Source organism: Lissotriton vulgaris, chromosome 9 (genome assembly GCF_964263255.1).
Source record: "Lissotriton vulgaris chromosome 9, aLisVul1.2, whole genome shotgun sequence".
NCBI lineage: Eukaryota > Metazoa > Chordata > Amphibia > Caudata > Salamandridae > Lissotriton > Lissotriton vulgaris.
In genome coordinates, this window is record NC_141697.1 from 110,560,438 (window position 1) to 110,632,526 (window position 72,089).

Sequence of the window (72,089 nt, forward strand, 5' to 3'; positions counted from 1 at the left end):
TTGGGAACTTCCAAGGGGACGCATCTAAAGAAGTACAAAATGTTCGGGAGAATCATCATTTTTAATAAATTAGATCGTCCTACTAGGGAAAGATGCAAGCATTCCGCCCGATCTAACTGTTTCTTTACGCCCAACAGGAGAGACTCCCAATTTGCTTTAACCAAAGTTGTTGTAGAAGCCCTCAGCTTAACCCCCAAATATGTGACCTCTTGACGTACCCTTGCATCAGTATACTTGGGTATGTTAGCGATTAACAGCTGAGTTTTGACTGCGTTCAACTTGTAACCAGAAGCCGCCCCAAACTCTGCAGCTAAATGTTCAATCGCCTGCATCGCTGTAGCTGGATTCGACGTAACGACGGCCACGTCGTCTGCATACGCAAGAACCTTAAATTGATAGGTTTGTATACTCAGTGGTAAAATCCCAGTATTAGATTCCAGCGTCCTTAAGAATGGTTCAATATATAGAGAGAATAAAAGAGGAGAACAGGGGCACCCTTGCCTGGTGACCCTCTGTATCTAAACGACCGTCGACTCGAGTCCCATGGTGCTAATCCGGGCTACAGGTTGACTGTACAATGTCTGCAATGATTTAATAAATTCAGGCCCAAAGCCCCGGCGCCTCATGACATCCTACAAGAAGCACCATGAGACCCGGTCAAAGGCCTTCTCGGCATCTAATAAAATTAAACAGAGTGGCTCTCTAGTTACATTTACAAAATCAAAAAAAGTTACCACACAGTTTACATGATTCGCTGTACCACGCTGTGGGATAAACCCATGCTGTATAGTGGAAACTAATCCAGAAATGACAAGTGACAGCCTATTAGCTAAGATCTTCGAGTAGATCCTCCCACCCGCATTTAAAAGCGAGATGGGACGGTAGGACTCAGGCAGATTTGCCGGTTTGTCTTTTTTATGGAACACAACTATGCATGCTTCACTCCAGGTTTTCGGGGGAGCCCCTTTCTGAGCCATTCTCATTGTTTCCAACAAATCTGTTTTTAAAACTGGAAAAAAAGTTTTATAAATTTCCACAGGTAACTTATCTGGCCCTGCCGCCTTGCCCCTAGCCAACCCATTTACTGCTAATTCCAATTCTTCCACGGAGATAGGAGCCTCCAGCCCTGCTATCTCTTCTACAGGTAGATCTGGCATACAGAATTGGCTAATAAGAGTAGCCGCACCTACCTCATAATACTCATCTCTTTGATATAATAGCTCATAAAACTTGTCGGAACACCTCCAAGATCCCACTTTCATTTGAGACAGTCTCCATTCAGATCTAAAAGTTTGTCTATCCGTTGTGCTGCCTCTTTCAATCTTAATTTTTGGGCCAGGCATCTGCCACTTGCCTCGCCATATTCATAATGAATTTGTTGTTTGATAAAAAAAAAATTGCGGTTTCCTGGGACCAGTTCGGATTTAATCTTGCTTTGAGCCCTGCCACCCTCGTAATCAAGTCAGTTGTGTCTTTGCCAGCCTGAATACCCTGCATAAGTGCTTCCTCTGCCTTTATCAACTCCTGATATAACTCTTGAACTTTAGCTGCCTGTTTTTTTTATTGTACAAACCAAAGCTCAAAGTTTCCCCTCTGAAGGCAGCCTTGAAACTATCCCAGACACAACCCACACTACTACTCCCACGATTAATATCAAAAAAAGAAATAATCCACTGTTTCATATGATCATTTAATTGCTGTTCCAATAGTAATTTGCGATCAAAGGAAAATCCCCTTGGCCTTGTAATTGCTACTATGCCGGTTATAGAAATAACTACCGGCCGATGATTAGTCGTGATTCTCGGGTGTACCTGGATTGTAGCCTGGTTTAACAGCAATTGAGGAGTAAAAAAATAATCTAACCAAACTAACTTTTTATGGGGAAAGGAAAAGAAAGTATATCCAGGAGCCCCCCCCCTTAGAAAGGCCCAAGCATCCACCAACCCAAGTGCCCTTATTAATGCCTGTAGCGCTTTAAATACTCGCGGTTTCTTCCCACTGTATTTCAGCTGTTCGTTACATAGAATATTAGGCACTAGGTTCATATTGAGATCTCCACAAAGGATCAGCGGTGTGAGCCACGTTGAAAGCTCGACATTTAGAAACTCAAGAGTGCTTGCTTCATCTAAATTTGCCCCATACACAACACAAATCGTAAATGTTATAGAGCCAACAACACATTCTACAATTGCCCACCTGCCTAATCCATCAGTTAAAATTCTACCCGTGTTGCCTGTGTGTTTTTTGCCGAGGATTGCCACTCCTCTAGCCATACCAGAATATTTAGTACAGGCTATTAAACTAAATCCCAGTTCTTCCAGCAAATGCCGCTTGGACCATACTATATGAGTCTCTTGGAGACAAATTATATCACAGTAGAGAGCTTGTAACTCCTGCGCCCCCGGCCGCCTTTAATCCACTGAGTTCAAACCCCTCACGTTCAGTGTACCTATCCTGATTCCCCAGCCCGCCATTTAACTATATAATGCTACCTTCCATTTGACCACAGATTACCTAAAAAAAAGCACTGACTGCCCTAGATAGACTCCTTTCCGTCCTGTACTCATGCATTGTTTTCTTTTTTACCCCCCTCCCCCTCCCTCTCCCCAACCCCCACACGCAGACCCCCCTCCGTACCATCCTTCCCCTCCCCCCGACCCACACCACCCATTACGAGGCTTAAGGCCCATGTCCTCAGTGATGTAGATGTGCCTTTACCAGTGCCCCTCCGTTTGACTCCCGTACCCCCACCCACTGTCTCTCTCTCTCCACAATCCACTTAACAGTCTGACTTCAGGCTCTAACAACCAAAAAGAAATAGATTCCGCTCCCCCTTCTTCATATCACTCCAAAGAAAAGAAGTAGTTCAAAGAATTCTACTTAGCATAACTTCCAATACTTCCCCCTCACTCAATGCTCTAAATTGCAAAATTGCAGAAATTCCTAAACAATAAACCCAGATTCACCTGAGTTTTGAGGAATAAGGCTGACAAACTCAAATCAAAGAAAAAAGAAGAAGAAGAAGGAAAATCTACAAGAGAGAGATGACCCCTTATGACCTAGAGGGAAAAAAATAAGAAAAATTAGCGCTTTCCACCCCATATTGAACCCAGTGTACATTCGACTAACAGTACATGCACATTGGTTTAATTAGATATTCATTTAGTTTTTCGGAGATAGACTTTTCGCCCTCTTATCCATTTCCTTCAGGAAGTCCTGTGCAACCGTCCCGGATGTGAAGTACTTAGTTTGACCTTTGAAAATGATCTTTAACTTAGATAAGAAGACCTGAGCCCCCTTTGCTTGGAAAGGAGAGATTAGTTTCCGAAGTTGCCATCGTTCGTGCACCGTTGCCGGGCAGAAATCCGGACGCAAAAAAAAAGAATCGCACCCCATGCCATTCCGTTTTATCTCTGGATGCGCCAGATCATAAAGCGCCTCTCGTAGCAGATAGTTATTAAGGCATATTAAAATTGCCCTGGGGTATGAGTTCTGATCTTTCCCACGTTGCCGTGCCACAAATGGAAACCTATGTGCCCTAATCACTTCCGGTTCCCAGTTCCAAGCCTTTAGTTCAGGGAAGGCTTTCTTAAAGAGCTGTACAATAAATTTCCGTGGATCTGCTCCTTCTTTCGCCTCAGCAATCCCTAGCACACGGAGGCTGTTACGTCGCACACGGTTCTCTAAATCTGTCAGCTTCCAATCGACATCTGCTTTAAATTGTTGCAAGGTCGCTATAGCTGATTGTTGCTTCACCAAGCAGTCCTCTGTAGAGGAGACTCTCTCTTCCACCTCTACCAGACGAGTAGTAACTTCCGCACAGGTTTTAACCAGACGTTGCACTGTATTTTGCAACTTCCTTACGGCCCCTTGTATACGTAAACCTTCCGCCTTGGTTTCACTGCGGTGTGCCATTATACTTCGGTAAATTAATCCAAGCGTGATCGAATCTTCTTCAAAATCCTTATCCAAGCTGAATTGAGCTAATGGAGGGCTCGGTTCCCGCCCCAAAGCTTCTCCCACCTCCGCCACTTTTCTTACTGTTTTATGGGACAGAGACAGGTCAAAATCCTCACCTTCTTCCTCATCCGGCAGGTCCCCCCAATCACCTGGGTTGCTGAGACCGTCATCATCATGTTCCTTGTCTGACACAGTCGTTAAATCAGACATCGAATAGAACTTGCCATTCGATCCAGCATACTCATATTCAGTGCCTTTCTCAATTACTGAAGCAGTAGCAATTTGCAGCTATCCTCTATTATAACGACTCCATTATCACCATTCACGACCGAGGCTGAGACATTATGACCGCCTTCTAAATCAGCTAGCACAGGAGCTGGCACGGTTTCAGAGAAGGTACTCCCAATTTCCTTTGACACTTCAGGCTGGGTACTAGAGCTTACTCGAGTGGCATGAGTCTCTTCAATCACCCTCTCTGCCAATTTTGCTTTTACCCCTTGCTTTTTGTTAAAAATTGCCGGAACAGTCCGTTGTTTTACTGGGGTATCCTGCATTGAATAGGATATCTGGCTCTGGCTCTGGGTCTGCCCCTGGCTCTGACTCTGACTCTGACAATTGCCCTGCCTCTTTAAGGCTGCCACATGCTGCTGTTGAATATTATCGTCATTGGGCATCAGAACAAGACCGTCAGCACTGCCATTGCTAGCATGAATGCCTGCCGTAATATTAACGCTGTTATTGGTGGTGTTATTAGTAGCGCCCTGCTGCTCCATTATCCCGGCAGATTCAGTCCCTCCTCCAGCGGGGGTATTCGCAGGCGCACCCCAACAGTTCCTTGCACCGCCCCTGCCCTTCGGTGCCTTCTCTTATGCCGGCTGTCGGTAAGAAGTCCCAATCACAAGAAGTCCAAATCACAGATTATCAAAGCGCTTACTTACAGCCCTCTTATGAAGCGCTTCACTTACTTTTCCGCCGTGAGCCGTCGTATGGTGATGGATTTTTCTGCCAGGAGCCCAGGTCAGAGCCAAATCACCAACCGCAGGAAAAACCGTTCGGAGGCGAATATAGACGGTAGAAGCTCACCGTGATGGGCCCAACGCGGTCAGAGCGAAACGTGACGGCACCTCCCTACTGGAATCCTCCGCAGCTGTGGCTTGTTGAGATGGCGTGAAGCAGCGCTGGAGTGGCCGTAGCAGTGATAGCCGAGCGTTTGCAGGATGCTGGATGATAACCTCAGTCAGTAGAATCCTACAAAGCGGTATTAAAGTTGATCTTTAACCTTTCACACTCTCCTGAATCTATCTCTAATTTCCAATCAATCATGATTTTCATCAGGGACTGGATGAACTTCAACCACCTCAAACTCAACCCAGACCAAACTGAGCTGGTTTTGACTGGTGGTGCATCCAGTCCCTGGACTTCTATGTTTTGGCCCCCTTCACTTGGTTCCCCCCTTCACCTTCTCATTCTGTTCAAACACTTGGGATCACGTTAAATCAAAATCTTACTTTGCACTCTCAGATCAGTATGGTGGTGGCCTCCTGCTTTTTCACTCTTCGTACTAACAGGAAAATCTCTAGATTCTTCTCTCTTCCCGCTCTAAAACTCATCATGATGGCAATGGTCTTATCACGGCTGGACTACGGTAACATCCTGTACAATGGCGTCCCAGCCTATGCTCTCCGACGCCTACAGCTGGTACAGAACCAAGCGGCACGCCTCATTTATGGCCTCCCTAAATTTCATCATGCCACCTCTGTTCTAAAGAACTTGCACTGGTTGCCCATTAGGGAGAGGGCTCTTTTCAAACTGGGTTGCATTGCGTTCCAGTCCCGAGCTGGAACCGCCCCAGCCTTCATAAATTCGGCAATCTCCAGCTATACACCAGTTAGAGAGCTCCGCTCCTCTTCTCAGTCTCTTCTTTCCGTCCCTCGCTTCAGGAAGATGAGGATGGGGGGGAAGGGTGAAGTTTGGGGTCCTCGGCCCTACTTTCTGGAACTCCCTCCCCCCAACGTTCGATCTATCCCACTTTACCCTGATTTCCGTAAGGCCTTAAAAACCTATCTCTACCTGCAAGCATTCCCAGCCTAGTCCTCCCATAGCTGCTACTTGGGTTCTAAAAGCCCTTAGCGCCAAGAAACCGCTAGGTAAAAGCGCGCTCTATAAGTGTTTTTAAATTCAAATTAAGCCCCCCCTGGGCCTCTCCCGATATCACGGCCAGTAACACAGGCTTTTTTTCCGGGCAGAAGTGCAGCTATAGCGTGGGGGAACGAGGAGTCAAACGGAGCATAGGAGAATGCACCTCACCCGGCAACAGTTGCGGCCGCCATCTTGCCTCCCGACTTAACCCTCTAAAGGTTCGTTAGACACCCTATCGGAAAAACCTATCCTGTGACAGCCTGAGGCTGTCATCAGACAAATGTTAGCAAGATAACAACATATCTTTAACACAACCTAGTAATGGGACAACGTGCGACTTTCTGTTATATATCAATGCAGAATGCTGAAGTGAGATGTGAGCCAGTAGTTAATTGGTGCTTGTCGGGCCAGCTGATCTGTGTTGTAGCCTAGATTTCCCATATTACGGAATTCTGTGATCCTGGGCAAATTACATTTATGTGCTAAAATTAAAAGTACTTAGGCACATACTATATAACACTACTGAGATCTATAACAAAAGATGCACCACTAACATGTATAACATCTCTCATTTGCTGCTTCCTTTACCTCCTCAGTCCAACTTGATCTTTCCCATAAAGCTGATATGATCTGAGGACCCATCCCAGACCTTCAGAGGTGGCATATATAATCCCTTGGGCAAGGACTTGGTCGATGCACCAATATGAATTATAACTCCAATTGGACTGCAACCTGTAAACAAACTACTGAACCATACTGCACAGTAAGTCTTTAGTGGTACATATCAGTCCCACAAGATGGGTTCAGGGACACTGAGGAACACCAAACCACCCCTTGTAAATGAATAACACTCTAAATTAGCACTAGGAAACAGGTTTGGTATTTTAAAATGTTTATTTTAAAATCCTAATCTAGTGCTTAAAAATGAATGGTCACCACACAGAAAGAAAAAACAAATGCAAGTAAACATGTTATGGTGACCGACAACAGTAGAAACATTTCTAACATGGTTACTTAATGTTTTCCATTCTAGCAGCCTGGGGCCATTTCCAAGCACTATTGTAATCCCAGCTAAAGCAGTAAATAGCAAGCTTTTGTTCGAATTTCTCAAGATGGATCACACAGCATACCTGCACTTTTGCTACGAAATACATCGTCAATTAGTCTTTATCACAGCCTATCTGGGTCTGGAAAATAAACAGCGACAGGCTGAAGGACACTTCTGCTCACTGGCCTGATGTTGTCCCTAAAATAGGCTGGTTGGTGCTGCAAACTGGTGTGACCTCTGGTGTAATAGTCCTGGATTGAAGTCCATCTATGGCATGGTTCGATAACTTGAGTTTTTATAGTATCTGGTTGCCAATTTTATCTTATATTGTGAACGATATGTTACACTTGCAGGCAATAAAGCATCAAAAAGACTAAACACTCACTGCGACTAATGTGTTATTTCGATTACCATATTGATTAAAGCCTATAATTTACAGGTACCCAGCATTATAAACAATGAAACATGTCCTCTTAGATAGGAGGTAGACATAATGCAAACATTTCTGCACATTTCTTTAAAGCTTCACACTTTCAATGAATGCGATAAAAAAAAAGTTTGAAAATAGGCCCAAAATAGAAATAGTAGAGTCTGGCAGTACCAAATGATCCAAATAGAAAAGCTGGAATGGGAACCGTCGGCGTTCATAATAAAGCTTCTTCCTAATGATAGTGCCTTCATGGATGCAATGCTTTTTTCTTGCTCCCTTCTATCTTGCTGTCTATTTTCCGCTCTGTCTATCCCATTTATCCCTTTCCATCCCCATTCTCTTTTGTATGCTATCTGGGCCTAATAATGTATTCTTGATGCTGGATTATGTCCATCATCTAGCTGTTACTTTGATAAAGAAATTATTGCTTTTATCTCCTTCTAGATATTTAGGATTGGCGTACATCAAGGAAAATTTCCGGTTTCCCTAGCGCCAGCATCTCCTCTCTTTCCTTTTTTCAGGTTGCTATTACTAGCTCCATTAAGCACATGTTTACTGGATGCATACAAACTCAGTGAAGGTCCTCTCACCACTAATGTCTTGATTTGGTGGTTCTGCATACAGCAGAGTGTCACCTTAATAACACTAGTCTAGTCAGGTGGAGGCAGTGCCATTGTCAAGTATTCTAGCCTGCATACGCAGATTCATTAGGATTTTAAAAGAGTCAAAGCAAAGTTGTTTCTTATAAATTCATTCTTTAAACATTACCTTAAGGCTGGTATGGAGGTTCTCTCAGCTGTTAGAAGCCATAAGCAGTAGAAAAAACAGCAGTGATCATGGATAAAGGGATGACCTGAAGGCAGAAGGAGAAAGAGATTGCTGATTCCTTGGCCAAAAATGTCTCACAGTTTGTCCTTCTGCTCAAGAAAGACTTCATGGCTAGAATCCTAAATGTGAGATTGGATATTCTCACTTCTCCTTCCTACAGCAATCTTACTAATAGTTAGTGAAAGTTCTACCACCACATTGCGGATCTATAAATTCTCTTTGTGCTGTAAGCATACTAGTCATTCTATTTAGTCTCCCATTCGCTGCTCTGATGACAGGGCATTTCCGCCTAAAATTGTCTAGTACTGGTATTGCTATGTTGTTCTGTCATTTCCATTTCTGCAATTAGAACTTAGGGTCTCATTTGAAAGAACTGACTCATTACTGCGTTGCGTCAGCGATGCACCAACATGACTTGTGATTCACTATGCCATTTTTATATGACATGGATGTGCCATATTTATGGGATGCAGAAACAACAATTGATAGACAGAATGCAGAACAATGTCATATGGTCACCTCAGTGCAGACGTCTGGGCCTAAATCCATTGTTTGTTTGCTCACCATGCCATTCCAGTTTGAACACAGCCATATGCAAATCAGTCTTAACCCTGTGCCCAATGGGAACAGTCCAGCCCGAACTGCCAGGCCCGGTCCTCCTGGACTGGAAACAAGCATCCTAGGACCGGTTTTGCGTTTTCAACCCTCATCAGCCAGGATAGCTTGATTTCCAGTGGCATGGAGAGCATGGGACCATGTGCTGGCATACCCGTCCCACTGGGGGTGACAAACGCAAAAAGAACAATTGATTGACAGAATACAGAACAATGTCATACGGTCACCTCAGTGCAGACATCTGGGCCTAAATCTATCGTTTTTTGCTCCCCATCCCATTCCAGTTTGACCCCAGCCATAGGCAAATCAGTCTAGACTCTGTGCCCAATGGGAACAGTCCAGTCCAAACTGCAAGACCAGGTCCTCCCTGGACTGGAAAGAAGCATCCTAGGACCGGTTTCAGGTTTTCAACCCTCGTTAGCCAGATAGCTTGACTTCCAGTGCATGGAGAGCAAACGACCCACGTCTGGGCATACCCGTCCCACTCTGGGTGACAAATGCAAAAAGAAAAATTGATGGACAGAATGCAGAACAATGTCATACATTCATCCAAGTACAGAGATCTGGGCCTAAATCCATAGCTGTTTTGCTCCCCATGCCATTCCAGTTTGACCCCAGCCCAGTTCCCATGAGGCACAGGGTCCAGACTGATTTGTATATGGCTGGGTCTAAACTGGGGTGTCATGGTGAGCAAAAAAACAATGGATTTACCCCAGTTCACTTGACTGGGGGTGAATGTATGATTTATTCAGCCTTCCGTCCATCATTTGTTTGAGTAGCACTTTTAACCCTAAGTGGGATGGGTATGCAGAGACATGGGTTCCTTGCTCACTGTGCCACTGGATTCAAGCTAGTCTGGCTGATGAAGGGTAATACCCAGAAACTGGTCTCAGGATGCTTGTTTCCGGTCCAGGGAGGACCTGGTTTGGCAGTTCAGTCTGGACTGTTCCCATGAGGCACAGGGTCAAGACTGATTTGCATATGGCTGGGCCTAAACTGGAGTGTCATGGTGAGCAAAATAATGATGGATTTAACCCAAATCTCTTGACTGGGGGTGAAGGGATGATTAATTCAGCATTCTGGCCATCATTTGTTTGCGTAGCACTTTTCACCCTAAGTGGGATGGGTATGCCAAGACATGGGTTCCTTGCTCACTGTGCACTGGATTCAAGCTAGCCTGGCTGATGAAGGGTAATACTCAGTAACCGGTCTCAGAATGATTGTTTCCGGTCCAGGAAGGACCTGGCTTGGTAGTTCGGTCTGAACTGTTCCCATGAGGCACAGGGTCAAGACTGATTTGCATACGGCTGGGTCTAAACTGGAGTGGCATGGTGGGCAAAAGAACTATAGTTCAAGTTCAAGTTCAGGCATTTATATAGCGCACTACTCACCCAGAGGGTCTCAAGGCGTTAGGGGAAGGGGTTAAATTATTTGCGAATAACCAGGTTTTCAGTTCTTTTCTGAAGGAGATGTGGTTCTGATTAAGGCGGAGGTGGGTGGGGAGTGAGTTCCAGGTCTTGGCAGCAAGGAAGGAGAAGGATCTGCCACCCATGGTGGATTTCCGGATGCGCGGGACTGCGGCGAGGGCTTGGTTGGACGATCTTAATTGGCGGGTGGGTTTGTAGAAGGATAATCGAGTGTTGAGGCATTCGGGTCCTAGATTGTGGAGGGCCTTGTGTGCGTGGGTGAGAAGGCGGAAAGTAATTCTTTTGTTGACGGGAAGCCAGTGGAGGTCTTTTAGATGTCCTGTGATGTGATCTTGGCGCGGGATGTCTAATATGAGTCTCGCTGACGCGTTTTGGATGCACTGGAGTTTTTTCTGTAATTTTGTTGTGATTCCGGCGTAAAGTGTGTTACCATAATCCAGTCGACTCGTGACCAGTCCGTGGGTGACAGTCTTTCTTGTTTCGTGGGGGATCCAGCGGAAGATCTTTTTGAGGATGCGAAGTACGTTGAAGCAGGAGGACGAGACGGCGTTGACTTGTCTGGACATCGAGAGAGAGGAGTCTAGGATGAAGCCAAGGTTACGTGCATGGTCTGTGGGTGTGGGTGCTGTGCCCAGAGCTGAAGGCCACCAAGAGTCGTCCCAAGCTGAGGGGGAAGATCCTAGGATGAGCACCTCCGTTTTCTCTGAGTTGAGTTTTAGGCGGCTCTGTTTCATCCATTCGGCTACTTCTTTCATGCCTTCGTGAAGATTGGTTTTGGCGGTGTTGGGGTCTTTGGTGAGGGAAAGGATTAGCTGGGTGTCGTCGGCATAAGAGATGATGTTGAGGTTGTGTTGGCGTGCGATGGAGGCGAGAGGACTCATGTAGACGTTGAAGAGGGTAGGACTGAGTGAGGATCCTTGAGGTACGCCGCAGATGACTTCGGTGGTCTCTGAGTAGAATGGGGGAAGTCGGACTCTTTGAGTTCTCCCAGCGAGGAATGAGATGATCCAGTCCAAGGCTTTTCCTTGTATGCCGATGTTGCTGAGTCGATGTATAAGGGTGTTGTGGCAGACAGTGTCGAAGGCGTCGGAAAGGTCGAGTAGGATGAGGACCAGTGTTTCTCCGTTGTCCAGGAGTGCTCGGATGTCGTCGGTCGCTGCAATGAGGGCGGTTTCGGTGCTTTGTTTGGCTCGAAACCCGGATTGAGATGGATCAAGGGAGTTGTTGGATTCAAGGAAGGCGGCGAGCTGGCTGTTGACGGCTTTCTCGATGACTTTTGCCGGGAAAGGGAGGAGGGATATGGGTCGGTAGTTTTTCAGTTCTGAGCGGTCCGCTGTGGGTTTCTTCAGAAGGGCGCTGAGTTCGGCGTGTTTCCAGCTTTCTGGAAAGGTGGCGGAGTTGAAAGAGCAGTTGATGACATCGCGGAGTTGGGGTGCGATGATGGAGTCAGCTTTGTTGAAGATGTGGTGGGGACAGGGGTCAGAAGGCGAGCCAGAGTGGATTGAGTTCATGAGGTGAATGGTGTCTTCAGTGGTGATTGGGTTCCAGGCGCTGAGGTTGTTAGTTGGAGGAGTAGGATCTGAAGGGGGTGGGGCGGGTTGATCGCTGGGAGATTTCTCGAAGCTGTTGTGGATGTCGGCAATTTTGTTGTAGAAGAAGGAGGATAGCGCATTGCAGAGGTCTTGGGAGGGGGTGATGTCGTTATTTGCTGCGGTGGGTTTGGTGAATTCTTTGACGATATTGAAGAGTTCCTTGCTGTTATGAGTGTTGTTGTCAAGACGATCCTTGAATTCTGATTTCTTGGCGGATCGAATCAGGTGGTGGTGTTTGCGGGTGGCTGTCTTGAGGGATGCCATGTTGTCTGAGGTTGGGTTTTTTCTCCAATTCTTCTCTATGGTGCGGCATAGCTTCTTGGATTTTTTAAGTTCGTCATTGAACCAGGGAGCCTTTTTGCTGGCTGATTTCATCTGGTGCTTTTTCAGGGGTGCTAATTCGTCCGCACTGAGGGTAATCCAATGTTTGAGGTTGGTGGCCGCTTGGTCTGGGTCCATAGAGAGGGTGGGAGGGTTTTGGCTGAGTGATGTGAGGAGTTGGTCGGTGGTGATTTTGTTCCAGTTTCTCCGAGGAATAGGTTGTGGACGGTTGTGGGTCAGGGTGATTTTGTAGCTGAAGTGAACACAACTGTGATCCGTCCAGTGGAGAGCTGTAGTGCGATCGAAGGAGATGTGCTTGCTGGAGGTGAAGATGGGGTCGAGCGTGTGTCCGGCTGTGTGAGTGGGGGTGTCAACAAGTTGTTTGAGTCCTAGATTGGCCAGGTTGTCCAGAAGGGTGGTGGTGTTGTTGTCGAGTTTGTTTTCAAGGTGGTAGTTGAGGTCTCCTAGAAGAATAAAGTTCTCGGAGGCGAGGGCGTGTGGGCTGACGAAGTCCGTCATGTCATTGCTGAATTGAGTGCGGGTGCCTGGAGGCCTGTAAATGAGGGTGCCTCTCAGTGTGGTCCTGGGATCGGTGTGGATCTGAAAGTGGAGATGTTCGGCGGTTGCAAGATTGTCGTCGGAGCTGGTTGTGATTTTGATGGTGTTTTTGTGGACGATGGCGATGCCTCCTCCTGTTTGATTGGTGCAGTCTTTCCGGATAATTTTGTAAGCGGCCGGTATGGCTATGGCGATGTCGGGAGCAGATGATGTGTTCATCCATGTTTCAGTAAGGAAGGTGATGTCAGGTGACGCAGTGTCGATTAGGTCCCAGAGTTCTGTTGCGTGTCTGTGGACCGAGCGGGTGTTGAGCAGGATGCAATTTAGGCGGTTAGAGTCAGAGTTGTGTTTGGAGGACGTGGTTTTGGTGAGGGTCCTGAAGCAGTTGAACTTGCAGGAGAGGCAGGTGAATGGGCCGTGTGTACGTCCTGGAGTAGACTCGCAGCATAGTGGAGTACGTCCGGGGTTGAGGGCGAGGAGGGTAGCGGCATCAAAAGTGATTCTAGAGGGTTGGGCGCGGCGGGGGCCAGGGGGTCTGGCGCTGGGCGCGGTCCAGGCGCGGACGGGCGTAGACGGGCGTACCTTTGGCGCACCTTCGGCGCGGCCGTAGCGCGTGGACGCTGCGCGTTGAGTCATCTGTCTTAAGTGGATAGTAGGGGGTCGGAGCGTGGGAGGGTCAGCTGGGAGGCGGGAGTCAGGTGGAGTGACGGTGTGGGAGGACGGCACTACAAACAAAATGGCGGCAACAGTAAACAAACAAATGTTGCAAGGCAGGACGATATTAGGTCCAGGCTGTAATTATAGTGGAGCGCTTATGAGGAGGATAAAGCACCACGAGGTTTGGCAGTACTTTAGGGAATGTGCGCTAAGCTATCTAATTGTGCAGCCAGTAAGTCGAGGCTAGACTAATTCAGCAGTGACAGAGTGTACTCGATGATCAGATTAAAAACACCAAGCGCTATGAAGCCCAGCAGTGCAATAGCATAAGCGCTACTTAATCCCAGCAGAGCGATACCAGCAGAGTGTTACAGAAGTGCCCTCAGTGCGATTGGTTCCTGAACGAGCGCGTACAATGACCAATTCGGACAGCCTTTCCGAATCGGTTTGCACAGAATGAAACCGCTGTCAGAATTGGTCTTTGAGGGCCTGTAGCAGGCTCCCCTTCACCAAGGGCCTCCGAATTGGGCCGTGGGGTACCAATGGATCCCCTCTTCAGAACCATGCACAGTGTGGCAGGCACCATGCGGGTGCATGATTTTGCCCAGCCACCCCTTTTTTCAATGGGAGCTTGTGTTCTCGTTCGGAACACAGGCTCCCATTGAAGTCGATGGCAGTTCGACTGAATCGGATCCGGAAGCATATGGATGCATCGTATCATTCGGTCAGACTCTCCCGATCCGAGTCGTATGGAAAGCATTCCGGAACCGAGCCGGTCGGTATGCTTTCCGAACGAGATCGGAATCAGTTGCAACAACATCATTAAGGGTAATAAAATAAACCATCCTATGAAGGGCACCGAGATCAAAGTGAATGTGAATGCCACTTGCGATTCCTCCAATCTAATCTATCTGTTAAAATGCCCATGCGGGGAAATCTATATTGGAAAAACTGAAAGAAAAATGAAAGTTCGTTTAAACGAACACAAGTCAAAAATACGGACCAAACAAGAGAGATCTAGCATGGCCATGCATTTCTTGGAACACAATCACAGTGTGGCACAATTAAAATTCATGGTATTAGAACTAATTGAGAAACAAGAAGGCAAGGACAACAACAAAGCTCTTTTTCAGAGAGAAATTGTGTGGATATACCGCATGCAATCTTGGAAACCATTTGGTTTAAATGACCCCGTTGAATTTAGTTGCTTTTTATAAGTACCAATGTTGGTACATTTGGACACCTTTTTCTGTTGTGCAGCTGCCTCTCTTCAATCACATCTTTAAATCCGGGAAAATACCAAAGTCATGGCAGGGGAGTATCATTATTCCTATCTATAAAAAGGGGAATAAAAACATAGCCTGCAACTATCGCCAAATAGCATTGATGGATGCTACAGGGAAAATCTTTGCCGCAGAAGTATTGGATCGATTAAAAGACTGGGCTTTCTCGCAGGGTTTAATACCCATGTTTCAAGCAGGGTTTAGACCTAACCATTCTGTCACCGATAATATTTCAACTCTCCAGACCATTCTTGACAAATATACAGTACGGAAATCTCAGTCCGTATACGCAGCATTCATAGACTATTCTACTGCTTTTGATCGTGTCGACAGACCGACATTATGGAACAAGCTAAGGAGACTAGGAATTCTGGAACAACTGCTGCAGATTATTGTTAATCTCCATACCAACACATGGTGTCAAGTGCAAATGGGGTGTGAAAAGGTTCGACTAAAACAATCAAAACGGCTAATGGACTCAAACAAGGGTGCCTTTTAGCTCCGATATTATTTTCATTATACCTCAGTGACCTGCCCTATCATCTGCAACAAGGTTCAAGTTTGCCTCCAAAGATTGCTGCACAAAGTATACACGCCCTGCTATACGCAGATGACATTGTGATGTTGGACCTTACGCCCTTTGGTTTGCAAAAGCTCCTAGATATTTTACATAAATATTCAAAGGATAACTTCTAATCCCAAACTTAACGAAAACAAAAGTTGTTTCCTTTTCTGGTAGGAAACAAAGTGCGAAATATTGCTGGAGACTCGGCGGAGAAAAAGTAGAAGAGGTTGATGAATATACCTATCTCGGCAGGATCTTCTCAAAGAATCTAAAAAATACAAAGCAGATAAACAATCTAAAAAGGAAATCAGAACTACATGCCGGGGCCCTTTCCAGACTGTACTCTGCTACAGGGAACAGGCATTTCTCTTCACTGCTAAAAGTATACAGAGTAAAGATCCCCCCTGTTTTATCCTACGCTACGGAGCATATCCCTATAAAACAGTGGTCTTATATGGACCAAAAAGAAGGGAAAATTCTGAAAAAAATCTTGAAGGTTTCAGAATCCACACCGGTCCTAGCTCTAAGACTAGAATTCTCAATCACAAGTTCCTATGCTACAGCTGTTGCTAACGTTATCAGGTGGGCTTACAATCTCCTTCACGCAAAAGAAGGATCACTACGATCCTTGCTTAAGATCGAGACCTTTGAACTAGATGCTTCAAAGCAAATATTCTTATGGAATATGACTGCGGTATTCCAAATTGCTAAAATCAGTACGGATATTTTGCTCACCTGGTCAGCCTCGCAACTGAAACTTTTCTTAAAATGTTTTACTCCGAAACTGAGTTTCGAACTCGACTTTGCACACTGTAGCAAATTATCCATGTATAAACTTTTCGTTGAGACATTGGAGTACAAGCATGTACAGTCTTACATAGGGTTTTCCCTCACACATGGAGCAAGGTGGCAATTACTATGCTGCGATTAGGTATCTTACCAGTGTTAACTCTTACATCAAGATGGTCACCAGGTGGATCCCCATTATGTACTCTTTGTCAAGGGGGTGATCAGAACATCGAGCATCTCTTATTTGCATGCCCTAGCTCAAATGTAGTAAAAGCACGGTCAAGATATCTTGATCCCATATACCGAAAATGCAGAATTTCAACAGTAAAAGAATTGTTATTTGTGTGCAAACAACCACCTAATGAATTTGTATGTTACAACTTCTATACATTTTTAAAATCTTTTTTAACATTATATTAATTCGTAACGAACTTCTTTTCTTGTAAATTGATTTTATATAATATTTGTGGTCCTCAGTTGAGTACCGAAACAAATAAAAACTTTTTGACTTTGTGCAGCTGCCTTTATTACTTTTATATATCCAACTTATTCTCAAGTGTTACATTTGTCAGCTTCAGGAAAGTTAATTGTTCACATTTCACATTGTGTGTTTCAATGTTACATTACATTAGTAACCCACACTCACTCACAATCGACTCATATTTGCCCCGTGTTACAGTCATTGCCCCTCTTCTGTTTCAAAATATTAATTTCGGTCATTCACCTAATATGGCCGACACCCTTGCCGTAAGTCTCTTTTCGATGCCACCAGCGCGTCAGCATGGGGAACATCAGTCATTCACCCAAGATGGCCGACCCCTTTGCCGTAAGTCCCCTTTCGATGTTACTAGCGCGTCAGCACGCTGAATATCTCCCCGGCATTCGAACGCCGGGTTAAATATCCGGATACCGCGAAGGTGTCAACCTGATCCCGATCAGACGTATGACATCTGGGCACTTCCCGGACCTTTACCCATTCAAGTAAGTTGGGTTCTCCCGCTTGCATGTTAAGACTTTGAACCAATATAGCATCGCAGTAGCAGCTACCATTAATGCTGAACCTGTTTTGGTTTTTATCCACAGCTGATTTTCGAACCCTTTGAACCCAGAGATCATGTGAGCTTCTTTTTACCTCTTGCTTTAAACTTTTGGTTTCCCCCACGTATGCACCCTTCTAGGTGAACAGTCACCGCATAACTTGGGCAAGCACTTTTACACACCGACTTTATTTAAAATGACAGTAACATTGTAAACCACGCATGATAACACCTTGTCAACACCAGCCACTTTGGTTTGAACATCACTGAACTTTAGGAATGTTGGATATCAATTTCTTGCATGTATTTTGTTATGAGGATGGGCCATTTAGCAAACCATTGCTGTTTTGAATTTCAGGGCTCCTTGAGAAAGGGCGATTCCCGCCCGAAATGCATCGGAGCGATATTTTGGGAATTACTATATTGATGAACTAAAGTGATAAAGAAATGAATTGAATATACAACGCTAATATTCAATGAACAATAAACAAACATACTTCAAAGTACAGTGGAGTCTGTCTTTTTGACGAACCCAAATGGAGTGCCCAAAGCAGGGATGTGTACATAATTCATGAACACACCTATTAGGTGATCTGGAATGAACCTGATGCCAATATGTATAGGACAGCCATGAGCGTGACCTGCAGAGAAATGTTGGTGCCCCTGGGAGTTGATGCCTGGAGGTTAGGCGCTATCTGGTGTAGCAGTTGGACAATGGACTCCCTCCTGAGCCAGTAGTAGGTGATGACCTCATCCTCCCTGAGATAAATTAAGGTTCTCCGCTGGCAATAAACATGCTCCCTTCTCCTCTGCTGCCTTTGTGGTGGTGAAGGAAGAAGAGGTGAGTGGTTGGGGTGGTCATCATCTGCATATGACTCCCAACTGCACAATAAGCACCTCCATAGTTTAGTTTTGCCTGTCACACTGCTCTGTCTGGCTTCTCTTTATATGCCAATGCATCATTTCCTATGTATGAGTTTCCAAAGCACAGGATTTTTTTATGCTATTGGGCCTCCGTGCGACACAAGCTGATGATTTTCCAATTTTAAACAAACTCATAAAAATCAGTGCTTTGGCTTTACTGTGGAAATTACAACAGAACGCCTACCTTGCATATTTTACTACTTATGTGACACAGCCAGTTCCAGCACAGATACAGTCTGATGCAGGACTCTAAAACGTGGCACATCCACCAAGATATGTCACCTTGTAAATATGGAGAACTGACAGTGCCGCTAATGCGTAAAAAATAATGCTGTATTGGCAGCGCAAGTTCCTCTGGAATGGAAAAGGCAGTTGTAAGTTGGAGTGACAAGGATTGTATTACTGGAATTAAACTAGTTGTGTTTCTGTACAAAGGAATCATTACAATGTTGGTGACGAGTGGAAGGTGGCCAGTGACAGAGAACCTGGCATGCTAATGGGAAAGATATACTTGTCAACATCATCTTTGAAACTTTTGTGGTTCAGTAACCTTACAGAGATAGAAGGTATACTGGTTTACTGCTGGAGTAAACCAACCCTGCTTATGGATATTGGAAGAAAGTAACCTACCCTTTAGGTAGGTGGTCTTGAGTATTTAAACCATGTGAAACCATTGGTGCCTCAGAGCGTGCCTGGAAATGCCTCTACCTGTTGGCTCAAGTTAGTGACAAACGCTTGCAAGCACCACCAGTAGGCATATGCATTTAAACGAAGGAAAACAGCAGGTTGTTACTCAATATACACAGGGTTACTCTAAATGACTCTCCTTACAGGCCATTTTGTGTGTGGGGCCTAAGTCTGGCACTGTTGTCCATCAAATACTGTTCAGCATACAAATTAGTCTGCTCAACAATCTCCTCCAAAATACATCGTCCATATACAAATGATAATAATTCATAAGCAAAACATTTTTCAGTATCCACTCTATACCCTGGGAGGACACCAGCAAAGTCAGGCAACGCCGGCTGCACCATGTCTTGGCAAACCAGAGGTCAGCTCTTCCAATGGGAAGCATTCCAGCCCAAGGCTGCAGTCCAGATGCCACTTGCTGCACTATAGGCACATCAATGTCCTCCTCTAAAACAGGCACTTCATCATATGAAGACTCCAATCGGACAGAAAATTAAGTGCCAGAATCTTCAACTCCCTCCCCTGCCTCAGATGCAGAGCTAGTCTCATAATCATGGTCAGAGGAATACTGAAAAAGCCTACCAACAACATGCTGCAGTTAGCCATAATCCTTACTAAGAAAGGAGACTTGACAAACTAATCAACAACAACCAACACTGTGCAAAATAAGTAATAAACAAAGTGTGGCTTTATCACAACTATCTATATAATCAAAAGTATACAACTCCCTTGCCAGAGACAGCTACACTCACCAGCATCTATTCTGCAGAAACACAGAAAAAAACAACAATATCCCAATAGAAAGAAAAAACAAAACAAATAACTCACAAGAGAACAAAATACACATCAAGTACAAATGCAAAAAGATTTCCATACTCAATAACACAGATGCTAAACATACATCTATTATTACACCATTCACAAAAACACATTCATGCAGCGGAATGATAATCATTTGGATTACACAGTACAAAAACGTGGGGCATATTACCAACAGGTAGCGATATTTATCGCTAAATAGGCTTAGCGACAATTTTTTTTATCGTTGCCTATCGCTGGATATGTTAGCGGAGAAAACATGCAATTAACAACGCTTTTCTCCATTGTGCTAAAATATCCAGCGATAGCGGCGAAATGCGTGAATATTGCTGAGAATACAGCTATATTCACGCATTAGCGACGCAATGCTCTTAGCCGTGTTATCCACCTCCCATTAGATAACATGGCTAAGAACTCGTCTGGGCAGGTGTTAGTATTTGGAGATATTCGCGCTTAGCACGAATATTTCCAACGCTACGGCTGCCTTGCTAATAGACGATAGCGACTGCTTTCAGTCGCTAACTGGTTGGGTACGGTCACTTTGCATGTCATTAGCGATAAACATCGCTGCCATGCAAAGCAGGCCCCAAACCGCTCGCTATCGCCTAAAAGCTGTTGCTAACATCAGTTAGCGGCAGCTTGCTAATAGGGCGATAGAATTATCGCCGCTTAGCGGGCGCAAACGGCTGCTAAATTGGCGATAATTGCCCCTTGGTAATATGCCCCCGTGTTCTTACCAAACACATGCAACTACACAAACTGCAGAACTGACTCTGAACGGTGAACTCCACTCCGCCTGCGGAGTTTGCAGAGTTTCCCACACTCCATGTTACGCGGAGCTCGTGGTGGTCTGAAAAACTCCACTTCGCACAGTTTTTTTCCTCGCTTGCGTTCACCAACCGCAAGTTGGTGCGCGCGAGCGCGGAAAATCCACCGACCCAGCGAGATTTTTCCTCGTTTGCAATCGCCAACATCAAGTTGGCAAGCATGAGCGTGGAAAATAAACCTCCCGGCCAGATTTCCAACGCGGGGCCTCAGGTTTCTTATTGCGAGTGGTTGCCTAAGTACGCGATCCCTTGCGTAGAGTAACTGCCTGTTCGCGTTGTGAAAGCTGCTGCTTGAGTAAAAATCTACTTGAGCGGCAGAAAAGGTAAGCTTGCACTGTGCATGGTGCTGTTCGCAAAGATTGCACAGTGTGCACAAGAATCCGTCACTGTGCAATCACTGCGAACAGCATCTCTTTACCGTACTCTGCCTCTTGTGGAGATTCGCGTAGTGCGGTGAAGGTTTTTTTGCACTTTGCTTAGCTTCGCGTAGTGCAACTCCGCGAACTCCGCCCAGGGTTATGCAGAACTACTAGTGACAAAACCCCAACCTGGAACATCAGTCAAAAAAAACAAAAGCCTTGAACTTGAAAATAAAGGAGAAATAAAATATTACAATCGCAATTGACAAGAAACGAAACAATTAACATTATAATTAACATTATAACATGTATGTCACTACCCAAATGGCCAATCTGCCACCGAGGGGTACATAAAAACAGCCCGAAGTAAATAATAACTGAAGCCCCTTCCCACCCCAAACATAAATACAGAAATATTGCAGTTGCTAGTGGGAGCCTGCCCCCGGGGGCAGATGGGCCTCAAAAGAGGGCCAATTTGCAGATGGGACAGAATATGGCCAGAAGTAATTTAAAATAATTATTAGCACCAATAGGGGTGGCCAATACCCAAGGAGACACCTCAAACATAAATAGATACATAATCCTTGTGCTAGTGGGTTTTCTACCTCCCCCCCACCCCCATGGGGCCAGATCAGCCTTCAAATAGGGCTGATCTGCCCTGGGGGGTGAAAACGGCCACAAGTATAAAAACAAATTGGAGGCCAAACCTTGCCCAAGGGATCGCCCCCATTCACACACATGCCCAAACATCATAAATCCTTGGTGCTAGTGGTGTTTTCAGCTCCCTCTTGGATGCAGATGGGCCTCAAAATTGGCCCAATCTGTCCCCCGGGGAGCTGAAACTCGTCTGCTGCCACCACTGTTTGTGGGTGTTAGATGGGCTGGCCATGAGGGGAACACCAGCGCTTCCCCCAAGGTTGGGTGCCGTGATGGAACGTTCCATCAGGAGCACACGCCCACTGTGGCCAATGACTGAACCGTTCCGTCATGAGCATGGAAGGGTTTAAATATGTCCTATTACAAATTAAACAAAGCAGAACTTACTACGAACTATTCAATCAAATTCAACATAAAACTAATAACTAATAAGCACAAAAAATAATCATATACAATGAAGAAGCCACTCAGATCATTTAAAAATATTAGCACCATACAGCCATACAAGGCTGTTACTATCATTCCAATGAAAGCATATGAAGACACATCCAACAATCTGTACTCGGTGTCGAATGTGCTGCAAACAGCCAATTCGCCTTTAATGCACTAGCCGATGTCCCTGTGACAGAAGTAGCTAACCACTACAATTTAATAAAAGAAAGCCTGTTCTACCAACAAAATGATAGAAAATATGCATATAAAGCAATGTATGAAAAGTTTTTTAAAAGCAAAACAATACGAAAACAAGTTGAAAATGTGCAAACATTGAATGCAATTTATATATGATTTACAGTTTTTATTTAATAATAGAAATGTATCTTTTTTATTTATTTATCTCTATATATGTTTATTTTTTCAAATATATATAAATATATTCAAATGTAAAAATATAAATCAAATAAACTTGGAAAATGTAATATAATTTAGAAAAATGTATTACTTGTCTTTATTACATAAAAATATGTAATTAGTAATATCATTTATTACAAACATGAAACCAACAGATTAAAAAAAATATTTCTAAACACCAACAATACTAAGGGGGCGATTACGATACAGCCCCTAAAGACTGCGACCAGCGGTAGAAGCCTTCCGGGCCGCATCGTAATCGCCCCCTCGGTTTACTTTCTGACTGTCGTATTTCAATGCTGGTGGTAGGAAAACCAAATGGCCAATCATTCTGGCTGGCTTTCAATGGGCTCAATAATTGCTATGGCTCGTAATCCCAAAGGGAGGGCTTTTCTGGGGATTACAATGCGTAGTTTTTGGCATGATTTCCATGCTGGACTATCCAACATGGAAACCATGTCGGAAAGTGTGTTTGGGGGCCCCCAACAGGGCCCTCCTGGGTGGGGGGCCTCCGGTTGAGGGCCCTCCCTGTTGATGCCATAACCCTGTGGCAGGCACCTTGAGGTGCCAGCCACAGGGTGCAGGGATGAACAGCACCTCCCATCTCCCTATGGGAGCCTGTATTACGGCCGGTTTGCAGCCGTAATGCATGATCCCTCAAGGAAATGTAGGAATGTGACTGAACAGTGTTCAGTAACATCCTAATTCGGCAGTTGGGACCTCCGACCAGAGGTCGATCAGTCCCAGGACTTAAGTCCACCCGACATCGTAATTAGCCCCCATGTAAGTAACAGAAACGATCTCTGCTACATTTGAAAACAATTTAAACAAAGCAATTAACACTAAAATTCTACAATTAAATTATCAAAATCATATTTAAACTATTGAAAGGGGTGACACTTACTATGATCACTCCAATCTATACCAATTAGTGAAAGGTGTTGGACACTATAAGGGTGCCATTTACTATTACCACTCCAATCCATAGCATTTTGATGACAATGTTGGGCACTAAAGGAGTGATATTTACTTTTCCCACTCCAATCTTACCCAATTGGCGGAATGTGTAAGACACTAAAAAGTGACATTTATTGTTGAGGTAATCACTAGCGGGTAACTGTTCCTAATGGAGAGATATAAAAGGCAGCCTATTTAGGTTGCAGAGAGAAAAGTTCCAATGTGTTGTCTCAGTTGTGGTGAGGGTTGGACATGGATGAGATGAGGAAATTTCTCCTTTTAGAAAAAGTGCCCTCACACACCCATGTGGTTGTCTTGCTTCATCTTCGGGCATGTCCTCCTCGTGGGGGTGGAGCCGCTGACCCCCACTGGCCCCGTGAGGGCTCTTTGTCGGAGTTCTTTTAGGAGAGATGCCGCAGTTGTGCGTTTGGGTCTGAAAAGCTGTGTAGGTGAGTTAAAATTACCCCCTCAGTACTCCAAAACAGAATTTTATTCAGGGGTCTGGGTGGTAATATTAAAAAACAAGGGATAAGGAGACTCTCTGTCATACGAATAAAGTAGAGGGGTGAGTATTGTTTTGCTGCTCTCTTATCCGTGAGTGTGGATAAAGTGAGGTTCTGTTTAACATGTTTCACGTTCAGGCTTGGCCCCTAATGGATTCCAATGAGCGTCTTTAGGACTATGATGTGTAATGAAAAGAATAAATAAAAATAGGACTCAGAGACGGCGACACTCACTATACCTATGGTACCTAAAGATTAGGTGTGTGGGCATCTTTGTGCCAATTGGAACCTCTGGTTGGCATTCCTAATTGCAACCTAATTAGAAGACAAAAAGAGACAAACAGATAGTAATAGTGTGAACGGACTATCTCACTTGATACGAAATGCTGTTAAAATTTTGCATTCCCATTCGCAAATGTCTGTGTAGAGGCATGCCTAGTCAGACGTGCCCCTTTCAACATTATGCAACACAGCAGTGTGTGGCAGATTAGCTGCACTTGTGTGGCCTGTGCTGAGTCAAGTATGACAGGCAGTGTGGTACCTCGAGCTGGGAAATAAACGCCAGAGGTGGCTGCTATTAAGCATGCTAACCAGTTTTTGTGAACCCTATAGCATTCATGGATTGTCTACGATTGTATTTTGTTAAGGCATCTCTGCTAAGGTGAATGTGGCAACCCGATATCTTAAGTGACTGAAAATAATTATGTTCTCGCGGATGCTCTCGCGGATGTCGGGCAAATGCACAAGTACTGAAAATATACATGGTTAAAAGGCTGACTGCAGTATATAATACCCATACGACAATCCATTCTTTCGTACCCCTCAATTAGTAAAGGTTGGCCTCCTCAGCAAAACCCAGCGGTTGTGGAGAGTCTAACCTTTGGATCAAATGATTCAAATCAACTTAGAGTATAACGGGAGGCGCTGGTAAAATACCTGTGTCTGTGAGTGAGGCAGCTAGAAAATACTCTCTTAACTCCTCCATGGAAGCTGCCCATAACCTGCCCCTCTGCTGGTTCGCCGGTGAACTTATACCCGGCAGCCTGCCATAGATGTACCTTTGTTCCATCATAAAGCAGAAGTGACGTGTAGGAGGGGGATCTGCATGTAACAGTAATCAGGGGTCGTTAGTATGGTAACCTCTGAGCAACTAGTGTGGCAGCCATATTAGAAGAGTGTTGGAGTAAGGCAAAGTTGCCGCTCAAATTCTATGTTGAGGAGGCCAGAAGTGGCGTGTGATGACAATACCACAATTGTGCGTTATTTGGTAAGGTGACACCTCTAAGTATGTCTAGAAAACCATTTAGTGCTGCTATGAAGCGAAGGAGAAGGGAGCTCTTGGTGAAAATAGTCCCAGGCGTGGGCATGGCAAACTGTGTGTGCCTTGAGTGGTGTCCACATAGAGAGAGTGTTATGTTATGTTATGTTATTAAGTTTTATTGAGAGCGAACAGCTGCCCCAGCAACGAGGCGTCCCGGCGCTGAACCATAACAGTTACCTGAGGGAGGGAAGGGAAAGGAAGGACAGGAGGAGATTAAGATAGGGAGAATAGAAGGGTTTTGATCGCCTTGCGAAAGGCCAGTAAGTTGGTCATGGAGCGAATGTGGGGTGGCAGGGAGTTCCAGAGCCTTGCCCCCAAGACTCTGAAAGAGCGGCCGCCTATTCTGCTTAGCCTTTGACCCGAGGAGCGTAGGGCACGCTGAGGGATGTAAGGCTCTAGGAGTGGGCGCAAGAGACCAGGACAGTCAGTCTTAAGAATTTTAAAAACAGTAGTAAGAGCTTTAAACTGAACTCGGGCTTCCATACGCAGCCAGTGTAGTTTCTGGATGGTGTTTCTTGCAGAGCACCTACGAGGGAGGCCTACAACTGCCCTGGCAGCAGAGTTTTGTATGCGTTGTAGCCGCGCCATCTCAGCTTTGTTAAGGCCAAGAAAAAGGACATTGGCGTAGTCCAGTCGAGCCAGAATGGTAGGCTGGACAATCAATTGGTGCGTATGATGGTCAAAAAAACCAAGAATTGGATGAAGGCTCCTCAACAGGCCCACACAGGTGGCAGCCAGTTTCTTAGTGTGGGTCTGGAAGTTAAGAGATGCGTCCACCCAGACGCCAAGGTTTTTTACCACGGTTTTGGGGGGGGGATGGGGCCCAGTGCGGACGGCCACCAGTGATCAGTCCGGTAGTCGGGATTTTTACCTAGGAGCAACACCTCTGTTTTGCCAGCGTTCAACTGGAGACAGTTGTGTGACATCCAGCGTGCGACTGCCTCTAATCCGTTCTTGAATCTCGCCGCTGAGATCGAGGGGCCTTCAGTCAGGGAGATGACCAACTGGGTGTCGTCGGCGTACGACACCAGCGTCAAGTCCCATTCTTTTGCTATTTCAGCGAGAGGCTGGACATAAAGATTGAATAGGGACGGGCTGAGCGCCGATCCCTGGGGGACGTCTTGCTCTATGGGGTGAGGCTGGGAGGTAAATGGGGGGGCAGAGACCTGGAAAGATCTGTCCGTCAGGAACGATCGGAACCACTCTAGGGCAAGGTCTTTGATTCCTATGGCTTCAAGGCGTTTTAGCAGGATAGAGTGGGAGACCGTATCAAAGGCTGAGCTAAGGTCGAGTAAAATCAGCGCAGCACTTAGACCGGCGTCCAGGATGTCCCGTAGGTGTTCAATGGTGGTCAGCAAGGCGGATTTGGTGCTGAATCCTGGCCTGAAGCCGTTCTGTGATGGGTCTAGGATTTGATGTTGCGTCATGTAGTTGGCAAGAACCTTGTTCACGTGGGCTTCTGCCAATTTTGAGGCCCATGGAAGCAGTGAAATTGGTCTAAAATTTTCTGGTTTAGATGGGTCTAGGGTAGGTTTTTTTAAGATTGGAGAGACCCATGCCTGCTTCCAACATGTGGGAACCACCGCTGAGGAGAATGATAGGTTAAGTAGGGTAGTCAGAGGAGGAAGGAAGAACTCAAGAGATTCTAGGAATTTGTCGGGTCTCATGGCGTCTGTGGGAGAGCCAGATTTAACTTTAGTGCACAGTTTAGCAAGTTCGTCATGTGTTATGCTGGGGATGAGGGATAGACTGGGACTGTCTGGCAAAGGCTCACGTGGTTTGAAGGTATCCGGGAGGTTCTGAGGAAAGGTGGTATAGATTTTCTTTACCTTTTCCCTAAAGAAGGTGGCAAGTTCATCGCATTGTTGTGCGGAGGTAATACATGGGGCTGGATTGGAACTATCTCTAAGTTCTTGAACAATTTTAAAAATAGTTTTTGAGGGATTCGTACTGGAGCTGATTGCTACCGCATAAAAGGAAGCACGGGTGGTGCGAACCGCCTTGTGGTACGACCTTAATTTTAGTAGGTAAGCAGCTTTATCCGTCTCCTTATATTCTTTCCTCCACTGGCGTTCAGCTCTTTTGCAGTCTTTCCGCATGGTTAGAAGATTCTCATTGTACCATGGGTTAGATGGAGTGTTACGGGTTTTGGTCCACTTTGCAGGAATTAGGGAATCAAGTCCTAAGTTGATCCATTTTTGAAAGGCCGCATAGGCTGAATTAATGTCTCCGTCTGAGGGGTTGTGGTGGAAGTTGCCTAGTTTATTAGTAAGATCGCTAGGTGTCAGTTTATGCCAAGGTCTCTTATATTGGGAGCTGGTAGGGTTTTTCACAATCGAGTCTCTGATCTTCAGGAAGAATTTGATAAGAGAGTGGTCAGTCCAACCCATGGGTTTAGGGGGGTCAGCCAAGGCGTCTGAGAGGTTGGAGAAAACAGGGTCCAATAAATGCCCGGCAGAGTGAGTGGGGGTTTGGATGAGTGGGTTTAGCTGAAGGGCGGTGAGATCAGCTTGAAGGTTCTTAATGGTAGGATCGGTCAGGGAGTCGAAATGTAGGTTAAGGTCTCCCAAGATGGTAAAGTTGGGGGAGGATATCACTAGAGTGTGAGCGACATCTAGGAGTTCCTCAATGAACCTGACAGTGGGGCTGGGGGGTCGGTAGATATAGAGTCCGGATAGAGTGAACAGGGGACTAGTGGAGATTTTGAATCGTGCGCTTTCACAGCCCCAGATAGATTCCTTTTCAAAGGTGCAGTTGTATGGCGATCTGTAGATAACAGCTATCCCCCCACCCCTGGAGTCTCTATTGATGGTTTTTATAGAGAAGCCCTCGGGCAGCGAGAGATTTAGGATGCTGTTTTGGTCGTCGTGGAGCCAGGTTTCGCATATAAACATAATGTCTGGACGTTCCTCTGTAATAAGGGTGAACACATTGGCATGGTGTTTCACAAGGGATCTGACATTAAGTTGGAGGATGGTAAGGGTGTATTGCTTATAAGCAGTAGTATTGTAGCTGGCTAGCCCAGGTGAAGGTGTCAGAAAACTACAGGGCTTGCAATACAGACCTGTTTGTCCAAGGCAGCCTTCAAGTTTATTGCATCTTGAGTCTGGTTTGAGTGCGAGGAGGGACTTTCTATCGTACTGCAGTTTGTGTGGTACGAATTGAGCAGGGGGACTGGCGAGAGGCGATGGTCTGGCGATGACGGGCGAAGACAGGCTTGCCTTAGGCGCGCCTTCGGCGGGCAAACGGCGCGCCCGCTACGCCCGTCCGCTGCGCTTCCGGAAAATGCACATAATAAGTAGTGGTGAGTAATAGGGAAGGGGGCGTGGCCAGATGTCTGTGGGCGTGTCCTCGGTGTCCCGAGAATGGCGGCACCACAACAGAATATCCCGCGGCTGCCTGTCAGCTGCAGCGCGGTAGATACCCAGGGGAAGATGCAGGCTTAGAGTTTTTAAAACACACGTTACACAGCAATAGTTTTAAAAAGATAAGGATAAAACAGCGTAGCACCCTCCTGGCTTCCACCTCAGGAGGTCAGTTAGTTCAGGGCTAACGCTATCCAATCAGCGCGCTTTATGTGCCGGTGGGGAGGGGGGCGTGGCCAGCTGTCTGTGGGCGTGTCCTCGGTGTCCCGAGAGTGGCGGCACCACATTAGAATATCCTGCGGCTGCCTGTCAGCTGCAGCGCGGTAGAGAGGGCAAAGTGGAAGGCGGCCACATTATATTGCAGAGGCCAAATGTGTATCCTAATGTCAATATTGCAATTCAGGTTGATTGATATGGCGATAGGAAAGGGAACTCCTATGAGTGTTGCAAAGGACCCAGTGGTTCATTTATGATCTCCAAAAGAGTGAAGAGTCTCATGTGTGAAGTTCTGGGCTTTAATAAAGGCTCATTATGTGTGAGTTGTGGCGACTCTGAATATGTTCTATGACCCTTAATAGTTGGTGTCAACATCCATTGTCCCAATACGGTCTAATTAATACTGGGGTGGTGTGTGTTCCTAGTGGTGTGTACCTATTCCAATCCTTGAGGTCACTTAGTTGTTGTGTCCCATGACACTTTGTCATCTGCGTAGTTTAAGGTTGGCGGTACAAAGAGATTCAGTGTGAATGTTGGGATATTGTGTACCTAGCCACTACTTATACGAGCAAGTAGCGGTATCTCCAGTAGGTCTAATGTGGTGTCGCTAGGTCATCAGTACTAGGTTGTGAGTTCGGCCCATGCTATCTCATCATTGAGGCCTCTCGAGTTACTCTTCAGTCGGAACATTCAACGTTGTTCTTGTTTGAACAGTGTACTGGTTGTCTGGCGTTCAAGGAAATTAGGTATATGCAATTCTTAGTATTGCAGTTCTTGTGTCTTTTCTGATACCATGGTCTGGCCAGACATAGATCTATGTGTTTTGTTGCTCCCGTAGGGGACATACGGACCAAAATCCGCAAGGGTAGTGGCCCTCTACCGGGGGAAAATGCCTAGAGGGTAGGTTGCCTTGTGATTGTGGTGTTTGGTCGTGTATGGACCAGGATATCCTTCAAATGTTCCATACGTTTGAATGCAAAGAGGGGAACTGGCCCATGAGTGAAACAGCCCATCCCTAAAATCCACCAATGTCTATTAATTACTTTTTGTAACTTATTCGAGTTGGGTGTAAACGTGGTCATACATGTGAGTTCCTCAGAACTAGTTTTTTCTCTACTCTCCAAAAGAGCTTCTCTGTGATTGTTTTTTGCCCGCTTTTGAGCCTGTCGTATCACTCTGCTGGGGTAGTATTGCTCCGTCAGATTGTCTGACAGGATCTTAGCTTTTGTCAAACTCTGTCAAGGAGTTACAATTACGATGGAGGCGTAGGAACTCTGTCAAGGTGTTACAATTACGATGGAGGCGTAGGAACTGACCCATTGGGAGGTTATCCCTTAAAGCTTTGGGATGGTGACTGTTGTACTTCAGGAGGCTGTTACTGTTGTTTTTTTTTTGTAGTTTGTTGTGAAGGGAGATTAGAAGATCAAGGAAGGGAATGCTCTTTTTAGACCTAGTACCCAAACATTTCAGGTATGGGTCTAAGGTATTGACCCGTTCACAGAAAGATGCACATTGTTCTTCCTCTCCCCTCCAAAAAAGGAGAATATCATCACTATAGCACTGCCATATCGATATGTTTTCCCGGTAGGGCTTGTTCTCACCCAAGATGTACTTCTCTTCAACAGTAGCCATGTATAAACAGGCTAAACTTGGAGCAAAGGTGCTTCACATGCTCATCCCTTGGATTTGGTGGTAGAGCTGGGTTTGAAAGATGAAAAAATGTTCCTTTAAGGGTAGGGAAGCACATTCCAGAATGAATGTAACAGGGGTCTCGTAGGACCAGGGGTCAATATTCTGTAGGATGGTGTCTAGGACCTCTAAAGTGGCATCCTGGGGGATATTGGTGTAAAGGGCTTCCACATCCAGGGTCACGTGGCGGTCCATAGTCTCAGTTTCAGAAAAAATGTCAATCAAATTAAGGACTATAGGACGGAGATAGAAGTCACACAATTTCCTCAGAGGTTCGAGCAAAAGTCGATCCCAGATACGATGGATCGTCCTGCTGGGGGGGTGATCCACTTGTGTATTTTTGGTAGTGTATAAAAGTTGGGGCTCCGTGGTTGGTCATTGAAGGGAAAGGCTGCTTCTTGTTGCGAGATCCACTCTTCAGTATCTGCCTCTGTGACTAGGCTCATGATCTTGGTGGTCAGGCGTGCGATAGGGTCTTCCTCAATGGGTCAGAAATATTTGGTGTTGATCAGTTGATGACAACATTCTGCATCATATGTGTCCACATTCTGGATCACTATGGTCCAGCTCAGGCTTGGCCCCTAATGGATCCCAATGCGCTTCTTCAGGACGGTGGTGTGAAATGAAAAGAATATTTAAAAATGGGAATCAGAGACTGCGAGACTCTGTATACCTACGGTACCTAGAGATTAGTTGTGTGGGCGTCTTTGCACCTATTGGAACGTCTGGTATATGATGGAACAAAGGTAAATCTCCGGCAGGCTGCCGGGTTCACTTTTACCGGTGAACCAGCGGAGGTGCAGGTAATGGGCTGCTTCCACGGAGGAGTTAAGTGAGTATTTTCTAGCTGTTTCACTCACGGACACAGGCATTTACCAGCACCTCCAGTTATACTCTGAGTTGATTTTGATAGTTTGATCCACAGGTTAGACTCTCCATGACCGACGGTTTTGTCGAGGAAGCCAACCTTTACTAATTGCGGGTTACAAAAGAATCGATTGTCGTATGGGTATTATATACTGCATTAAGCTTTTTTAACTATTTATGTTTTCAGTACTTGTGCACTCACCCGACATCCGCGAGACCATCCGCAAGAGTATGATTATTTTCAGCCACTTAAGATATCGGGTTGCCACATTCTCTTTGGCAGAGATGGCTTAACAAAATGCATGCCATAGATATCCCATGAATATCATGGGGTCCACAAAAACTCCTTTGCATGCTTAATACCAGTCCCCTACGGTGTTTATTTCCCAGCTCGAGGTGCCGCTCTGCCTGTGATACTTGACTCGGCACAGGCCACATGAGTGCAGATAATATGCCACACTCTGCTGTGTTGCATAATGTTGAAAGGGGCACGTTTGAGTAAGCATGCCTCTTCACAGACATTCGGGAATGGGAATGCAAAATGTTCATAGCATTCCATATCAAGTCAGATAGTCTGTTCACACTATTACTATCTGTTTGTCTCTTTTTATCTGATAATTAGGTTGGAATCAGGAATGCCAACCAGATGTTCCAATAGGCGCAAAGACGCTCACACTCCTAATTTTTAGGTACCATAGGTATACAGAGTGTCGTCGTCTCTGATTCCTATTTTTATTTATTCTTTTCATTTCACATCACGGTTCTGAAGAAGCGCATTGGGATTCATTAGGGCCTAAGCCTGAGCACGAAGCATGTCAACCAGAACCTCACTTTAATTCGCACTCACGGATAAGAGAGCAGCAAGACAATACTCACCCCTCTACTTTATTTGTATGAAAGAGGGTCTCCTTATCCCTTGTTCTTTGATCTTACCACCCAGACCTCTGAATAAAATTCTGTTTTTGGGTACCAAGGGGGTATTTTTAACTCACCCACACAGCTTTTTAGACCCACACACCCACACGCACAACTGCGGCATCTCTCCCAAAAGATCTCCGACAAAGAGCCCTCTTGCGGGGCCCGTTGGCGACAGCAGCGCCACCCCCACGAGAGAACACGCCTGATGATGAAGCAAGACACCCACATGGGTGTGTGAGGGCACTTTTTCAAAAAGGAGAAATTCCCCCACCTTCATCGATGTCCAACCCTCCCCACAATGGAGACAACACATTGGAACTTTTCTCTCTGCAATCCAAATAGGCTGCCTTTTTTATTTATTTCCATTAGGAACAGTTAGCTCCTGGTGATTATCACGTGATTCTTTGGGAGCATAGGTACTGACCTCTCCTTTCCAAATAGCTCCAGGTCCCCCCTCTTTGTTTTTTTTTATGTTGTGACATTTATTGTTCCCACGCCAATCTAAACCAAATGGAGGAAGATACTCAACAGTAACGGGGTGACATGCACTATTACCACTCGAATCTATACTAATTTATCGAAGGTGTTATACACTAAAGGGGTGACATTTAATAATCCCCCTCCAATCTATACCAATTTGAGGAAAGTGTTGGGCATCAACAGTGGTGTCATTTACTATTTCCACTCCAATCCATACCAATTTGTACAAGGTGCTTGACACTAAAGGGGTGACATTTACAATTCCCACTTAAATCTGTACCAATTTCAAGAAGGTTTTGGACACTAAAGGGGTTACATTTACAAATTTCACTCCAATCTATACCAATTTGAGGAAGGAGCTGGACATTAAAGGGGTGACATTTACTAATCCCACTCCAATCTCACTAAATAGGTGAAGATAGTGGCCACTAAAGGAGTGCAATTTACTATTACACTCCATTCTAAGCCAATTTGGGAAGGTGCTGTACACTGAAGGATTGAATTCTACTATTCCCACTGCAGTTGAAAGCATTTTATTTATAAAAATGGAAAACCTGTATATGCACAATCATTACGCCATACTCACGGAAAATGTAGAATATTTAAAATAAACTAAAAATCACTTTTAAAAAACTAACCCAAACTACCTATTCATATGTAAGCATTACATTATAAACAATTTTATATTGCTATTAATAAATAATGATTAACAATGTTGATACTTATAATCATAAAGTAAAAAATACAACCATAATCCAAAATTCACAATCATAAAACTAAAAATATCAAATTGTAAAACATAAATGTACACTTAATAGTTTTACTATGATTATTTTACAAAAAAATTGAAATTTACATTTATTGCATTCACAAAATTAGAACATAATTTACTTTGTTAAGCAGCTAAAATCACAAATTTCAACAATTTCCTAATTCATTTAAGTATCTTAATGGAAATACAAATAAAAATAAATAAATAACATATACAGTAAATCACATTACAATAAATTAAACACAAAATAACACTTACAAACAATATTACATGGAACAGTATTTTTTAAATCGATACCTTTTACAACCATTTTAAAATCAACACTTAAAACTATATTTTTTACCTTCAATGTTGATAATATTTTTGACATCCCAATATTCTTGAGACAATTATTTTGTGTTACAATATTTTTTCCGATATTTTGTGCAAACACCCAGTGAAACAGGCTGTTGTTAAAGCCTTTACATTAAAGGTTGGATCCCTCTGCAGATAGCATCATTACAACAGATGCCAGTTGTAAAGGGCTTGGGCTGTGTTATCTCAAGTAGAAAAACGAGGTAAAGACGTATTCATTGCATATGCATCCTGCTCATTACTGAATAAAAGTACCTCATTATTGAAAGGAAGGCTTATAACCTAGGATTGTTGGGAAACAATCATTATTATTAGTGGGTAAACAACGTTTACAATGCTTTCCATTACAACGCAAGTCGTTACTACGGCACATTGTTACATCACATGCAATTACAACCCAAGTTGTTACAACGACTTGCTGTAGGGGGCAGAAGGTGTTGGATTTGTTGGATTTTCAATCCAATACATTCCCAACTGTTGCACACACTGGAGTTGTAAATTATACTATTCCAAACTCCAGCGCCCCCCCTACAGCAAGTCGTTGTAACGACTTGCGTTATAACGGCATGCGATGTAACAACGAGTCGTTGTAACGACTTGTGTTGTAATGGCATGGGTTGTAAATGCACACATCGTAACAAATGCTATTATTATTAGTGATACAGTTAGCCTAAGGATACCGAAAAAAAACAATGACTGTTTGTAGGTGTACTGTTCACAACATAAAGTAAAAGAGAGTATTCAACAAGCTCTACAACAACTATTCTTCTTTTTATTATTGTTGTGCATAGTATTCCATGAAAAATAAATGGAACCAAACAAAGCTACGAAAATAATACAAAATACCTACATATAACAAGAAAGCAACATAAACATATGTGTCTGACTGAGATGCAAGGCTTAAAGAATTCAGACGACTCTCTTCTTTTCCTTTTTCCCATCCTCCATTCCTTTGGGGGCTGCTTCCTGTACACGGTTGTTGTTGCAGTGTGCATGGTATCTGCCTTCAGGGGGATTTGTGTTCTTGACTTTGTTCCTGCAGACCCCTGGAACAATTCAGGTTAATATTTTGCAGGTACTTACAGAAAGCCAAGCCTGTGAATAAGAGGTCTGCCCGTGTGAAGATGGATTCCCAATACACACTTCGTACCTAGGATTTGACCCAGTACCTTTTGAAAAAAAAAGCCAGCCCAATTCTTCGCACCAAATAGAGACAGACTTTTAACAGGGACTTTACCCCTCCCAGACTCAAATTCAGTACCATCAGCCATGAATTTAACAGTAGCAAGAAGGACTCCAGTTCCACTAGCTCGTCCTGAACTTTATAGGAGATAGCGCTAAGTTTAGGTTTTTCATGAACCAGTGCCACTTGCACTTCCTTTGCAAACCAATGGCCATCCGCAATGATGCCTTTAGGGTGTCCTTTGTGATTTCCTGTTAGAGCACAATGCTGCTACCTGGTCTGTGCCTTTAGTAAAGAATAATGATTTGCTCTTGTGCAGCTTTGCTAGCTTTAAGGAGGCTATGAGAAATATGTTTGCTCGACACACCTTCATGCAGGCGATCGATAATAACCTTTTGAATTTGAGACAAAGGAGTAAGAATTAACTGGGTAAACACAACAAGATAAAGAACAGAGTGCTGCCACTCACCCCCAGTCAAGAGATCTGGGTCGAATCCATTGTTCTTTTTCTCTATAAGCCAACCCAGTTTGAGCCCAGACGTATGCAAATCAGTCTTGACCCTGCTCCTCATGGGAACAGTCCAGCCCGAACTGCCAGGCCAGGTCCTCCCTGGACCGGAAACAAGCATCTTGAGACAGGTTTCGGGATATCACAGAAACCCAGTGGCCAGAGAATAAGGGAACCTCTGTTTTTATTAAAGGCTGTGCAATGGGTTGAAAGATGTTCTTTCCCAACTTGTTGACCCCCCCACAGGAGTGTTCCGACTTCATTGATTTTCTTGTCAAGTTGAATCGCAGGTTAATAGAATGTAAAGGGGAAAAATCCCAGTCAGACAATAGAGTCATTATTTTGCGGAGACAACAAAAAGTCTGACAATAAAGGTACAGACTTGTCTTGACCCATGCAGATCAGAGGACGTTGAGGCCATCTATCCGCCGAAGAAAAATACAAGAGAAGGAAAAGTAATATATAATTGAATTGTGGCAAGGGAGTACATTTTGACAGGGAATGTCCAGTTAAACCCAAGAAACCAGGCCCTAAGAATATAGTTTTTGCCTCCAATGACTGACCCACGGAGTTGGAACACTAGAGTGCTCTGGAAATATATCAAGAAGTACTCCCTGTTCCTGACCAACCCACAAAACAATCCTCCAAGACACCTAATGATCACTGTGACTTTCATCCTCTCTTCTCAAGTTAGGAAAACCCTCCTTGTTCTGGTGGAATCCGAAGCTACCAGATTCTTCCTTGATTGAACGCTTGTTCGGACTATCAGACTACCAATGGTGGAAAAGAACATCCCTGCGTCAGTTCAAGGAGTGGATGGGTCAGAAGTATCATCAGGGCTGGTATCCTTCCAAACCAAACCCCTTTACCTACTTTGTGACAACATTCCATCTGACCTGAATGACACCCTGCTTTTGAAGTCATTCTGGTAGTCCCCTGGTTACAAACTCATAGTCCTAAAATAAATTAGACTCTCCGTAAAGTCACCCTAGATTTCCAGTTTTGTGGAAACACCTATAGATTAGATACAGCTTGGTTGACATGGTTAACCGGCACCTGTACTTCAAGCCTACAGATAGCAGCAGTACTCCCTCTATAGTATGAAGACTTTCAGGATGTTTTTGATTAGAAAATGGCAACAACCTTACCACCTCAGAGGAGTTTTGATTGCTGCTTAGACCTGAACCAGAGACCCGTCATCATAAACAGAATCTGGATGAGCTGATATTGTGCGGTTTTATTTAAAATTCAAATGCCCCAGTCTCGCCTTGACTCTTTTTTGTTCCAAAGAAGAATTGCTAGTTAAGTGGCTATATTTATTACCGTGCTTTAAATAAGGTGACAATAGGAAATCGCTACTCTTTTCCCCTCATTCCAGTTCTGTTAGATCAGGTGAGGCAAGTCACAATATATAGCAAGTTGGATCTCTGTGGGCATATCACCTCATCCACATGTTCAAGATGTATGAAAGGCTTTATTGTAGTAATTTTAGGTAATCACACTTTTTTGTGCAAATTCTTTTGGGTGAACAAATTAGGGAATGGTGAAATAGAAGTGGAGAACAGAGTGGGTGGTTGTCTTGTTAAGAGTAAAAGTGAAAAAGGACCACTTAAGTGCTTAAATGGCCATGTGTATGATGACTGTGAGGAGACTACATTTATGGAGGACATGTTTGCCATCATGCCATTTAGATTTGTAAATGTTTTTCTTTATTCAATATGGTACTGTACAAATAGTTTGTTACCAATTGTTTACTTCAGTTAATTATTCTGCCTTTTGTCGATGTCAGATTGTGAGAATTCGAGCTTGTTCATAATAAAATTAGCAACTTGCTTTTATTGGTTTATCTCTTCTTTTGTCTCTTTTTATGAAAACAGATGTGTTGAGTTGATATTTCCCCATTTTTCTATCATCTCCAATTCCAAAAATAGAACCGGTCCGCACGACCTGAGCACCATGGTCAGTGGAGGGTGGGAGACCCTCAGAGAAGAAGGGGTCCCCCGGGTTATCTGGGCCAGAGAGTGAGCAAGCACACCCCCCTCCCATCTCGGCTCCGGGGGGCGGACTGACCGTGGCTGGAGCAGTGGTGGTTGAGCGAGGGGGGCCTCTGAGCAGCAAGGCTCGGACTCACCAATAGGAGCTGCAAATCTAGACCGTGCCTAAAGCCACAGCGAGCCAAAAGCAGCTTGCCCAGGGGGTGGAGAAAGCCCACGGAAAAGTTGTGAGGCCCAGAAGGAATAGAGGGACCCGGCAAGCACAGCTCCTCACAAGAGCCGTGGGGGCAGAGATACAGAGAGCAGTGAGGTGGGCCTTCTCTGGCATCGACAAGTGGACTGGCACAGATCCCACAACATCAGCGATATAACAGTGATCCCTGGGCTGTACTCAGCATTTGAAGGAGGTGGTCCTGACAATGCCACCCCCGGTGAGCCACCACCTAACCGCACCAAAATACATCGGGCGGAAGGAAAATATTAGAGCTTGTGCCCCGGCCTGTAGCATCCTACTTTAGGACAGTCACCTAGCTAGAAAACGTGATCCCCACAGAGCTCAACCGAAATGGCGACTGGCCACCCCAAGGAAGATCACACACTTAAAGAGATGCGCTCCCGCACGGTGGTGGACCCAGGCGGAGACCTGGTCCAGCAGCTGGATCAAATGGGGGACGGAGCTGACCAGACTTTGGAGGAGCCTGTAACCTGCACTTTTATGGAGGCGATCTTCACAACCCTCCAGGATAACCTCCTACCATTAAAACGTGAACTCTCACAATACATTAACATGGTCCAGAGGGATATGGATGCGCTTGGAGACCGCGTTGCCGAACTGGAAGGCCGGGAAGAGGAAAAAGAAGTGCTTCTGCAGGAGGTCCTCCATCTCCGGGAGCAGCAGAAAACAGACCCCGGCGGAATATTTAGGCATAAGGGGAGGGATGTCTAAGGCAGAAGGGGGTGACATTTATGGCTTTGTTTGAAACCTCTTTCATCATATTCTGGGTGGCCCTCCTGAGACTACCATCCAACTGGACTGGGCCCACCGAGTAGGGCTCCCCAGACAGACGGCATCTAACCCCCTGGATATTTCAGTCTGTGTACACAACTTCCAAGTCAAAGAGGAGATCACCTTCCAGAGACACTCCCCGACCCTCTTTCAGGATCTTGTGCACCCTTACGCTCCTGAAGCGGCAAACATTCCGCCTGGCGACCGCACACCTTCGTAGCCATGGAATTCCTTACTCTTGGGGTCACCCTTTTTGCCTGATTTTCCGCTGGAAGGGTAGGCTTCACCAATTTCGTTCACTAACTGAGACTTGCCGCATGCTGGGAATCGAGCCCCCAGAGGAACAACAGGCAGGGGTTCCTCCCCTCCTCCTCAGAGAGAGCGAAAGTCAGGTTGGCAAAGATGGGGCTGGCGGCGTATAACAAATAAACTTGATTAAGAGGAGATCGCCAAAGGCCAGCAAGCGCCCCTGGAGGCAGTGTCTTTGGCCATAAAAAAACTTGAAAGAACTTGTGTTGTTTTCATATGTCTTCCTGCTTGTGCAAGTTCCTCGAAACTTGGAACGTTTGATGTTCAGAGTTCTTGTCTGTCAGTTACTCCCTGGTAGCTGATGGATGATGTGTTAATAGATAACCTCTAACTAAACCATATCCCCTTGTGTATGTGAATTATGAGAACTTTTCACAGGCGAGGAATAGGAATACAGAGGGATTAAAGAGAAGAACACCTCAACATCGTGCTGACCAAGAAGAAAAACAATCTACGCAGAGAAGAGTTTTTGCATGTATGTGCTGAAAAGCATAAGGGTCTTCAAGAAAACTGAGGTTGAAATACTGCGGGTGGATCGGACCCGCGAGTTACTCTAAAACTGTGTATTTGTTTAAAAATCGTTACTTAACTGAAGGAACACGAGCAAATTCTTTGAATAAGAATTAAAATTTTTGTGAATTGCAGGAACTTATTTCACAATAATACTTTGGAGTTTGATTGTGAGTGAAGATTTTAAAGGCACAGATGATAAAACGCATGTGTGAAGAATAAAAAAATCATTATTCAAATAGAACAAACGTTGTGGATTCAAATGAAGATCTGACGTGTGACTCGTGGATTTATTTCAAGAAACAAAGTCAGATTTATTAGATAAAGAGATATCCATGTACGTTTAAACTGTGCTACGAAACAAAGAATTATGTAAAGTATAGATTGAAGTATATGCAACATTATCTTCACAGTAGTAAACGTTAAATAATGTGTCTACACAGAACGCGGAGGATAGCGCATCACGGAAAGAAGAGAGAGAGAGACGCGTACCTTCAGGTTTGAGTGTTGCTGGCGTGTCCATGGTAACGAAGAAAATCTGCGTCACTGTTTAAGATAAATAAAGTGCGTAGATCGAGTTGAATGATGTTTGGGTGCTCAAAACCCATGAAAATAAATCAACATTGACGTCTCTATTTAATTTAAATAAGTTGTGTAAATCGAGTGACGTTTGCGTGTCCATGATAAGTAACAACATCGGCGTCACTGTTTTAAATGAAACCAAGTGTGTTTTTCAAGTGGAAAAGAAACAGAATCTACAAAGGAACATTTATTAAAAAACATAAATCTACTTACAACACAAGGAGGCTTGCTGACTGTTGCTGGAGCTTCCATTTCATTTTGACTCTTTGACGCTACTCACAGATGGAACGTAGCTTTTCATTGGTTTCCATAGCGTGTCATCGGGTCATGTGCTTTCTGCTTGATAATACACACATCAGGAAGTAAATCAGATTGGTGAATACAAAAAGAGTGTCAGAACAAGTTCATATTTGGCATTTCAACAACACAATTCATGAATTTAGTTGTTTTAACATAACTTTATTAGTCATTAACAAATCCTTTACAATTTTTTTTATTTTTTTATTGTTCTTGTACAGCAAAACCGCAAAAAAAAATACATATCAGTCAAATCATCTGTCACATGAAATAAAAGAAATACAAATATATTTACATTCTAATGGAAAAAAACCTCATGATTCATAATAGTCCCGAAACGCACTCCAAATTTCTATACCCAGTCTTTTTTTCCTTAGTCCTTTAATTGAAAATAAACTCCACTCTAGATTGTATAGACTCAGCATTTTAGCACGCCATTGATGAAAGTCCGGTGGTTTTTCCTGTAACAACTCCGTGGCTATGCATAGACGTGCAACAGTCATTGCAAAAAAAATGAAATGGCGATATTGAAAATGTGCTTCCGATGAATTATCTTTTTTAATTTTGCCTAATAACATCATTGCTGGGGAGATAAAAACCGTTGTTTTAATCACCAAAGAAAGGAACTGTTCCAAATGTCCGATAAAACCCTGAAGCTTAACATAGCTATAAAAAATATGTATCGCCCCAGCATCATTATCCCCACACAGGAAGCATTTACCTTAATTTCCAGCTCCCCATTTTGCCATTCGTTTAGGAGTATAATATAAATCATATAACGTTTTAAAAAACTGGGCTTTCAGATTTGCAGACATTAGAGCCTCCTTTGATAATATTAAAAGGTCCTCAACTTCTAATTCTAAATCTCCTAAGGAATCTCTCCATTTCAACTTAACTTTCTCCATATCATCATTCTTAACTGAGACCAAGAATTGATATATCACTCCAATTTTTACAGATCTACGAATTCCTTCAATAGCTTTATTTTGAATTAGGTTCATACCCCTTCGATTTAAATAGTCACAAATTTGTAAGTATTTAGAAAAAATACCATCTAGGCAGTGAATATTCATTCTTGATCTCTTCAAAGGATTTACAAATCCCATTCTCATTTACCATATCTCCTAAGAACCGGATTCCTTTCTGTTGCCATTTTGCGGTCATTACGTGTGAAAAAATTCCGGTTAAAATCCTATGTGCATTAAGAGGGGTGTAATATGATGCTCTTCCTATCCCCATTGTTTTTATAAACCATTTCCAAACCTTAAATGCACTGAGGGTTACCCTAAACCTTGTTCGTTTGTAATAACTCCCATCAATCTCTTCGACTAAAATGAGCTTTGCATCTGCTCCTAGCTGTATATCAAAAATGCTCGGGGCATTAGCCACCTCAATTTCTTGCTCTCCAGTAATCAAAACCCTCATCTTTAACAAAAAGCAAGTTATATAATATTTAAAAAAATCTGGAACCCCCATCCCTCCCCTTAAATACGGTAAAGGCATATAACTCATTGCCCTTCTAGGTCTTCCGGGGTTCCATATAAATTTCCCACATTTAGAATACAATGCCTGTATTTTATCTTTAGTAATTTCTAAGGGAATAGACCTGAATAGGTATAGAACTTTTGGTAGTATATTCATTTTTATAACATTTGATCGACCAATAATAGTTAAATACAACTGCTCCCACCTATCCAGGGATGATTTAATTTTTACCATTAACATATTCCAGTTTACTTGAACTAATTCCGTCATGTTTGCCCTTATCAAAATACCTAAATACGTTACTTCTTTTACCACCCTACGATCTTGCCATATGATCGTCTCAGAACAAAGAATTTGGGGTTTTGCCTCATTCAGTTTATATCCAGTTATTGTCCCAAATACCTTTGCCAAACGCTCAATTTCTTTTATTGCAGTTTCAGGATTAGTTGTTACCACTGCAATATCGTCAGCATAAGCAAAAACTGAGAAATTATAATCCTGGACTTTGTAAGGAGGAACCAAAATATTCCGACTCAATAACTCTATAACGGGATTTATGTAAAGGGCAAATAAAAGGGGGGAACAAGGACACCCTTGTCGTGTACCGCGTGTAATTTTAACTGTATCCGAAAGTAAACCCATAACAGAGATCCTTGCCATAGGGTGTGAATATAAAGATTGAATTGCGTTTATACATTTTGGCCCAAATCCCAATTTTTTCATTAATTCCCACAAATATCCCCATTGCACACGGTCAAACGCTTTTTCCGCGTCTAGCAGAATCAGCGCTAAATCGTTCTTTTTCACAGAGTCAATGTCAAATAAAGAAATAACTTTGTTGACATGCTCTACCGTCCCCCTTCTGGGAATAAATCCATGTTGGTGGTGTGAAACTAAGGAAGTCATACATTGAGTCAATCGAATATTTTAGAATATATTTTATTATCTACATTTAACAATGATATCGGTCGATAAGACCCTACTAACTCTGATGATTTACCCTTTTTGCAGAAGACTGCAATGGTGGCTTCTGCCCACGTTTTTGGTGGATAACCCGTCTGAGCATCTCGCATAGTTTTTAATAATTCCTCTTTGATATCTTGGTAGAATTGTACATACACTTCACTGGGTATTCTATCAGGGCCTGCAGCTTTTCCATTTGCGAGACTTTTAACTGCCTTTTCCACCTCTTCCTCTGTGATCATATCCTCTAGCCACTGTGACTCAATAGGGTCAACCCTTTCTAAGCCTTCTTCTAATATTGCACTCCAGTCTAATCTATCGCCAACAGGTCCTTCATATAACTCAGAATAAAATTGTTGAAAAATCTTAAGTATTTCTTGTGGTTCCAAATGGGCCACCCCAGCAGAGTCTAACATTTGAGCAATATTTCTGGCTGATTCTTTTATACGTAATTGGGTCGCCAATTTTTTCCCAATTGCCTCTCCAAATTCGTATTTATCCATCTTAGATGTGAGATATCGCCTTGCATTTTCTTCAGACCAAAATCCTAATACTTTCGCTCTATCCTTAGCCACATTGTCCTCCAGTATATTAAATCGCTCCCCCTATTGACTATCCCCTGCATTAGTAATATTTCGGATTGACTTAATTGCGAATACAAACTATCTAACTCCTGTCTTGCTTTTTCTTTACTCTTACAGGAAAAGCTAATACATTCTCCCCGAAATCCGGCTTTAAAAGTGTCCCAGAATATGGCCTGCGAGGTAGATCCCTTATTTTCTGCAAAAAATAATTTGATCCATTTCCTAATATGATCTCTAAAATCAGCATTGACAATCAGTTTTCTGTCAAATGTAAAGCAAGATTGTCTAGGTTTGATTAACGCAGTGCCTATTTCCAACAGTATCGGAGAGTGATCTGATGAAATTCTGGGATATACAGAAATTATCGCTCCTTGAATTACTGATACAGGGGTAAAAAAATAATCGAGTCTAACCAGTTTTTTGTGAGGATAAGAATAAAACATATATCCACTATCTTGCGGTCTTATGTACCCCCACACATCCACCAACCCACGGTCTTGCACTAGGTTTGATAATGCCTTATATACTTTTGGTTTACGACCCTGATACTTAGCGAACCCATCCTTCAAAGAACCATTGGTCAGGTTAATATTCATATCCCCACAAATCAATATAGGCTGAGGCCAAGTAGTTAATTCCAAATTTATATCGACTAAAGCATCTGGATCGTCTAAGTTAGCACCATAGATGTAGCATAGCGTCAGTTTTTCACCTTCCACATTAAATTCAGCAATTGCCCATCTTCCTTTTTTGTCGGCCAGTGTTCTACCAGGCACTACATTATTACCCTTACACATAATGGCCACACCCCGTATCAAACTAGATTGTCCTGTTGCAGTCACAAGCGAAAATCCAAGTTCTTTTAAAACACCTCTGTTTGACCAGGGTATATGAATTTCCTGCAAGCATACTATGTGTGGTGCTATATATCTTAATTCAGCTGCAACGTTCTGTCTTTTTGTCACATTGTTCAGACCAGAGACATTTGAAGAGCAAATTTCTAATCGTTTAGAAGCCATTTATCATATACTTCGATTCTTCCAGGGTAACCCAAAAGATATTCTTCCCCTCCAACCGTAGAGGTCGATACAGAATCAATAACCATAGTGAATCATACCAATCAAAATCATTGAAGTGTTGAATCTTCCAGACTGTAACGAAATCATAAATATCATTCTCAGTACGCAGTTCGCTGTAATCAAGAACTTTTTTTCCCCACGTTTTCCCCCTGCACCCCCCCGGTGTACCACCCTTCTAGCCCCCCCACCACAGTGTCCCCCTCACCCCCCCAACCCTTTACTGAGGCTTTAGGACTTATGGTCTCTTATCAGTTGGTTGGCGTTTAAGTCTTTTTAGGTTTCGCCTGGGGCACGGAGCGTAAGCTCCGCCCCCAGAGAAATCTCTAGTCTTCAGTTAGGGACTCTTGAATACGCCCCCCTGTCCCATTGGCTAGCTCCATAAATGGAGGCTAGCCATTGGAACAGAGATCTGTCCGTCATTCACGGACCAGATTCGGGGGCGTTCCCGACATTTTTTCCCCCTCCGCCTCTTTCACGTCGTCATTGCGGCGGTGGGTGGTTCCTATTTATTTTTTTTTGGTCGCCTTGTTTTGGTCAGTTTCGAAGTGTCGTCCGTGTCCTCTCCCGCCCCCTCCCGCCGTCCGTGTCCTCTTCCGCCGTTCGTGTCCTCTCCCGCCCCCATCCCGCCATCCGTGTCCCCTCCCGCCCCCTCCCGCCGTCCGTGTCCCCTCCCGCCCCCCTCCCGCCGTCCGTGTCCCCTCCCACCCCCTCCCGCCGTCCGTGTCCCCTCCCGCCCCCCTCCCGCCGTCCGTGTCCTCTCCCGCCCCCCTCCCGCCGTCCGTGTCCTCTCCCGCCCCCCGTTTTGTAACATGTTTGTAGCGAACCTGCTGGGCATAATGAGTTTGATTTTTCTAATTGTGATGCCTTTGACTGTGTATCATGTTTGCATGTCACTGGAGAGTCCTGTGCAGGGAATTAACAAATGGGCAATTAAGAAAGATTTGTATAATCACTTGCTATGATCGAGCAGTGCCCGGTCATTGAAATACACACACGTTATGACGCTCATTCCTACTTCAAGATTTTTTTCTACCGACTGAAGCGAAGCTATGAAAACAGCAGATGCCATAACGGCGCAGGATGAACCCTTCCTGGCGCATGACGCTTGCATTTCTCTTCAATCAACCAATCACAAAGCAAACCCCCCCCCCAACCCCCGCGATGTCAGCCACCGCTCGCTGCCATACTGCCCCCTCGTATCGGAAGTGGGCCGGTCTCCAGAGAGAGGCCTCCTCTGAGAGGACGGCTGGGCAGAGTCAGTAACACCTCATACAATGGTGAATGGTAGAAGGGAGAGCCCCTTCACCGGCTGCATCCGGGGACTCAGGACTGGGGAGGGCCACAGCCCGCACACAACCTACCAGTGCCTCCTTCAAGCCTACAGCCTCCACTGGCCCCGCACCTGTAGGTGCGTTCAGGGGGTTCATGCACCTGAAGCGGAGCTCAGCCTGCAGGACGGGGAGTCAGAGCTTCCAGGCGCGTCCCTGTGTCCTCTGGCCCCGCGCCTGGAGTTGCGTTCAGGGGGTTCATGCACCTGCTGCGGAGCTCAGCCTGCAGGACGGGGAGTCAGAGCTTCTAGGTGGGTCCGTGTGTCCTCTTGCGCAGTCCGCCGGTCTGGGCTTTTGCACCAACAGCTCTTTCCATTTTGGGGCTTTTAGTTTCGGTTTGCAGTCCCATCATGCATGCGCGGCTGGCTGAAAGTCCAGGACGGGCAGCAGGTGCCACAAACGACCAGGGCCGCTTGATGTAGGAATATCTGCTCTCCCTATCCAGGCCAGACCTCACCCTCCCCTCCATCCTGCCAGGGTACCACCACCCTCTACCCTTCCCCTGGCTGCTTGGCTCTCACATCCCGCATTCCTCGCCCTCACCTCCCACCCGTTCACTCTCACCACCTTTGCACCCTTACCCTCCCGCCCAGCTCTCAGGCCCTCCCACCCGGTACCTCTCACCCACCTTTGCACCCTTACCCTCCCTCCCAGCTCCCAGGCCCTCCCACCCCGGTACCTCTCACCACCTTTGCTCCCGGCCCTCTCAGCTCTTAGGTCCTCCCACCCCGGTACCTCTCACCACCTTTTCTCCCGGCCCTCTCAGCTCTCAGGTCCTCCCATCCCGATACCTCTCACCCACCTTTGCACTCAGGCCCTCCCCCATTCACCCTCACCCACCTTTGCACCCTTGCTCTCCCAGCTCGCAGGCCCTCCCACCCGTTCACCCTCACCCACCTTTGCTCCCGGCCCTCGGCTCCACCGCTCCCTGTGGCCTCGCTCTGTCCTCTCTGAATCCCTCTCTTGCCCCACCTTTCCCGGCACTTCCGCCCTCCCACCCCCGGACCTGCAACCGAAGGAAGAAGTGGAACTGGCCTTATCTCGGCCGAGGCCCGCAGTGAGTAAGGAACCGCGCGGTGAGTCGGTGGAGAGGAGGGAAGTGTCTGCTTCGCTCATTGCAACACCAGGGTGAGCGGAGGTGCACTGGAGGAGCTGTGCAGAGGTGCACTGGGGGAGCGGTGCAGAGGTGCACTGGCGGAGCTGAGCAGAGGTGCACTGGTGGAGCTGAGCAGTGGTGCACTTGGGGAGCTGAGCAGAGGTGCACTGGGGGAGTGGTGCAGAGATGCACTGGCGGAGCAGAGGTGCACTGGGGAAGCTGTGCAGAGGTGCACTGGGGGAGCTGTGCAGAGGTGCACTGGGGGAGCTCAGCAGAGGTGCACTGGGGGAGCTCAGCAGAGGTGCACTGGGGAAGCTGTGCAGAGGTGCACTGGTGGAGCGGTGCAGAGGTGCACTGGCGGAGCAGAGGTGCACTGGGGAAGCTGTGCAGAGGTGCACTGGGGGAGCTGTGCGGAGGTGCACTGGCGGAGCGGTGCAGTGGGGGAGCTGAGCAGAGGTGCACTGGGGGAGCTGAGCAGAGGTGCACTGGGGAAGCTGTCCAGAGGTGCACTGGGGGAGGGGTGCAGAGGCGCACTGGCGAAGAAGAGGTGCACTGGGGGAGCTGAGCAGAGGTGCACTGGGGGAGCTGAGCAGAGGTGCACTGGGGGAGTGGTGCAGAGGTGCACTGGCGGAGAGGTGCACTGGCGGAGCGGTGCAGAGGTGCACTGGCGGAGCAGTGCAGAGGTGCACTGGGGGAGCTGTGCAGAGGTGCACTGGGGGAGCTGTGCAGAGGTGCACTGGTGGAGCGGTGCAGAGGTGCACTGGCGGAGCAGAGGTGCACTGGTGGAGCGGTGCAGAGGTGCACTGGGGGAGCTGTGCAGAGGTGCACTGGCGGAGCGGTGCAGTGGGGGAGCTCAGCAGGTGTGCACTGGGGGAGCTGTCCAGAGGTGCACTGGCGGAGAAGAGGTGCACTGGGGAAGCTGTGCAGAGGTGCACTGGGGAGCTGAGCAGAGGTGCACTGGGGGAGCTGTCCAGAGGTGCACTGGGGGAGCTGTCCAGAGGTGCACTGGGGAGGGGTGCAGAGGTGCACTGGCGGAGCGGTGCAGTGGGGGAGCTGAGCAGAGGTGCAGTGGGGGAGCTGAGCTGAGGTGCACTGGGGGAGCTGAGCAGAGGTGCACTGGGGGAGCTGTCCAGAGGTGCACTGGGGGAGGGGTGCAGAGGTGCACTGGCGGAGCTGTGCAGAGGTGCACTGGGGGAGGGGTGCAGAGGCGCACTGGCGGAGCTGTGAGCTGTAGGAACAGAGGGAGTTACACGCCCGGACTGAGGTCCCCCGGTGAGCTGCGCGCGCTCCCAGGAAGGATTACGGGGCGCCCCCGCCTTGGTCCCTATGCCCCATTCCCCGTCTTTCCCAGTTCTCACCTCACGTTAGGGGTCCGCACGGCCTGGGGGTCTGCAGCTCCGGAGCTTGGGGTGCAGGCAGCTCAGGCGGTGGGGTGTGGCACCGGGAGGAAGCCTCAGGCAGCACTGGGGGAGGTGCACTGGGCCTGCGCCGCCCCCTCCCCTCCAAATACCGGCCCCTCATTCTCGACACCGTGTCAAAATCCGCGAGGGAGAGCTGGTGCCGCATGAGGTCAGAGCAGGCAGGGCGCAGGCAGCAGGCAGACAGAGCAGACCGGGCACAGGCAGCCAGAGGAGGCAGGGCACAGGCAGCCAGAGGAGGTAGGGCACAGGCAGACAGAGGAGGCAGGGCACAGGCAGACAGAGGAGGTAGGGCACAGACAGACAGAGGAGGCGGGGCACAGGCAGACATGGCACAGGCTGGAAGGGCACAGGCAGACGGAGCCGGCAGGGCACAGGGCGGCAGAAGGGAGTTCAGAGCAGACGGGGCACAAGGAAACAGCAGGCGGGGCTCAGGGTGGCAGAGCAGGCAAGGCACAGGAAGGCAGAGCAGGCAGGGCATAGGTAGGCAGGACAGCAGTAGGGCGGGGCACAGACAGCAGGTAGCTCACAGGATAGAGCAGGCCGGCCACAGGCAGGCAGGATGCATGTCACAGTCAAGTAGGGTACAGAAATGCAGGCAGGTAGATAGTTCACAGGATAGAGGATGCAGGGCACAGGCAGAGCAGGAAGGCCTAAGGGAAGCAGCAGACAACAGCACTTCCCCACAGTCCTGCGGTGCGCGGACTCTCCTCCCGGCGCCGGCAGGCGGCGGGCCCTTCGCAGAGCCCCGTGGGAGTCTCCCTGTTGCGACACCCCGGGTTTATCACTGACAGGAACTTTGTCACCCCCTCTCAATCTCTTCAACGGTCCCCTTCCTGGAACCTCCCTCCAGCCACCCCCACCCCCACCCCCACCACCTCCAGAGCGGGCAAGAATGAAGTGAGGACACGACGAGCAGGGGGGGGGGGCCCAGAGAGGAGCCTCGCAGCGCTTCACCCGCTCCAGTATCTAAACCCCATCGATGGCTGCGCCCTAAAGGCGTTTACACACACTAACCAGTTACCCTGATAGAGAAACCCTCGGCTCTGACACTCGATTGTCACCACACAGCAGTAAAAGCATCTGTGCAGAGCTACTCCCCAGTCTCTCTACCCTTATTTGGTACAGTTCTAATCACTCCGTCTACTTAACCTGGCACAGCTCGTTGACATAGGGTATGGAACTTGTTCCTGCTAAATCAGGCACAACTGTGACCCTTTATTCAGTCCTCCAAACCATTCAGGTATTGGTTTCTGGCACAGGAATGAGCTTTACCCACTGGATTTGCCCAGGACAACAACCCTCTTTTAATTGTTAATCATTGGTGCCTTGTTGGTTTGTGGTTGATTGAGACTTAAGTTAAATATCCAGTGTTGTTTCCATGGAATGACTTGTGAACGATACAAACCGTCTTAAATTGTGAGTTTTCTTTAATTGGTGTGTTGTGAAGGCATGTGTAGTGTTATGTGATTGCTGCATTGTGGGCTGTGAGAGCTGTGTGGGCTGTGAGAGCTGTGTGGGCTGTGAGAGCTGTGTGGGCTGTGAGAGCTGTGTGGGCTGTGAGAGCTGTGTGAGCTGTGTGGGCTGTGAGAGCTGTGTGGGCTGTGAGAGCTGTGTGGGCTGTGAGAGCTGTGTGGGCTGTGAGAGCTGTGTGGGCTGGAGAGCTGTGTGGGCTGTGAGGGCTGTGTGGGCTGTGAGGGCTGTGAGAGCTGTGTGGGCTGTGAGAGCTAGAGCTGTGTGGGATGTGTGGGCTGTGAGAGCTGAGCGAGCTGTGTGGGCTGAGAGCTGTTGGCAATGTAAATAACAATGCCATTTATTTATAAGTAAACAAAAAAAAAATGTCATGGGCAATGCCAATAGCTCTAATTTTTCCAAAGGCGAAACCATTGCATTGTAAATGCTTGTTTTCATATGTTAAAGTAAATAATATGTTCACGGGCGAAGGCAGGTAGATGGGGGCAAGCTCGCATCAACAGAATCCTTTACAATTTGATGTGATATTGTTTCATAAGTTTTTTTTCTGTAATATATCACCAGAATACATCTTTGAACGTGAAAAAAAATAAAAAAAATAAAATAAAATATATATATATATGTATATATATATATATATATATATATATATATATATATATATATATATATATATATATATATATATATATTACCTACTGGCTGTCGCCAGTAGGTATGTATAGTTAGGATTTTTTTCCTATGGGATTTCTGAAAATTCTATGTCGAATAACTTTGGCGTTTGTGGACGGAATTAGCTGAAGTATTCAGGAAAATGGCACATTTTGTTTCTGAGCAGCCCCTGAAAATTTGGGGGGGGTTTTGTCAAGGGGGGCCGAGAAAAAAAGGGGGTCCCAAAACGCGTTTTTCCCGTTCATTTTTCCATAGGGCGGTTGGAATCACTTTTAGCTCGAACGGCTGAATGGATTTACACGAAACTTGGCAAAATTGTAGATATGGTTTGCCCGACGTGCCTTTGCTTTGTCTCAATATATGTGCTCCAGTAGATTTTGATAAATTAACGTTTTAAAGAACAGATATATCTGTGACAGCGCTCCGGTTAGCGCCCCGGTTCGCGTACATGACGCGTAACGGAACTTCGCGAAGCGAAGCTGATTGGCTCTCCGGTGTCTGTCAACATTCTAAACAGTGCGGAGCGGCCGCCATCTTGTGTCTCGGTAGGATCGAGACACAAGAGGTGGAAAAAACAAAGTGGGAAATGAGCATAAGGGGGCAGAGTACATCCTCCCTGACCCCCTAGGTTTGATGAGGGGGCTTTAAAAGGGCCCCGCGGGGCCAAAAAAAAAAATTATTATCGTTTTTTTTGCGGGGGGAGCGCCCGGTACACGCACCGGGAAGCGGTCCGGGGAGCGTAATATACGGAAAAAAGAATGAAAGAATGTTCAAATATTGTATGTTTATTGATTGTTCTTTTTGTTGTATTTTTTTTTTATTTTTTTTATTTAAGTACCAACATGTAGGTACCAATGCAGAGTCTAAAAATAAATATACACTGTTTTCTTTGTAGATATCTTGCATGTTGTTTCAGAAGTTATTGTGGTATATGGAATTCATAGCATAGTCTGTGAGGAAAGCAGAAAGAACATGGAGGCAGGAGATGATAAAGAGATGTTAAATACACATTGGAGATAATATAGTGGGAGAAAGGAAGTAACTATTAGCAAACTTACTATGTAACACAAAAAAAGTTGCACAGTATCTTTTAAGTCTCAGTTTATATTTTATCTTTTTGGGTACTATTTCATAATTTTCATATTAAAAAGAATAATGTCTCAAACAATTTTAACTTTTAAAATTTAAATTTATTGTTCTGATTTTTCATAATCTAAGAGAATTTGTAGCATTAAATCATCAGGAATGTCCTCCTTTTCATTCCAAGAATCGCATTCACATTCTTCAGCACATTTTAATAATTCTTGGTCTACTGATTCATCCATAAAGTCTAGTTCTTCTTTTTCTTGGATTGGATTGCTTTCAATCTTAATTTCAAATGAAATTGTATTTTCTTTTGGCTGTGCTTCCATTTTCTTGCTGTAAATTGCATTAAAAAAATATATCAGTGGAGATAGGGCACTGTTGGGTTTAAATTCAGACAGGTGCTTGTGAGTTTTTAACAGTGAAGTAATCTTTGGGAAGTGCATGGTTTCAGGCAGGAAGTAAAAAGTGCATGTGATGAAGCCTAAGTAAATTCATAATTATACCACAGAAGCCTAACTCAATCAATAATTTAAATAATTAAGTCTTTCTCAATGACTAACTCTTATAGAGGGACAGTATGTAACTATCTGAAAACGTTTTCCTTATTTAATTTAAAGTGCATAACATAGTTCTCCTTTCAAATTTTTAAAATTATATCTTACCTTTGAAAAAGAAGTTAAAGTTCACAGTCAAAATGCTCTTGCAATGTACTTCAGGAAGTAGTAGCGAAAATGGCTGTGTTTCTCTCTCTTTCTTTATATATATTCAGGTACATAACCAATCAAATGTCATGAAATAATAGTAGAAAATGAAAGTAACATTTTAATTGGTTGTCAATTCTAAAACTTCATGTGTGTTTCTGTCATGTAATTTACCTCAGGATATTTAGTCAGTCCTACAGCATAATTTTCTCAATGGAATTCCATCAAATTTGGGTAAATGGTAGGGACTGCTATGTAGTAGGGCCTATTCTATATTTGATGAAAGTGTCTCCAGTGGTTTTTCTGTAGATTACTTTCCCACCTTTTTTTAGCGAGTGCTCACCGGTGCGCGCACCGGTACGCGAACCGGCAGCGTTACGGGAGTCCTCCATTTTGTGTATCGGTAGAATTGAGACACAAGATGGAGGGGGAACAATGTTCGGAATGGGTAGAAGGGGGCACGGTAGACACTTTGTGACCCTCTAGGTTTTCTTAGGGTAGCTTAGGACGCTGATATATGTAAAAATAAAAAAAATAAAATTGAAAAATTTCGCAGGGGAGCGCCCGGTACGCGCACCGGTAAGCGAACCGGGGAGCGTACTTTGGTGAAAAATAGTGAAAAAAGTTAGAAAAAGATAAACTTTTACAATGATCAGAGGTAGGGTAGCTCTGAAAATAGCTATTGGGTTCTGTGGCAGATTTAGGTATCTACAAGTAGGTTCCAATGCACAGTTTTAAATTCAGGAGGAATATTCTATTCCCTTCATCTGAGAAGTGCACACCATCTCCTGTGTAGATGTCTTGCATGTTGTAACGCAAGTTATTGTCGTATATTAAACCCATTCTAAAGTCTCTCATGTAAGCAGAAAGAGATTTATTCACATGTTTCCGTGCTTTCTCAAATTGTGGACAAAATTGGTTGGACAAGTTCCATATGGCTGAGATACCCGCCACCCCCTCTCAACACAATCCCCAAGGATGGGAAACCGGAAACGGTTCTGAACTTTTGGAAGGCGGGAGGGAGTGACCCTCCCGGCCGTATTTATTAAAATATGAAACAAAATCAAAACATTAAAATAACAGTTTCATATTATGTACAATTTCATTTCCACATTACGATGTTTGGCTAACCTTAACAGATCTCTAATACAAAGGTTCTCCTAGCCGAACTAACATCCTACAAAACATTTGACTTGAAATTGTACATCCTAACGTTAAGGGCCAACGGCAAGGTCGTAACCGGTGTCAGATCCCTAAAACCAGAAATACCCCCCTCACTTGTGAGGGGATCGACCGCACAGAGGCGTACCTCAAGTGCATCTACCAATTTCCCTTGGACTTGACGGGGGCCCCAATGAACTCGACGCCATTTAACGGTCGTCCGAGGACTCGTGTGAGGTGTCTAAAAGGTAGCGTAAACCCCCTCCCGAACCCCACACAACTTACCCCATCTGCCGTCGCAGATGTCCTGGCCCCGGGAAATTCCCCAGGAGGGCCCGTAGCCCCTCCTATCCAGGAAGGGGCCTTGACCACCTTTCCTTTCCTTCCGGCGGCCTATCCTTAGAAGGGACCGCCTCCCCGTTGAGGGGCCAATGGCCACCTCCCCCGAGCGCTCCCATCCGTAATGGGTGACGCCCCCCCATAGGGATCTTCCAATTACTGCTCACCGATCATGACCTTACCGCCCGACCAAAATAAATACGACAATTTACCTAAATTACTAAATTAAAACAATCATAACTATTACAAGCATGATTACTGATCAACACTAATGCAGAATTACTTTATTTGAAAAACATACTGAAAAATGACCATTCTTTATTGCATACTCAAAATATCACGACAATCATCACAACCTGTAAGAAATAGGGTTACCACATCAAAACTTTATTCAAAACAACTCGCTGTCCTCAGGGGCTGGTGGGTGGGTCAAAATTGGCTCTTCGTTCCGTCTCGAGCTCACGTGCAGCGGGGAGGTGCAGCTTCAGAGCACAGGAACAAGAGGATGCTTTCTTGGCTTGTTGCTCCTTTTATCCGTCTTCAGGGCGGGCGTAAACCCGCCCCCGCCTGCCTCCGAGGGCGTGGCCAGCTGCGTCAGTGTCTAGGACAACCCACTCCAGGGCGGGAAAAGGCGCGCCCCGGCTACGCCGCTTCGGGCATACCAGCCGAGACTCGCCTCCTGCCCAAGATGGCTTCCCGGGGGGATCGTGGTACTCCACCATACGTTCGGGGGGACCGAATGGTCGCCCCTTTCCATATGACTGAGATACCCGCCACCCCCTCTCAACACAATCCCCAAGGATGGGAAACCGGAAACGGTTCTGAACTTTTGGAAGGCGGGAGGGAGTGACCCTCCCGGCCGTATTTATTAAAATATGAAACAAAATCAAAACATTAAAATAACAGTTTCATATTATGTACAATTTCATTTCCACATTACGATGTTTGGCTAACCTTAACAGATCTCTAATACAAAGGTTCTCCTAGCCGAACTAACATCCTACAAAACATTTGACTTGAAATTGTACATCCTAACGTTAAGGGCCAACGGCAAGGTCGTAACCGGTGTCAGATCCCTAAAACCAGAAATACCCCCCTCACTTGTGAGGGGATCGACCGCACAGAGGCGTACCTCAAGTGCATCTACCAATTTCCCTTGGACTTGACGGGGGCCCCAATGAACTCGACGCCATTTAACGGTCGTCCGAGGACTCGTGTGAGGTGTCTAAAAGGTAGCGTAAACCCCCTCCCGAACCCCACACAACTTACCCCATCTGCCGTCGCAGATGTCCTGGCCCCGGGAAATTCCCCAGGAGGGCCCGTAGCCCCTCCTATCCAGGAAGGGGCCTTGACCACCTTTCCTTTCCTTCCGGCGGCCTATCCTTAGAAGGGACCGCCTCCCCGTTGAGGGGCCAATGGCCACCTCCCCCGAGCGCTCCCATCCGTAATGGGTGACGCCCCCCCATAGGGATCTTCCAATTACTGCTCACCGATCATGACCTTACCGCCACAGGCCGGATAGCTGACCGGCTATCCGGACCCCCCACAACAACTCCTGCCTAAAGGTCATGTTTTAAACTCTTTAGCCAAGCTATGAGGTCCCCTATGAGTAACTCATTCCCCACCCGGGACAAATGAACCCCATCCCCCAAATACATACTGTCCCCGTTGATACAACCATGCCAAACAGAATGCAGTGTACTTGACCGAAACAATCTACTCAATTTGTTATTTATTTTCTTTACTGAATGATTCAGAGCAGAAACCGAAATAGCCCCCCGCCACACTTTCCGTGGGATCATATGGGACCATGCAATTGTGCACCCTGGAACTCTTCTTGCCAACCAACTTACTGTGGAAAGCAGTGCCTCAAGAAGAAGTCGTCTACCAGTGGCAACCAAATCATTGCCCCCAAGATGGACTATGATTATAGACGGCGGTGACCTTGTCCGCCCTAACAAACCCTCGAAAAAGGATTGAAACTGATCAACACAGAGCCCGCCCTTTCCGTAGAAGGACACCCTGTACCCGTATTCCCCAGCCACGTGAATCATGTCACCTGCTTTGAATACGTCCGCGGCACGCCTCACGTATGAGTGGCCCACGACCCACACCTCCTTTTTCGCAGCCGGTGATGTCTGACCGCTGTTCCCCAGGTGTCGGGTCGACTGCACAGTCCGCCCCGCCTCGTAAGCTTGCGCAACTGAAAACCAAACAAAAACAAGAAGCGTGAGTACATCATTACAGCTTCACAACATGTGCAACCGCACATACCTTTTATAACAGTTCGAGGACCAACGCCCCACACGTTTTACTTCATCCACACTCAGACCCCTGGCTGTAGCCTCAGTAGCAGCCCTTATCCGAAAGGAATGGGTCCCGAACTCGCCGGGGTTCAAGCCCGCGGCCGAAATCGACATCGCAAGCACCCGCTGGAACTGAAACCTCGTCAGTGGGGTGGCGTCAGCGTGTCTCAACAAGGTCCCCCCCCATGATGCCACCCTCTGTGCCAAATATTCCTCTACGCACACCACAGGGCACATGGAAGACCCGGGGATCCTCTGAATGATTATGCAGTCCCCATTTGCACCCTGATCGGTTTTGGACCTAACAAACGAGACTGTCATCGTCTCCCCCCTGACCTGAATGTGCTCCCGGCACAGTCCCCCCATCGTATCCTGCTTGTTCTTCGCCACCAATTCGCTTACCCGCATAGCCCCATGGAATGCTAGTGCAAATGCAGCTCGGAATAACACTGCTTCGTACTGGGATGAACACGTTGCCGGGAGTACGGACAATAACAGGGTTAACCTATCCAGACCTATCGGGTGCCTCTCATCCACTCTGCGACCCTCAAGGCGTTGCCACCCACGTAGCGCTTTCTGCACCACAAAAGACGCTGTCGGGTCCTGGATCCCATGAGCCCTTGCCATAAAGGAAATGGCGGCCCGATGTCTCTGGGCCGTAGCTACTGATTTGCCTGCCTGATGTAAAGACAGCAGAAATCTTACGACAAGCTCTTCCTGTCCCCAAAGCTCTCCCCCAGCAGAACCCAAAAAGGACAAATAGGAACGGAACGCCCCTTCATATGCTTTCCTTGTCCTGGGTGCTAAACTCTCTCCCACGAGGTTTTGTAATTCGGGGCACCGAGAGACCAGAGAGCTTCGGGAAAGGGTGCTGCCACCAGGTCCGCTGCGGGCAGAAAACCCCAGAAGGCCTGCATACGGAAACGAGAAAGCGCATCAGCCGCTTGGTTCAGTACCCCCGGGACATGTCTTGCCCTAAAGAGCACATTCAACTGCATACACAATAACACAATTTCTTTGAGCAGTCTCAGAATCCATTTGCAACGTGCTGCCTGACTATTGATACACTCAACCACAGTCATGTTATCAGACCAGAAAACCACAGAGTGATCACGAAAACCCTCCGGCCATGTTTTCAAGGCCACCAAAATAGGGAAGAGTTCAAGGAAAGCAATGTTACTCGTCAGGCCGCACTCGTGCCACCATGTCGGCCATTTTTGAGCCGACCATTGTGTACCAAATATGGCGCCAAAACCTACACTCCCCGCGGAATCTGTCCAAAGCCCCAGCTCCTCGGAGGACACTGCCGGTTTGTTCCAGACAATTCGACCATTGAAATCCGCCAGAAATGCCAACCAAATGCGCATGTCCTGGCAAACCTCTGCCGAGAGCCTTGTGCGGTGATGTCCTTCCTTCAGGCCGACCATGGCTTGTGAAATCGAGCGGGAAAAGGGGCGCGCCATTGGCATTACTCTCAGGGCAAAATTCAACTGACCCACCACCTGTTGCAATTGATGCAGGTTTACTTTTGTCGCACGAATACATGTTTCAAGGGATGTCCTGAATTTTAACACTTTTTCCCTGGGTAATCTAAAACAACCTTCTTCCGAGTCGAGCTCGATCCCCAGAAACTCGAGCAAAGTTGAGGGGCCCACAGTCTTACCTGGCGCCAATGGCACACCGAATTGTTTCATTAAGACACAAAATTCATGTAAAGCCTGTCCACACTCAGGATCCCCGGCTGCCCCCAAAAACAGAAAGTCATCGAGATAATGCATAACATGCTGAAAACCCGTCTTCCTTGTGAATACCCATTGCAGAAAACAACTGAACTTTTCAAAATAGGCACAGGATATCGAGCACCCCATTGGCATACATCTATCCATGTAATAGCGACCCTGAAACATAAAACCAAGGAGACGCTGATCGTCTGGGTGCACCGGGAGCAACCGGAACGCTGACTCGATGTCTGATTTTGCCATCAGCGCCCCGGGCCCCAGGCGATTCAACATGGCAACGGCATCATCGAAAGATGCGTACCGCACCGAACACACTTGCGGGTCTATCGCTTCATTAACGGAAATACCACGTGGGGCTGACAAGTTATGTATCAGCCGAAACTCACCCGGGTCCTTCTTGGGGACCACCCCTAGAGGGGAACAAACAAAGTTAGCAACCGGTGGCAAATCAAATGGACCGGCGACACGACCTCGAGTCACCTCCTTCCCAATCTTTACCTGTACCACCGCCGTATGCTGCAAGACCGACAGTTGATTTTTACAATTTGCTACACCCTGAAAATCCCCCACTGGGATGCGAAAACCATATGAAAACCCGTCTCGCAACACCCCAGCGGAAGCATGATCCGGGTATTCGTTGAGCCAAGGAATCATTGCCATGGTATCAATCGGAGTAGGTAAGGGCGCCCCTTGGACTATTTCAGACCTGTTTGGCGCTTCCCCTACCACCGTTATCACCCGTTTTGGCTCTGCACATGGACTCAGGATGGGATGGCTGCCCACACCCCCCACATTCATGTCTGAACTTGCATGACCCCTGGGGCCTCGTACATTTTCCCCTGTTAAAATTCCAACAAATCCCCTTTTTACCTGCGTTGCCACTCGGCTTCGAGTGGTACTCGTTACCTGCACCCGTCCGAAAGGGTGTCCCAGAGGATTGGCGGGAAGATTCCCCCCGTTACTCCCTGACAATGGCACTTTTAACATTCCTGAACTCTCCATTTTTTGCCATGAAACGGAGTCGAAACAATCCCAAGTTAGAACTGGGTCGTGCTCCTTAGCTTTTCTAAAAATATTGTCATAACAGAACCACTGATTGCCCCCGTACGATACGGAATACTCCATGATACGTGACTGATAAATAGGCAACTCGGTCAGCAACTCGGGCCTGCGCTCGCCCATGATGGAGGTAAAAATGCCCCACGCTCTGCCCCAAGTACCTATGTTCTCATCAACCTTAAAGGCGGCCATTTTTGCGCGCCAAACACCCGGATGCATGAGCTCCTTTTGGCTCTTAACATGCTCCATCTCGTAATGGTCGGTAAGCAAAGAAAAAATGTTCACATACTTATTCGCCCAAATCTTTTCCTTAATTTCCAATGGAACGTGCTGAGCCACCTTCTCCCTTCGTGAAGGTACAGACCCCTCCCCCGCAATCGGCAATGGCCGCTTACCTGAACCAGATGCTGCATTTGCCGCCGAACTTGGGCCTGATGCATTTTCCGCCACCGGAACTGGCGGGGTAACAGAAGATGGTGCCTTCGCAGCCTCTCTAGATTCCCGCAGTTGTCTCATTACTGCCCGGGCATCTTCAGCTGTGGTGCCCTCACTATCTTTTCCCAACCACGCTGCTAATTGTGCCGCTAACTCGGGAGGCATATCTTCCCCGGTCACGGGGGTCGGGTGCCCCTCCTTCGGAACCGGGGTTGGCTCCTCGAGTGGGGTATCGGGGACCGGGGTTTCCCCCCCAAGTGCCCCCCTTTTGGACCTCTTGCCTCTCCCACCAGGGACTACTCCTGGCAAAGCTGGTCCGATGACTCGCTTCGGTCCTCCCTCCCCGTTCTTAGCCGCCATCTGCTTCTTCAAATCGGCTACCTCCTTTATGAGCATGCGGAGCATCTGATCGGTACCGACCCGCTTTCCGACCTTCTTGCCTGGCATTCTCAACGAAGATATCTGTAAGACAAAAAGAAAGATTACAACGCTCAAAATTGGCTCTTCGTTCCGTCTCGAGCTCACGTGCAGCGGGGAGGTGCAGCTTCGGAGCACAGGAACAAGAGGATGCTTTCTTGGCTTGTTGCTCCTTTTATCCGTCTTCAGGGCGGGCGTAAACCCGCCCCCGCCTGCCTCCGAGGGCGTGGCCAGCTGCGTCAGTGTCTAGGACAACCCACTCCAGGGCGGGAAAAGGCGCGCCCCGGCTACGCCGCTTCGGGCATACCAGCCGAGACTCGCCTCCCGCCCAAGATGGCTTCCCGGGGGGATCGTGGTACTCCACCATACGTTCGGGGGGACCGAATGGTCGCCCCTTTCCATTTCTGTCTTTGGCATATATTGGAATATACCAAGGCAGTTTGGGGAAAAAGTGTCATCAATTGATTAAAGGTGTCCTTTAAAAGCATTTCCAGACCAACCCCAGTCATAGTGCCCAAATCATTTCCACCACAGTGCACTATTAAGAGGTCAGGGTTTGGCAGATGCATAAAACAATTATAATAAAAACATATAAAATATATTTTTCATTTAAAAGAAGAATACATTTTACAGCTTTTGATATTTGCTATTAAAAAACCATTGAAATTCACTGAAAAAACCATAGGTTATAGACCATATATAGTTAGGAATTAGCATTTACAAAACCTTGAAAATTCACTGAAAAAACCATAGGTTATAGACCATATATAGTTAGGGATTAGCATTTACAAAACCTTATTTTACTCACACAAAATCATTGAAATTCGCATATATAGTTAGTTGCACTAACTATATATCGCGCACCCGCAATCCACTGCAGATGATGTCACATATTACATCATTCATGACATGGTCAGTGACATCACTGATGACATCTCAAATTACATCACTGATGACATCACTGATGACATCTCAAATGACATCACTGATGACATCACTGATGACAACATCCAGTGACTGTATGTTTCTGTAAAGTTAAAATATGTCTTACATATTGGAGAATGAGTGAATGTATAAGTGTCTGGATGAAGGATTTAGTAGGTGCATGACTGACTCTATGAGTGAGTGATTAAATGTGTCTCACTGAGTGCATGGGTTAGTGACTAAACTGTCTTAATTTGTGCATCTTTATATCTGTTGTTCTGTAAACTGCTGCATGTGTTGATCAGTAGCTATATGAGTAACTATATGGATTATTGATTGGTTGCCCAAGTATTTGTATGGGAGACTGAGTGTGTGTGGGTGGCTTGGAGGTGTATGACTCTGTGCATAGATGTGTGAGCAGTTGATTCACTAGATGCATGGGTTCAAAAGTGCATGTGGAAACAGCTGTATGGGCGGTTGACTGTGTGCATGAGTGTATTGGTGATTGAATGGATATCTCAGTGCTACATGTCAAAGTAAGTACATATGTAAAACACAGTACATGTGAGAGTTGACATATATTAATAACTGTGCATAAGAGCCAGTAAATGTGTGAGTGGCTGTATGGATCATTGTGAACTTGTATCAGGGATTGTATAAGAGAGTAAATATGTGTTAGTATATGTTTGAATAAGTAAGGTGTGTATAACTGTATAGTTGAGTAAATGGAGGTGTGATTGATTCTTGGCATGACTGACTAGGTGTGTGAGTAACTCCATGGATGAGTGACAGTCTGTAAGTGTCTGTTTACACTGATTGTATCTAAGGTTATATTAGATTCGGAAGAGGTTCATTGTATTATCACATAAATGATATCATCAGTGATGTGATCAGTAATGTCAAATGAAATGTCATCAGTGATGTCATCAGTGATGTCATTTGAGATGTCATCAGTGATGTCATTTGAGATGTCATCAGTTATGTCATCAGTGATGTCACTGGCCATGTCATGAATGATGTAATATGTGACATCATCAGCAGTGGATTGCGGGTGTGCGATATATAGTTAGTGCAGCTAACTATATATGCGAATTTCAATGGTTTTGTGTGAGTAAAATAAGGTTTTGTAAATGCTAATCCCTAACTATATATTGTCTATAACCTATGGTTTTTTCAGTGAATTTTCAAGGTTTTGTAAATGCTAATTCCTAACTATATATGGTCTATAACCTATGGTTTTTTCAGTGAATATATATATATATATATATATATATATATATATATATATATATATATATATATATATATATATATATATATATATATATATATATAATAAGATGTTATTTTCAGATGACAAATTTGAAGTTGGAAAAATATGCAGAATGTTACTGCACCACCATTTTTTTTAGTGATCCAGGTGAGCCCTCCATTAAATGGAGTAAATGGAAAAAAACATTTGCGCATTATGCAAAAGTTTGCGGTACAAATCTAAGTGCATAAAGAAAATGTTCTCTCCTACTACATTGTTTAGAAGGAGAAGGTCAAGAGGTTTTAGAAAATTTGCCACCTTTATCTGCTCAAGAACAACGAGGTTTAGATGAATATGAAATCTGTTTATTACAGTTAGACAGACATTACTTACCTTGTGTCAGCACAATAATGGAGAGGTATCATTTTGCGTTGAGGGAACAAGGTAAAGAAGAATCTGTAGAAGAATATTTAACTGTTTTGAAAAAGTTAGCTTCTACTTGTAAATTTGGAGCTGCAAATGAAGAAAGAATTTGTGACCAATTAGTCCTTAAAATGAGAGAAGATAAAATTCGAGAGGAGCTTTGGTTCAAAGATGATCCGCCTTTAGAAGAAGTGGTAGGAATTGCAAAAAAGGTAGAACACATGTTAAAATGTGTTAATGAATTAAAAGGTGACAAAGCTAAATGTCAACCTGTGGTGGAGGAAGTAGAAGATATAGTTTTCCAAATTAAAAGTGTGAAAACTCCTTTGAAGGAGTTAAGTAAAGATTATTCTTCAAATGTAGCTTTTGTGTGTTTTAGATATGGGGAATCTGGTCATAAAGCAAACTCAAAGTCCTGTCCTGCTTTGAATTTCGTGTGTTATGGTTGTGGGAAGAAAGGTCATTTCATAAAATTTTGTAAGTCCAAAGAAAAGAAAATGACTAACAGAGAAATAAAAGAATTTATATGTTAAGTGGTTGATAAGAAATGTAATGATCATCCTGTTGGTAATGTAAAGATTGATGGTACAGAGCTAGACATGAAATTTGACTCTTGCTCACGTATTTCTATTATTTCAAAATAAACTTTTGTTAATTGGTTTCAAAAGAAGAACAAATTGTGTAAAATGGATGTAAATCCAGGTGGATATGGCGGACAACCAATAAGCATGCTTGGTTATTTTAATGCTTGAATTGAAATGGAAAAGAAGATGATTAATGGGAAATGTATGTTTCTGAAGTTGGTGACAGCTTAATTGGCTGGCCGCATCAATCTTTATTAGGAGTTATGTTAAACCCAAATGTTGATCCTTAGGTACAGATTCGTGAAATTGGATCTGAGACTAATGATTTTGTAAGTGAATTCCCTCAACTTTTCAGGATAGATTTAGGGTGTCTCAAAGGCTACAAACATTGTATTAAATTGAGGAATAATGCAGTCTCAGTTGTAGCCAAGGTAAGAAGAATCCCTATTACTGTACAAGGGAAAGTTGAAAAAGAACTGGAGAATCTACAAAAACAGGGTATAATTACTTCTGTAGAGGCATCCAAATGGTTGGCTCCAGTCGTTGTTGCCAACAAACCTAACAGAGACATTAGACTTTGTATTGATCTAAGATCTCTTAACAAGGAAGTCATTGTTGAAAAATTTCCCCTTCCCAATATTGATGAATTATTGTCTTCTTTAGGTGATCCCAAGGTTTTTACAGCCCTGGATCTTACACAAGCATACCATCAAATTGAACTGACGCAGGAATCTCAAGACGTTGACGGCTTTCATCACCCCCATGGATGCATTTAAATATAAAAGAATGCTGTTCGGTCTTGTGTCTGCTGCGTCAGTTTTTCCAAGGGTGATGGCTTCTATTTTAAAAGGAACAAAATCTGTGAAATGTTATCAAGATGATTTGCTTATTTTTGGATCAAACCAAGAAGAATATGACAAAGCTCTGAGATCCGTTTTAAAGAGGTTAGAGTGTGCTGGTCTCACTTTGAAATTTGAGAAATGCAAATGTTCTGTACAGGAGGTAAATTATTTGGGGCATTGCATTTCTTCCTCAGGAGGTGTTCCTAAAAAGATTTAGTAAATACTATTAAAAATGTAGCTTCCCCTAAGAATAAGGAAGAAGTGGTTTCCTTCTAAGGTAGGGATGGTTGAATACTATGGGAAATTTGAGAAAAATGTGGTAAGTAAAATGAGTAATATGAAAAGTTTACTTGGGAAGAACAAGGAATTTATTTGGGTGGATGAATGTCAGAATGAATTTGTGGAAATTAAAAATGATATAGTGAATGCCCCTAATTTACAAGCTTTTGTCCAAGTGATGAAACCTTTATTGTAACTGATGCGAGCTCAAAAGGGTTGGGTGCCATATTGAAACAGAATAGAGGTGGACAAGAAAAGTTGATTACGTGTGCATCTAGAAGTTTGCGGAGTGCAGAAATCAATTATTCTGTAATTGAAAATGAGGCATTGGCTATTTTTTGGGCTCTGAAAAAATGTAAAAATGTTCTATGGGAGTGCATTTCAAGGTTTGTTCAGATTATAAGCTGTTAAAAGAAATTTTTACAAAAAAAGGCTTGGATTTTATTTCCTCGCGTATAAGGAAATGGGTCATTGGTTTGCAAGATTTTAGTTTTTCAGTTGAACATCTTCCTGGCGTTGATAAAATGACAGCAGATTATCTTTCATGCCTGGTTTGTGATGTTTCTGAAGGAAAAGTTTGAGGAAGAGATATTAGAGAATGAGGTTAGTGTATGTTAAGTCACCTTTGGGGTCATACAGAAAGATAAGTGGAAGGATGAGCTCAAAAAAGATAGTGAAATTTATTAAAGTCATTAATATGATTAAATCTAAATCTTCTTTTGATAACTCTGTGTCTAAAGTATGGCTTTGATTGCAGATTAAGTATCTGTTGATCAAGAGATTTTGTTAAGAGTTACCAAGTTGATTCCTCCTGCTTCTCTTAAAAAAAGGTTAATTGAAGAAGTTCATCAAGGTCACTTAGGTATTGTAAAAACTAAAGAAAGACTTTGTTTTGGTGGCCTGGAATGAATCTTGAAATTGAACGTGAGGTGAGAGAGTGTTTACAATACAGGTTGAGTGATAAAAGTCTCACTCCCCATACTCCTCCTATGGTATGTCGTAATTTACCCAATGGTCCGTGGGAAGATATTGCTATTGACATTGTGGGTCCTCTCAATGGTGAACATCGTACTCCCTATCTCATTGTTTTAATTGATTTATATTCTAGATGGGTTGAGGTATCTTCTGTTTCGGATGTCACATCTTCTTGTGTGATTTCTTTTCTACAAGACATTTTTAGGAGAGAAGGTTTTCCCAAAACACTTTTTTCAGATAATGGACCACAGTTCTGTTCTGGTATGATGTCTGATTTGTTACTATCCTGTGGTATTATGCACAAAAGATGTTCAGTTTATCATCCTGAAACAAATGGAGCTGTGGAAAGATTCAATAGAGTAATAAAGGAGAATATTCAACTCTCAAGGGTGAATTTCTTGAATTGGAAGGAAGAATTACAGAAATGTATTTTGGCTCATCGATTCTCTCCTCACATGTCCACACATAAGGCACCTTTTGAATTGTTTAAAGGCAGAGCTCCCAATACCAGTTTATGCCCTGGTTGGATGATTTGGGGTAAAGGTGTTAAAGATAACAGCATTGGTACATGAAAACTAAGAGCGGAAAAACTTCAACTAAAGAACAAATTAACTTACAATGAAAGGAAAGGGGTCAAAGACGTTGTTGTCAATATAGTGATATGGTGCGAGTAAAAACTCCTATAGGAGTTGTATCTTGGTCTAAATATGCTGTTCCCATGCGTGTCAATTAATGTTTTTAAAATTCTCTCAAATTAGAAAATGGTAAGATTTGGAATGTGAACCGTGTTGGTATTCTTAAAAAAAAATTCTTCCTTGTGTAAGTCTGATCAAAGATTGGCTGCTCATTCATGTGACTCTCCTAATTCTCAAGTTTCAAGCTGAGCTGAGCTCGTCATGAGCAGGGAAGAGGTTACATTTCTACTTTCTGTTAATTTTGTATATGAAGATTTTCGTAGTTTGTTTACATGTTTCTTTGGACTGTAAGGTATTTCCTTTTGTTATTAGAACTGAGATGTGCAGTGTTTTCATATGTCTTTCTGCTTGTGCAAGTTCCTCGGAAATTGGAACGTTTCTGTCAGTTGCTCCCTGGTAGCTGATGGATGAGGTGTTGATAAATAACCTCTAACTAAACCATATCCCCTTGTGTATGTGATTCATGAGAACTTTTCAGAACTTGATTACTGGGTCACATACCAGCCTTACATAAAGAATCGGGGCGGGCGGAGAGCAGGGGGCTCAGAACCACTCACCACATTTGAAACCTCACTGGACTTACCATGCTGCCACCTCCAGCTGCCGTACTGTACATAACACAAAGTTCCTAGATTTACATTGTTATTGTTACATTGTTTTGGTTGGGTAATGTTTGGGGCAAACACTCACCTGCACATAAAATGAACCATCGAACAGATGACTCTGCGGTAATGAGTCTATCACTGCTGAACACTACCAATGGGGGAGGGTGGGGGCGAGGTGGACAGGAGCTAGTGACACCCCCCCAAGACTCATGGCAGACACCCCTCTTAGAATTATCACAATCAATGTCCACGGTCTCTATAACCCAATTAAGCGTAGAGCAATACTCAATTATCTTGAGTCCACTCAGGAGGACATTTGCCTCCTGCAGGAGACTCACCTCCTTGCGGGAGACTGCCATTGGCTGAGATCAAGGGCCTTTCCACAGTAATTTTTTTCATCCCCCCTTTCCAAATCAGCAGGAATGACCATACTGGTGGCTAACTTTTTCCGGGGAAAGGTGGAACAGAAAATTGACGAGATTGGAGGCAGACTTCTAATATACCACTTCTCCCTCGCTGGGAGATCACTGGTGATGGGTTCAATATACACACCCAACAAGAGACAGGAGGTATTCTTACACAATGGATTGGGCAGGGCGCTGGGGACCGGGGACAGCCTGCTACTGCAGGGAGGGACCTTAACCTGGTGTTTGACAACTCACTGGATAGATCAGCCCAGAGACATGGACAGACGGGAGCCCTGTCAAGCGAGGTTCATGCATGGCTGAATGATTTGGGAGTGGAGGTCTAGGCACCCGATAGCTCGGGAATTTTTCTGTTACTCTAATGCACATAAAATGTACGCCAGGTTGGATTACTTCCTGGGAGCAGGGGAGATTCAGACACTCACAAAAGACATTGAAATACACACGTCCACGTTGTCAGATCATGGGGCAGTCGTGATTTTGCTGTACCAAGCTGTACCGTTAAGAGGTAATAAAGCAAATTCAGCAATCACTTAAAGACTTCCTCACACATAACGACACTCCAGAGATCTCACCGGCAGTTCTGTGGGAAACGGTTAAGTCAGTTATATGGGGAGAATTCATAGCAATTGCATCAGCAGAAAATAAAATCTGTAGGGAGAAAAGAGAAGACCTCACCAAATGAATCAAAGAGCTTTAAACACATTCACCAACACACAGTGGCCCCCGGAGTATGGTGCTTACTCTCTAACACCTGCACTCAATTGGCAGCGATAGACACAAACAGAGTGGAATACTCCGCTCTTTGCCTGCGACACTCATATTACGTGGGTGGGGGACAAATGCAGTTGCCGTCTAGCCACCACACTGCGGGCAAAGAGACAGGATCAGGGCGTTCACTCAATGTGCACAACCAGGGGAGATCGGGCCTCCGAAGGCCAGGAAATAGCAAACACATTCAAAGACTTCTCACACGCAGAACTATATATCTTCAAGCGCCACACATTACACCTCTTACTCCAGACCAAGAGGAGACCCTTGACGGGGAGTTACGCATTGCATCGCATGTCTCAAACTCGCTAAATGACCAGGCCTGGATAGGTACTCTGTAGCCTTTTACAAGACTTTCTGTCCAATATTAGCACCAATGCCGATAAGACTCTTTGATTCCTTCTCAGAACCTGGGGCAATCCCTGCCCCGATGCTTGCAGCCTCCATTATACCATGCCTAAACCGGGCAACGACAAAATGCAATGCACCTCATACAGACCCATTTCTGTTGAACATAGATATAAAATTGTTTATGAGCACCATTGCAACGCACATATACCATCATTAGTGGACCTAGATCAAGCAGGCTTTATCCCTTGGAGACAAACTGGTGATAACACTAAATGTATCCTCCTCATCATTGAAAAGGCCAACAGAGTGCAAGAGAATACATGCTACTAGAGGTTGCTGCAGAAAAGGCCTCTGACTGGGTCCACTGGCCATACCTGGAACAAGTCCTTAAACACTTTGGGTTTGGGAATAAACGCAGGACACAACTTCTCAATTGGTATCACTCACCGATGGCAGCAGTCCTTCTCAATGGGTACATATCTGCTCCCTTCCCGATTCACAGGGGCACTAGACAGGGCTGCCCCCTGTCTCCCTTGCTTTTCATTCTTTATATAGTCAAGTCAAGTCATGAAATTTATATAGCGCACTACCTACCCAGAGGGTTTCAAGGCGCTTAGGAAGGGTGAGGAGGATTATTTGTCAAATATCCACGTTTTAAGCTGCTTTCTGAACGCTAGGTGATTCTGGGTGAGGCGAAGGTAAGCGGGGAGTGAGTTCCATGTTTTGGCAGCCAGGTATGAGAAGGATCTGCCTCCCATGGTGGTCTTGTTGATGCGAGGTACAGTGGCGAAGGCTTGGCTGGAAGAGCGAAGTTGGCGGGAGGGGGTGTAGAAGGACAGTCGAGAGTTGAGGCAATCTGGTCCGATGTCGTAGAGTGATTTGTGTGCGTGGGTAAGCAGTCGGAAAGTAATCCTCTTATTGACGGGTAGCCAGTGGAGGTCTTTAAGGTGACCAGAGATGTGTTCGTTGCGTGGGATGTCTAATATGAGTCTGGCTGAGGCGTTTTGGATTCGTTGTAGTTTTTTCTGGAGTTTAGCGGTGGTACCTGCGTAGAGGGTGTTTCCGTAGTCCAGTCGGCTCGTGACTAGAGCGTGGGTGACTGTTTTCCTTGTTTCGGTGGGGATCCAGCGAAATGTTTTTCTGAGCATGCGAAGAATGTTAAAGCAGAAAGAGGATACTGCGCTGGCTTGTCTGTTCATTGAGAGTGAAGAATCCAGGATGACGCCAAGGTTCCGTGCGTGGTCTGTCGGGATGGGTGCATTTCCAAGGGCTTCCGGCCACCAGGAGTCGTCCCATGCAGAGGGGGAATTACCTAAGATGAGGACTTCTGTTTTGTCTGAGTTCAGTTTCAGACGGCTTTGTTTCATCCATTCGGCGACTTCTTTCATTCCTTCGTGTAGGTTAGTTTTGGCGGTGCTGGGGTCCTTGGTGAGAGATAGGATCAGTTGGGTGTCATCCGCGTAAGAGATGATGTTGAGGTTGTGTTGGCGGGCGATGGCCGCGAGGGGGCTCATGTATACGTTGAAGAGGGTGGGACTGAGTGAGGATCCTTGTGGTACGCCGCAGATGACTTCAGAGGCCTCGGACTTGAATGGTGGAAGGCGGACTCTCTGGGTTCTTCCGGTGAGGAACGAGGTGATCCATTCCAGTGCCTTTCCTTGGATTCCGATGTTTCTGAGGCGTTGTAAAAGGGTGCTGTGGCAGACTGTGTCGAAGGCTGCAGAGAGGTCAAGGAGGATGAGGGCGACTGTGTCTCCATTGTCCAGTAGAGTTCGAATGTCGTCTGTTGCTGCGATGAGGGCGGTCTCAGTGCTGTGTTTGGCTCGGAATCCAGATTGTGAGGGGTCGAGTGATTTGTTGGCTTCGAGGAAGGCGGTGAGCTGGTTGTTGACAGCTTTCTCGATGACTTTGGCCGGGAATGGAAGAAGCGAGATGGGGCGGTAGTTTTTGAGTTCGGTGGGATCTGCTGTTGGTTTTTTCAGAAGGGCGGTGAGTTCAGCGTGTTTCCAGTCTTCTGGGAAGGTAGCGGAGTTGAGGGAGCAGTTGATGACGTCTCGGAGGTGCGGGGCTATGACGGAGTCTGCTTTGTTGAAGATGTGGTGAGGGCATGGGTCTGTGGGGGATCCAGAGTGGATGGAGTTCATCAGGCGGATGGTGTCCTCAGTGGAGATAGGGTTCCAGGCGTTAAGGGTGTTAACGGGGGGAAGGTGGTCAGCTGATGGTAAGGTGGGTTGGCTTCCGGGTTGGTTGTCAAAGCTATATATATATATATGGAGCCCATTGGCCCAGAGGATTCGTGTCCACCCAGACATAACCGGAGTGCCTTTCGGCAGCGATCGACACTCAATCAGTCTATATGTAGATGATGTACTGGCGACCCTGGAGAATCCGGCTATCTCTTTGCCTGTGTTTTTGCGAGAGCTAGAGTCTTTTGGGGCAGCCTCTGGGTTTCGGATTAACATAGGGAAATCCCAGTCTCTCAACCTCTCCATGCCTCCCCATGCTATGGACCAACTGGTGAATCAGCACCTGATCCAAAGGTCCGCTGAGATGATCCCATACCTGGGGATCAACCTCGCATCCATGACCCAGGCAACAACAGAGTGCAACTACAAGGCGCTACTCCAGCAAATCCGACATGATTTGGGGAGGTGGAAACATATCCAGATTTCTTGGCTGGGGCGGGTAGCGGAATCCAAAAGTTCTATATCTCTTTCAAACCCTTTCGCTTCCGCTTCCGCCACCGCCGCCTGCCAAGATCTCTAAACTACAGTCAGAGATAGCACAATTCATTTGGCAGGGCAGGAAACCTCGCATAAATAAATCCTTGAGCTACCTCCCCCCAGATGCCGTGGGCTTGGGCATACCAGACCTACATCTTTAATACAAGTGGGCGCAGTTATGCTATCTAGAGGACTGGGGGTGTCCAGAGTCCGAAAAGCATTGGCTCTTTTAGGACAGGGCAGTTGCTAGCACATCCCTTTGGAAGGTCCCCTTTCTACCAAAAGTGCACACACCCCCAAACTTGTACCTTTTGCCTGTAACATGGATGGATACCATAAAGAAAAAATCAAAAGAGCATCCCATGAGGTGAAAATTGCAAAGTCAAATTACAAAAAAGCCCAAATGCAGGCAAAGAAGGCCTTTGACGAGGATAGATGGGTGAGCCTATCCAATGCAAGTAAGGTGAATAACTGGACCAATTTTGGCAAATAGTAAAGTGGGGCAGTGGTGTGACTGACAATACACCAGCAAACAATGTACCTCCAAAACTTTGGGTGGAGCACTATCAAGCCCAATTTGCCCCGCCAAACAGTATTTTAATAGTTTATCCTGAGGTTATCGGTGAGGTTGTCCTCACATTTAGCAAAAGGGAGATAGAAAGTGTCCTGGAGGATGTCCCAGCAGGGAGGGCCCCCAGCCCAGATTGTATCCTGGCCGATATTTATAAATTGGACAGGAAGAACTGGACTGAATATATTTTTATCATCATAAATGCTATTGCCAGAGGTTCGTCAATCCCAGATACATGGCGTGGGGCTGAAATCATCCCCATTTACTAAAAGGGAGATCGTACTAGCCCAAGCAATTACAGGCCGATAGGCCTAATTGACACTCTACAGAAAATTGTGGCTAGACTTGTGCTCGGTAGGGTTAATGAATGGGTAATAGATCAAAATATTCTATCGACCTACCAAGCTGTCTTCAGACCCCACGTCAGCACTATAGACCACGTTTTTAGATTTATGATGATATATTGGAATACAGTGAGTCTTGCCGGGGGGACCCTGTATGCAGCATTTGTTGATTTCAAATCATCTTTCGATTTAGTGCCACTTCATAAGTTATAGGCCTTGCTAAAGGAGGCAGGGATGCCGCTTGAAATCTTAGGCTTTATTATCAAACTACACGAGGCGAATTACGCCCAGGTAAGGTGGGGACAACAGGGCGAACTAACTGATCGATTCCCAGTCAAAAAGGGAGTGTGGCAAGGGTCCTTGCCCCTACCCTATTCTCCCTGTTCATAAACAAAGTAGTCAGTTATTACACAAATGTTTGCAACCGATGCACCAACTCTAGCCGGTTCAAGGGCTCCTATCTTAATGTTTGCAGACAATACTTTAATCTTATCTAAAACTCAATCGGGTCTGCAACGTGCCCTAGACAGATTTATTGTTTTTTGCAATGACCACGACCTAATAGTAAACGTTGACAAAACAAGGTTCATGGTGTTGCATAAACATAAATCTGTTAAAGGTAGAGTAGAGTTGAATAAAGCACCCTTGGAACAAACTGATACCTTTACATACTTAGGTGTGACTATGGGTATGAGGATGAACTGGTCACCACAGTTAGACGTTCTAGTTTTAAGGCACAACCAGTTAGCGGGTGCCCTATTAGAAGAACACCGTCTTTC